The sequence below is a fragment of the Asterias rubens genome, chromosome 19 (assembly GCF_902459465.1).
Source record: "Asterias rubens chromosome 19, eAstRub1.3, whole genome shotgun sequence".
Classification (NCBI taxonomy): domain Eukaryota; kingdom Metazoa; phylum Echinodermata; class Asteroidea; order Forcipulatida; family Asteriidae; genus Asterias; species Asterias rubens.
In genome coordinates, this window is record NC_047080.1 from 2,280,212 (window position 1) to 2,352,300 (window position 72,089).

Genomic DNA, 72,089 nt, shown 5'->3' on the forward strand with positions numbered 1-72,089 from the left:
ACCTTCTTTTAAAAAGTAACCTTCTAAGTATACCGTAGAAATCGTCTTCGACCTCGTGCTTAAAAAGACATTTGAATGCTGGACAATATTGTTAAAATATGAGGAACACATTTGATACATTAAAAAGTAACGCAGTCGTTTCCTACAATGTTTTTACCAACAGCTCTCCAATGCTCGTTTTCAAGTCAGTTTATAAGTTAATATTTTGTTTGAGTAATTTACCAAACGTGTACCTTCCCTTTAAGTAAACTAAAACAAAATTTAAGTCAGTGCTATAAACCGTTCAAGACAAACAATCCAAAATAAACCCCATTGTCATTCCTGTCCCGTTGCTATTTATTTTTTGTACAACCCCTTTTCCCTCAAGAAATTGCAAATATTCGGCTCAATAACTTCTTTTCTCACATCTCACAACTCACAACTACGTTCTCTTGGACTTAGTGTTTCTTCAGCGGTAACCAAAAACAAGTTGTCAGTCAGTGCTTTAAATTATTCTATACCAAACAATCCAAAACAAACCCCGTTGTTATAATTGTCCCGTTTGCTTTTCATTTTTGTACAACTCTTAAAACTCCTTTTCCCTCAAAAACGTGCACAATTTTTGCTCACTAACTTATTTTCTCAGATCTCACAACTCACAACTACGTTCTCGTGGACTTAGTGTTGTCTTTCACAGTAAACTAAAACACGTTTCTAGTTTGTCAGTCCCTCCAAATCATTCAAGATCCACAATCCAAAATAAACCCCATTATTATTCTAGTCTAGTTTGCTGTTTATTTCGACATCTAAAACTCAAAGGTATTTCCCCCTCAACTAGAACACGGATTTGTTTTCATCAGATTTCTTATTGTTTTTTGGCAGCCTTTCACGAAACTAAACCACATAATCACCAAAACAAATAATAAATTATGATGGAAAACCAGATCGTCCCCAATCATTCTTTGTCTAATTGTAACTGATTATTATTGTCCTGACAGAGTAAACATCCCAGACGTAGTTTAATTAATTAGTTTTTAAACATCAAATATACAAGCAACAAAACCCAAATGAATAATATTAATTCATTATGATTCGCACGACAAAAACAATATTACCAGCGGCGTCATATTTCTACCAATCATTTTTTTTATATAAATAGTTTGTGCGTCCACAAAATCGATTGAAATCTATCGAATAGAAACATTTTTGTGACCATCAAAAAGGGTTGAGTATACAATAAAAGCGGTCTACTAATTATTGTATTTCCTCAAACCAAACTGCAGTCTAAAATCATAGACGAAAACTAATTTTCATGTGGACTGCACACACAAGAAGAAGAAGATGTATATTTATTTGCAATCTGGCATTGTTGGGGCGCTATCTGTCCAGTTCCCTGCATAATCCTACGAATGCCGATTTGCGGTTTGACTCACCCAGCCAGCAGCCAGCGCCAGACCACTGCCAAGGCCGAAACTCTCGCCCGCGTCTCTGGGCTATATTTAAACGGGATGATGAGGGAAAGGAATATATAAAAAGAGAGTAGGGGTTTTAATTTTATCCCGAGTCCGCAGGCTTGGTTGGTGCGGACTCGGTGAGAGGTGTTGCCGAGAGCGTATGCGAGGGGGGGGGGGATATCTAGGTCGGTATGAAGCGATGGATTATATCACGGTGCGACGGAGCGATGCGACCGCCTGAAATCTCCGCGTTGGGATGGCATGAAAATAGCGCGGTGAGCTGGCTGAATGTCAGACAGCACAATGCAGTAGTCACATTCCCCGTGTTTATCTTAAGAAATATACTGTGAATAAGCTGAAAATATCTGACTATTTTCACACCTCGATTTGATGGAGATGGCCATCTTTACAGTCTAGTCCCTGGTATTCGTGACATGTGTTGTTACTGTGAATAAGCTCAAAGTACCTGACTATGTTTTCACGCCCAAGCCTCGATTCGATGGAATAACCATCTTGCCAGCCTAGTCCCTAGTATCCATGGCATGATGTTAATACAAAATAAGCTCAAGGTACCAGATGATTTCCACACCCAGCATCAATCCCATGGAGATGACCATCTTTACCGTCGTAGTCCCTAGTATTACTGACATGTTAAAATACTGAGAGTAGGTGCAAAGCGCCTGACTCTTCTGCCCCATTACAGCCTCATTTGGGTTTTTGGCTAGTCGTTCTAGTCGGGCGCCTTTATGACAAAAGACTTGTTCGGCTTCAGCGCACACAAAGAACAAGACAACTCAACAAAATCGTAGTGAATTAGAATTCAGCCAGTTATTATTATCAGGTTAAAATAATACTCAAAAAATCACAATAAAGAAAAACCACAATTTTCCAGACCACAGTATTTCCCATTGAAGTTCAAGTCAGTTTGTTTTTGTTTTGTTTTGTGGTATTTTCTTTTGTGGTGCTTCCAGCTGATCTTCCCAACCTAAATAGGGAATGACAAGAACGGGCAAATCTCAACATGATTTCAACCTCGGTCGACTAGTGGGAGATAGGGAAAGTGGGTGTTTCCATCTGTCTTTTCTTGTAGCATATCTGTAATTATTTGTCTTCCCTTTTCAATGTTTTTGTTATGTGGGGTGTGAGTTTTGGTCCATCAATTTGTTAGCAACATAGCAACTTTTTGTTGCCATTTGCAAATCGGCCATTCTCATTTGTTAACACCTTAACCGTACAAAGATTTGTAATGTCCTGACTTGACTATACACACCACCTAGTAAAATTAAAAGGAATTCCACCGGCACCTTTTTTTTTCATTTTCGAGCGCAGTCCATAACCCTGGCTCCATTGTATAAGGCCAAGGTTTCGGTTTACTCCAAATTTCGTGTGCAACGAGGCACCTACGGCAACCTTGCTAGCGGCCGAGAGGCGACTGCCGAGGGATACAGGCGGTCGATCGGCCTCACATTCCCCCTCGTGGAAGCCCTGGTAAAAGCCGGTCGGTGGTGGAAGCTGGCGAAGACTCACTGCAAAAAAAAAGACCACACCAACTTCAGTATTTCGATCTTTCGCAATGTAACAGGACCACATTACGATGTGTGAAGTTTGGGCTCCCTGTGTGTGATCTAAGGACATTGCGGTCTTCGTTCCCTTTATTCCGAACCACTAATATATTTAGTATGGCAAAAGGGAGACATAATGTCTACCAAGAGTAACTTCTCAAACAACTCCTTATGATCCTCATAGAATAGCAAAAACATTAAAAAACGTATTTTCTTCTTGGATATCGCTGAAACTGGTGTCCGATAAATTGCCACGTGTGGCATGACCCTAAAGCCGTATCTGAAATAGCAGCTACGGCTACGGCTGTTGTTAAGTGTGTTGCTAAGGACGCGTCATATACCTCATTACATGATGACGCAGCGATCCAGCCGTTGTCGTTACTGTAGCCAAAGCCGCCAATTCGGATCCACGGCCTTCAAACACTGAATTAAGAAGTCACAGTGTTAATAAACTTTGCAAGTCCGTCGCGTGTATTTTGAACTTCCGGATACAAGTTGGTCCAAATCATTTTGCTCCTTTTAACAAATTGTTTGTATTCCTATTAATATTCAAGTTTCTTCTTTTCATTCATGTATAAAATACCTCCATCACCATAGCAACATATAGAACAAAAATCCCCAAATAAATCCCCTCAGAAAGAAAAAAATATATATATAATCTTAATTATTTTTACACGCATACATATTCTGATCAAATAACTAATTTTCTTAAAGTTTCCTTTTACATGGATTTGTTACTTGGGATGCGACACTATAGATGTTCGTGTTTGGGTGGCTCGTTCGCTCTCTACTGACCCCATAATCGATGAAAGTCCCCACTGCGTTTCCTTCTTAAAGACACTGGACACCTTTGGTAATTGTCAATGGCCAGTCTTCTCACTAGGTGTGTCTTAACATATGCATGAAATAACAAATCTGTGAACATTTTAGCCCAATTTGTAATCGAAGTTGCCAGAGAATAACGACAGATAAAACACAATTGTTGAAGAAATTTGTATGCTTTCAGATGCCAGAGTTGTGTAATAATTTATTTGAATGAGAAGTAACCTCTTTCTCAAAAACTACGTTACTTTAGAGGGAACCGTTTCTAATCAACAGCTCTCTACTGCTCATTACCAAGTAAGAGTTTTATGCAAGCAATTGTTTTGAGTAATTACCAATAGTGTCCAGCGTCTGTAATCTAATAATTTTGGCTGGCAACCTGTTTCTGCTAAGCATAATTGTATGTGCTTAGAAAGTGTAATGTGCTACCAGGCTTTATGAAATTGGGCCCAGATAGATGTATGTTTTAATTTTGACCCCCACCCCCATGAAAGAAACTGATTAAGGGAGCAACTAATTGCTTCATCAGTCAGTGGGTCACATGTATATTATGTGATGCCATTATTTTTGTCAAATTATTCAAATTGGTTTCAAATCACTGGCTTTTCTCTTCAAGAACAATGTTATTGTTTTCTCCACAGATGTACATTTAAGGTTCTTGCCCCCCCCCACCCCCGATAGAAAATAATTAAGAGAACAAACTCACTGCCTCATTAATGTGCCCTATATGCGTTCCCATTATTTGGTCCAATGATTCAAACCGGTGTCCCAAATAACCGATTCCTCTCTTCAAACAACAATGTTATTGTTTTCGTACACAGCTCTTTAATTCTCCAAATGCAAGCAAGCAGAAGAAGAAGCGAATAATATACAAACCCCGTAGTGAGTATTATCGTTGTCAAATGAATCCTCGCATAGCAGGATTATCCCCAGTACAAACTCTATAAGCACTAAGCAGAGAGACGGCAGGAACGTGACCTGTTTACCCGTTATTAGCGAACCGTGTTCCGTCAAGTTCAAGGTCACAGCTACGGCGCGGCAGCTGATGGTGACGACACTGCGCATAGACTAAGAAAGAAAGAGGGGGGGGGGAAATCAATCCGTGTGCGGAGTTTACTTCCAGTGCCGATTAAGCGTGTTTCTTGCACGCCGGACTAGTTGGCGCTTGTGGGTATTACAGCATGCATGAATTAAAACACACCCAATGGTTATGGGTTCTGCTGCTGCTGCTGCTGCATCATGGGGTGTACAAAAATGCCGACGATCAGAGATGATTTGGGTGGAAAGGCGGGAAAATAAATTGCGATCAGATTGTACTATGTGACGTCATTAGAAGGCATGCAACGCCAATCGTTTTCAATGCAAGCCGTCGATTTCACAAAACTTTTCATAACTTAGGATTAATCTTATGATTTAGGCGAGTCCCAACCCCACAACTGGACATGGTTTGACGGTTGATACATTGCTGGACCTTCATCTCACTTATTTGATCGATGTTGGTTTCGACCTTTTTATTGAGGTAGATTAATTAGAAGAAGGAAAAGCAAAGACCCCTGTGTCCACATTGGATACAACCACAAACTTACACATCATCGAGGCATAGCGTTACACTGTTATTCTCCTGTGTAAAATAACGCTGTGTAACTTTTTGTTTAAACAACCTGTGTAATTTTTAAACAAGGTTGTGTGATCATATCCAAGCTGTGTAAATCCTATGTTGTGTAAATGTAGTTTTATGTTATAAACCGATATTTGCCACCTAAAATGAACTTGAACAACTGTTGTGTAAACTTTTAAGCACGTGATATGAAAGTAGCCAATCACGACGTCACAAAAAAGCTGGAAAAATGGCAGACGTGCCGGAGTTGTTAGAGCAGTGGGGATTTGGGGATTTGGTTGAAGTTTTTGACGGTAAGTACAATGTTTCAATTGTTTTATTAATAAAAAGCACGAACATGAAGTATTGTAGCGTAAACTGTGTGTGATTTTATCACATGGCTTTTGGTAAATTAGCCCAAAATTTATTTCAAGAAGTTTGCTTACACGGCATCGACGGCACTGCATACAGTAGTGCACATGAAGTTCAACAGGAATATACGTTGATTCTGAACTGAAGGCTCGAAGTTGTTCGAATCTTCGATCATATTTTTTCCGTGCAAGTTTATTATGTTTGAGCCAGAATTTACACCCAAAACAATTTTTTATTTGAAGGGTATTCCGTAATAAATGTGTTTGTGAAATGACTTAATATTAGTACAACCATTTGTGACCAATGATTTTCCGTTTCGGAAAAGTGCAAATTCCGTTTCCGTTTCCGACATAAAAATTCAGTTTCAACTTTACACGTTAAAAAACTCTCTATTAACCAACGGCCGATTCAGTTCCGGAGTTGGCAATTTTCAAATTTTACGGATCCAATGTTATAGAGATAAGCAGTAAAAACAAGTTAGAAACATGCAACAGCCGTTGCGTTATCATTGCACCAAGACAGAAACAGAACGTCAGCCATTTTGTTTTCACTTTGGCGACAAAATGTTGAAAGTTTATGGTTGATTTGTGACCTTTATGAGTGAACAATCAATGTGTGAGTTCATATAGAGCAGGGGTAAGCTGGTTTATGTATGGTTGTTGATTAAAGGGAGGGATATAATGCAATTTGAGTGAAAAAAAACAGTAAAGAACGTGCCGTGAATGTGATGATTTTGACCTCCAACTCCGTAGTCATGGTATGGTAGTGTTACTATAAATACCATAGAGCAAGGCCTATGCTAATACATATACTAGCATTGTAAACAACGTGTATTCATTTGTACATCGTTCGTAGGCTGACATGACCCTGGTTGAACTGACCGAGTCACAAGGTATGTGTTTGTTTGACCATTACTATTTTTTGACATTTTACACTTGTAAACAGATTTGCAGTTGGTTTTCACTGTTTTAACAGATGCATTGTAAACCATATATTTAAACAAATATTGATGGCTTTATCTTGCAGTTCTGAAAAACATAGTTTCCCATGTGACATAGAAACAATTGTTTATTTCTCACGGACTATTTCAAGTGAAAGTTTATGATTTATTTTCCAAATGGTCAGTTGTTTTTATGAAGAGTTGTTCTGCCTGCAGCTTTAAACAAAATTCCAGTATAGTCAGTACACAATGCACTCCTATTGTAAACCTAGGCCATGAAATAAGTTGTAAGCAAAATGGTTGTTGAGCATAAAAGACAAGTTGTCATGTTAAGTTACACTCGATGAAATAAGCACTGAAATTCGACGGTTCACAATTTATTTTTATGGTCATTTTTTTAGTTAAAGAAGCAATAACATGGATGAAACATAATGAAGAACCAAAGGCAATGTTATTTGAGTACATGGCCAACACCTGTAAACAACGTTACAACTGGATCAAGACAGATAGCCCAACTACAGCAGAGATCCTGGAGGTGTATCCTCGGCTGTTAGATCCAGGAATTGTAAGTTGCATGTTTTAATAACTAGCTTTTCTCTTTGTTGCAGTGGTATATGCGTGTTGAGTACAACATTTAGTAGAATTTAAGTTGCATTAATATGTTGGAATTAGACAGACAAAGATCTCTTTTTTACATATCAGCATCAACAGTGACCTATGGAGCAATTATTCTGAATGTTTGTCCATAGCAACAACCTATTGAATCCGATGAAAGTGAAACTTTATTTAAAAGATAACAAATATATTTACTGCCAGAAGGTTAGCCAAGAGCATTCAATAGGGTGCAAAACTGTATGGATGTTTGCACAGCACAATTACTTTTATTGGTTGAACTTAGTTCAATTTTGTAAAAATCTAAATAATAATTACTGACTATGGCTTTAACATAACAAATAGCCAAATTCAAATTGTGGAAGAAACCTCTAATCCAGTGAAAACTGCACAGGACATTGACACTTATTGCCTTGTATTATTATTAAGCATAATGTATTGCCTTTACTAACAAATTGCTAATAACTTCAATAAAGGGTAATTATGACAAAAACTTTGAGAGATGCGGTGCGTAAATAATTAAAAAAGCTGGGAGACTGCATCCTTCTGCAACTGAGTTTTCCAGTTGAGGTTTTTGTGGTGGCTGTAGCGTTTGACACAGTTGTAAAAGCTCACCTGATAATTATGTTAAACCATTTATTTATAACTCATTTACTTACTTATTTTCCTTATTATGACAACTTTAGGTTGAGCAAGATTTCCGACTGGCGATCTCTGAAGAGACTAACCAGCTTTATGCTAAGTGGCCTTCTTTTTCCAAACAAGTGTACAAGTACAACTCGAAGGTACTCGGGATCAATTGGGAAAAGCAGTTGGATGTAGGAGAGATCGATTTTGGCAACTTGACAGAAGGTGAGGTATATTAAATACCCAACATAATAATTATTCTTAACTTTACCTTATTATATTCAGTGCAATGTGGAAAAAGAATACTCAACAATTGTAAATTCTGAAAAAGAGTTTTGAAACTGAGCTTTGTAGTAGCCGTTAATTGGATTGATTCCATTTCCATTATCGGGTGTATATCTTATATTAATTTATATTGCTACTACTTTCTGACATTTCTTATGACAACTTGGCAACAATTTCTTTTTTTGCTGCTTTAATTAGTTGCTTTAGAAATTACACACATGAGTGCCCTGAATATGGCCATTTTACAAGTGAACTCAAGGGACTCTTGCATTATTATTTCCATCAACATGTCTGCTCTGCAAGTGTGTATTTTTAACTGTCCCATTTTTCTCTCTATCCTGCAGTCGATTGACATCATACTTAATTTGTTCATTTGAATTATTTTCATAATTTCAGAGGAGTGTCAAGAACTGGCTTTCTCAGTTTTGCCATTACTTTTTGTGGGGAGGAGCAAAGGCATGAAAGGGAGATGTACCCCTGCAGAATCCCTGCGATCGTTCATCGATATGAAACCAGTAAGCTATTTTTTTAATTTTTGAGAATTTGTTCAATATGTCATTTTGATAAGTGGTTTTTTATTGTCAGACATTGTAAGACGAGGCTAATTCCTCATTTAGCTGGGGATTAACAAAAGTAAATTTTGTCCAAATCAAGACACTTTTCGTTTGTAGTGTTTGCGACCCTTTTTTAGAAAAGTAGAAACCATGTTTTCAGGTCTTCCATTTTACTATTTATTGGGAAAGCACTTCAAGGGTTTCAGTTTCCACTACTCCTGAAAATGCTAACTGATCCCTTTATACTTACAAATCTTGGTGCTTTTGGGGTTAACAAGGATCCTTTAATTTGATGGATGACAAGATACAATGAAAAAGGAGTCCTCTGGGCAATAGGCCTAGGTGCCAAAATAAACCAAATACACTTATCTTTAGAGCACACTGGATCCTGCATAATTGTTGAAAACAGACATGGTTTGGGATCCACTAGACCCCTTACATGTTTTAAGTGCAATCTCAGCTATTCAATTTTGTGCCAAGTGGGCTGTTCTTCTATGTTTAAATTATACCATATATTTTTTAATAGGAAGGTACTGACATCCAAAACTACATGGCGAGCATTCCGGCAAAGGAACGCCCACAGCCCTTCATTCTTCTTCTTGGTGGAAGCAGGTTCAGCCCTCAACAAGTCTTCATGGTAGTGGAGAGAAGGGCTGTTTTATGTTCATCAATTCTTCAAGCAGTAGACATATGCATGAAAATTATCTATGTACTCGATTTGGATTACCAGCCACACTGCAGTGCAGTGTGGCACATGCTACAACACATGGTGTATATGTTGCCACCAGGTTCCCTGGCAGGTGTCTCATTGATAACTTTCCGAACTTGGCTGAGACATTTGCCAGAGGCCTAGGTAGGAATCTATTTTCAGATAGGTTATACACACAGCATAAATAAAGAAAATTCCGAAACAAAAATATATGTAATGGCAAAGAAATTATAATAATAATGAAGTACATGCATAGTTACAAACAAAAACTGTTTTCAAAGTTTAAAGGCACTGGACATGTTTGGTAATTATCACAGACCAGTATTGTCACTTGGTGTATCCCAACAAATGCATAAAATAACAAACATGTGAAAGTTTGGGCTGAATTGGTCATCGATGTTGCAAGAAAATAATGAAAGAAAAAACACCCTTGTTCCCCAAATTTGGGTGCTTTCAGATGCCTGAAAAAGGCTTCAGGCCTGAAGTCTTTTTATATTTTAGTGAGAAATTACCTCTTTCTCAAAAACTAATTGGTAATTACTCAAAATATATATTAGCATAAAAACCTTCTTTGGTAACGAGCAACAGAGAGCTGTTGATAGTATAAAACATTGTGAGAAACGACTCCCTCTGAAGTAACGTAGTTTTTGAGAAAGAGGTAAATTCTCACTAAAATAATAAAAGACTTCTGGCCAGAAGCCTTTTATTCCTATCTGAAAGCACACTAATTTGTACAACAAGAGTGTTTTTTCTTTCATCATTTTCTTGCAACTTCAATGACCAATTGAGCCCAAATTTTCACAGGCTTGTTATTTTATGCATATGTTGGGATACACCAAGTGAGAATACTGGTCTTTAACAATTACCAAACGCGTATTGTAAAAGCATGTGAGATAATTGAGTTCTAAATCAACAAATTTGTTTACTTTTTGATGGCAGATGTGGACATGGGAAACCAGTGGTCAATTCATGACATGACCTGTACAATTTGTAGTCTTATATATTGTATAGTATGTTAATTCATTGACATTACCTGTACAATTTGAGTTGCTTTTAGATGATACATGTATATAGAACACAGAAAACATGAAAACTAATGGTCAATTCATGACTTGACCTGTACAATTTAGTATGTTAACACGCAAAACGTGGAAAATAGTAAATTCATTGACACTATACCTGTACAATTTGGGTAAGTTTAAGATTTCAGATAGAACAAGGAAAACATGGAAAATGGTCAATTCATGACATGACCTGTACATAGCTACATGTATTTTTTGATGAGTGGGATAAGGACAAACGCGATGAGGTTGTGCATGGTCACTGTACATGTAGGTGTTTGGTGAAGCCAGTGGCATGCAACCACCATAGCCACTACAAATTAAACAGGGAAATGTCTGATTAAAACTGACCCATTGGTGTATGTATAAATTAATTCTTTGTTTCCTGAATGAAAAGACCAAAGGTTGTTCGTGCATACAGATAAAGGTGTGCTATTTATCTGATTGCAGTTGAAGACAAATTTAACAAAGTTATAGTTTAAACTTCCTGTCAGAAACTTGTGCATAGCTATGAACAAACGCCACACTATGAGCTGTGGTGGTTCTGGGATGAACTGGTGGTTTAACAAACTTGATGTTTCGATCAGTGTGCTCTGATTGTCTTCAAGAAAACGAAGAATTCCTCTGAAGAAAATCAAATCACACTGGTTTGAGGCATCAAGATTTAAACCACCTGGTCTTTTCGAAACTCATGTACATGGTGTTTACTGCAAACCTTACTAGATTGTTTTTCCACTGTGCAATTATTGATTGGGATTTAATGTTTGTTTTTGTTGTGTTTTTTTTTTTGGGGGGCGGGGGGTAGTGTTTCAGCTTTTGTTTTGTAATTTGAAATGTTTGCCCAATGGCCGCACATACCAGTGCGCATTACTTTTGAAATTCTTATTTTTTTCACATTATAGAAACAAAAAGGTAAAAACAAAATGTTTCAAATTGCACAAAACGCCCATCACTAACTCCCCCCCCCCCAAGAAGAAAAAATGGAAAACAAATTTAGACTGTCAATTATTGTTGTTATAGTTGTTAATTGTATGCCTTCATAAAAATGAATTGTGATGTGAAATGTTATTTGGTGTAGGCCTAGTTGTGGCTAATAAAACTCACCCCAAAATTTAATTTAAAACCAAGGTTTCTGAATTGTATATTTTTTATGTGTCTTAAAATGGCCATTCCACAACTTAAAAGTAATACACAACTATTGTGTAAAACATTAAGCAATAGCTGTGTAAACGATTTACACAACTAATTGTGTAAATTAATCTTACACATTATTGTGTAGAAATACTACACAACTGTTGTTTACAAATTACACAACTTCGGTTGTGTAAACTGTTTACACAACAGTTGCTAGGTTCATATAGTAAACAGGGGTTGTGTAAAATTTTACACAACTTGTTGAAGATTTTACACAACCGAAATAACAGTGTAGAGTCAGAATCAGAGAGCAGTAGCATGGATATCTCAAGAAAACTTCATCTTCCCCATTTACATTGACCACGCCCCCATTCCCCTTCTCTGACGTCAATCTCTTGACCTCTCGGACCCTGCACATCTCAACCCCCAAAACTACCGAAGCGTAAGATGTCTCCATGTCATCTTTATTATTTAGATTTCATCTTGTTGGCGAGAAGCCCTTCCCCCTTTTAGCTCGGCCCCAGCGGCCAGTCTATAGGATCCAGGGGCCAATCTCATAGAGCTGCGAAGCACAACAAATTGCTTAGCATGAAATTTCTTCCTTGATAAAAACAGCACACCAACCAAACTTCCATTTTGTTGAATATTGCTTGTTACTGGTATTCAGCTGTTGTTTGCTTATCCTGAAAATCACGTGGAACATTGGTTGGTAATCCTGTTGTTATCAAGAAAGACATTCCATGCTAAGCAAATTTGTGTGGTTAGCAGCTCTTTGAAATTGGGCGCTGTGCCGCTGGGCCGGTGTCAGATGCTTTTGCATAATGCAATCGTGTCCGGGTCTATGCAAAAACCGTCCGGTGGACATGTACATAACTGGACATGAACAAGACTGTACATGTTTGTGCGCGCGTAAGCGAGTCGAGCGCGCATGCACTGAACCTACGCATAAGCAGCATGAATATTCACGTATTTTATGATTGCAGCGACTACCCAACGGCCGAACATTTCCCATGTCATTCATGACATGCACTTAGCTTGTAGAAAATGGCGAGCGTGTTCCGTCGACCAAGGGCGTTTCATTTACTGCAAGGACGGTTTTTGCACGGGGCGGACACCATTGCATACGCAAATGTGTCCGGGCAAACACAAATGCAAAACACAAATGCATTATGCAGCAGCGTCCGGGCGGACATGATTGCATATGCAAAACCGTCCGGCGGACATTATTGCATATGCAATAATGTCCTCCGGATAGTATTGCATAGAGGACGTTATTGCATGCGACACCGGGCTGGGCAAACCAGCTGGGGCAGATTCTTGACCAGGAAGTACGTCATGCGTGCATCTATCTCTGGCCGCAGCATTCACGAACGAACACCAACCCTCAGAAATCGTTTCCTCATTTTGAAATGTTTGGCGTGAAAAATTATCCAGACCACTTCTAGGCGAAAAAACTCGCAAAATAGTTTATACTTTCAACAGTTACACACATTGTTGTTCATTAAGTTTTATGGTCATACATTTTTTGGAGCATTTACCAATTTATGACCCTACTTTTAACCAGTCCATGACCCAACAAATGTATAACTGGTATTTTTAGGCAAACTTTTATTAACCCCATTTGTTATTCCAATGTAATTCCACACAACCTTAGAAACTCACAAGTTCTTTCTCTTTTTAAATCTGGCCTCTTGCCACTACTCACCAGCCAGTGATGATTAATTTGGATAGTACGGTTCTCCTGTATATTTTGATCATACTTGTGTAGTTTGTCATTTTTAAATTGAAGTTTTTCCTTCTTCCTTGTGATTTTGTTTACTTTTTATAGCATTTCTTTATTTCTTTGGTTGTTTGCCTGTAGTTGTCCCTTGTCTTTCAGTTTTGATGTGTGAATAAGGGTCCCATTTAGTGGACCTCTGGGCCTATTCGGGGTTTCCCCTTTTGCACAGATGTAATTTTTATGTGTTTGTGCAATAAAGGTAATATAATTAAAATAAAATAAATGAAATGAAAAATAATTAAATGATGCTTATTTTGCTAAGGTTTTGTCTAAATATACCCATACACTGATGTGTGTAATAGCACTAAAGTGATTGTTGAAAAATAATGTTTTTCCTTTTTTTCTTCGTTAATACACTAAGGAGGTTTTGGAATCAAGTTTTGTGATTTATTCTCGCCAAAAGAATGTTTAATTTTCATGAAAAGTTCGTTTGAATCTCACCAGGTTTTAGGAAGTTCTAAAACACAACCGTTATATGCAATGTTGACTAGGCCTACACACTAAAATAAACACTTCGCAGGAATTTTGTTTATGAGAGATATACATGAACTTCTTCTTAACATAGGACACACATTTCATGTTCTCTCGAATTTGGTTTTGGATAACTTGATTATCTTTGAACGCTCAAGAAAAGCACCTCAGTTTTTCTCAAACAGTTTTCCAACAAACAGGTTTTCTACAACATAACAAAAGCCTAGTCCTTTTTTTCTTAACTTGAAGGAGTGTGGGGCCCACTTCTATTGTGAACATAGTGATCATCGCCTGCTATATTCACCACACATGCAATAATCATCGTATTGTATCAGCAGTTGTATGCGTGGCGTAACAGACTGAATGCAGTCGTGCATACAAAATAAACCTGCATTCTAAACAGGGGTTACGTAACAGTGTCTGGGATTTTTAAGCCGTAGCGTTTTATGTTTCTGCCCGCAGCTAGCACAACAGGGCTTTTCAGCATGCACGGTATCTATACGGCTGACCAAAGTGGGTGCCCGGATGCTGTACCCGGATTAAACAAGACTGTATGCCGTTGAGTGTGTGTTCTTTTATGGTGCACATCATTTATGCAAAACAGGTTACTGTGTCTGGACTGCACTGGTCTGGCCCTTCTACACTGGTCTGGCAGACATATTGAAAGAGAAGAGACTGATAAAAAACCTAGACTGTAGTATATCAATAGTGTGAGTTTGAGTCAGCTTCCCTGTTGAGAGCCATCAGCCGATGACCATTCGTAGCTGACCAGGTGACTCGGCCAAAATTCAACCTTGTAACGGTTGTTTTTAGCAGCTACAGTTAACTTCAAGGTTGAAGGGTCGTGAGCAACAGCTTAGGAGAAGCGAACTTTACTGTCCTGTGCCCTGGCAGAGTAGAGCAGGGAGGGATAAACCTGTAACGAACGAGGACAGCTCGATTGGTCAAGAGAGTGTAGAAGAAGTACAGAGTTCACGATCAACGAGCTGTTTTTGGAAAGTCCGTCGAGATCCAACTGAACTCTCTCGGAAGAACTTGGTGTTGTGTGCCCGGATCTTGGTTGAAAATCAAGAAAGGGAGAATCTTTACCCTTCATCTAAGAAGGTCAGCCCATTAGCTTCAAGTTCAGACGTCTTTCTTTGCAGATCCAAGAGCTTTTTGGTGGAGGTAAGACTTACTGTAGATTTCAAACGATGATAATAATTGTGCAGTTACGTTTCGCAGCCGCCATGTTGTTTGAATGTACGGGCTATCAATGCATAATATTCACCTCGGAGGCGGAACTGTCTCACACCCAAGGTCTGGTGTCTGCCGCGCCTCTTCTTGAATGATACAAATCGGGGTCTAATTTTGGCGCCATTCTTGTCCTAGCTCTTTATGTCAGTACTCGGCTTATAATGGGTTTTTAAAGGATTTTCACTTTTGCTTTCAGTAACAGGAAAGCATATTCTGCTAAATTTAGCACATAATTATTTTCCGGTTGTCTGTTTCGTTGTTTGTTTGTTGAAGGGCGTATCCTTTGGTCGAGGGTGGCATGCCGACACCCAGCCTGTCCTAAATTGATCACAATTTCATAGTTGTCCGTTTCTTAGATGTCCAAGAATTTTGAAGGGCGCCGTCCTTTTGTCATTATGGTGACTTAGTGTCGGCACCCACTAACTTGTCCTCAAACATTATTCGTATTTTATAAACGCACAACGTACAATAATCTTTATAACATGGGAAAAGGCACCCACTTTGTGTCATTCGTAATGAAATCAATTAGTATCAAATAAACTGAAATGAGATATTTTATTTTTCTTGATAACGTTTATACGTTCGATTTCTTTTCAAAATATTAAATGAATTGTGAAAGTCACTAAATACTTATGAATGGAAAACCAAACAGCTGAATTGCTCAGGCGAAAAACTGTTGGGCATCCATGTTGATTTTAGGTCACATAAATCGATGCTGATTGAATTAATTGAAGCGAGATAAATTATTATTTGTTTTGATTATTCTGAATCGTAAACATGATAAAAGCATTCATGCTCCTATTAATTAATGTTCCATTAACAACAGCGCGAAGTCACACCTGTTTTTTTTTATTTGATTTGACCATCTGTAAATATTTCTTAAATAGCTTTTTGGATTTTTTTTAATTGCTCGTTGCGATAATGTCTGTGTGACATGAACCTTTTAAGAATCTGTTTATTTATAAAATAAAATAAATGAAACATTACGAAACTATAACAGCGTTTTCCCGTAACAGTGCCAGCTAAAAATGCCAGCTAAAAAAGCAGAGGACCCGTCATCAAAATTTAACAATTAAAATAATCTGAAAGTAATTAATTTTACTCGTCGATGTTGCAATACGACGATTAATTTTTAAACGTTGTGTTACCCATACGCCGCCATGTGAACGTACACCATGGTCGTGTCACATAAGTGACGTCATTGTATCCCTCCGTTTTTCTTGAAATCTGGCGTTCATGAAAAAGTTGTGTTTGGCTTGTTTCATTCATTTGTTTTATGATTTAGTAGTTCTTTGTTCGCTTGTGTTTCTAAGTGTTTGTTGTACGTCAATGGCTCTATACACGTACATAGGTGGTGTCTGAAACCACGACCAAGTCACGTACGTTATGCACACATTATCAGTGATCAGAAGAGCTCCAGACTACTCTTTACCCTCCCAGCCTCACTTTCAGATGCATTTATTTGAATTTGAGAAGAACAAAATTCGAAACTTACGTTCTCTGAACATTTCCTACTTTGCGTGTCATTCTTGCAACAAAACACAAATAACAAGTAAGAAATCCCTTTGCGGTTTCTGTTTTTGTGTACTTTTATTGTTTCTCTGAGCTCTGAGAGCAAACGATGTGTAATGCGGTTCACCAATTAGCAATCCCGACATGCAGCTTCTCCGTTTGACGTCATCAAACGGTACATGTATACTTTCTTAGCATAAAGTGTAGAAGTATAGTATAGAAGTGCCCTTTTCAAGAAATGGCCTTGCCCTCTCTCAGATCTAAAAAAAAAAAAAAAAAAAAAGTGGGGGGGGGGGGTGGCTGTCGTTAGGTTCAACAGCCACGCTTCGAGTCAGCTAAACCCGTTGTCGGTTGTTGACACACCGACCAGAGTGTATTAATGATCTGTACGTGATGTCTAATTATGATCACCAATTGATCTTAATTAGTCTCAGGAACTGCCACGGCCACAAGACTTGACTTTTGATTCTTGATTATATTAGTATGTCCTTTAAATAAGACTACGATGATGTCGATATTAATTAGTATCGATTCTTCTTTTTTTTTGAAGTGGGGAGATAAACTAACTACCTTATGACAATGGGATGAAGGTTTTATAGTCTCAACAAAAACCAGAGAGTCATTAGTCAGTGATTATTACTTGGAGATATTTCCATTGATTTTTGTGTGCCCCCCCCCCCCCCCCGAATAAATCGTGACGGGTCTTTGGTGGATGGTCCTTGATTTCGCTGCGTGTTTTGACTGTACACTGTTTACCGCACCACATTGGAGACGCACAAAAGACAATAAGCTGCCAGAAAACACAAAGGATCGTGGGGTTGTTCGGCTAATTAGCAGTGTATTTGACAATCTGTATATTACAAGAAACCGCACCAAAGAATCAGTGACTGTAATTTGACGGAAATGCAAGCCTTTTCTGGCTGTTGGCTGGCTCAATGGAACCATGGAACGAACCTGTCTTTCCGATGTTGAGCTAATAAACTAAACATGAACGCACCGGTGGCCGGAACTTGTTGCACAGTGCTTTCCGTCGAAAGGGTTTCGACGGGTGGGGGTGGTGAAGGCCTTCCACGAATTAAAGGCAGTGGACACTATTGGTAATTACTCAAAATAATTATTATCATAAAACCGTTCTTGATTATGAATAATGGGGAGAGGTTGATAGTAAAAAACTTTGTGAGAAACGGCTCCCTCTGAAGTGATGTGGTTTTCGAGAAAGAAGTAATTTTCCACGAATTTGATTTCGAGACCTCAGATTTGGAATTATTGAGGTCTCGAAATCAAGCATCTGAAAGCGCACACAACTTCGCGTGACTGGTGTGCTTTTTCTTTCATGTTTATCTTGCAACTTCGACGGCCGACTGAGCTCAAATGTTCACAGGTTTGTTATTTTATGCATATGTTGAGATGGTTAGGGTTATGAGTGAGAAGTCTTGTCTTTAACAATTACCAAAAGTGTGCAGTGTCTTTAAATTAATGGTGTAGCTTGCAGGGCTGTATGCTTCGTTTTTGAAAGGGCAAGGGCACCAAGGCATTTTCTCTTTGGCAAAGGGCACCCTATGAGGAAATTGAAAATTTCTGCTGGAGCATTTCAAGGGCACCAAGGCAATGGCAAGGGGCAACGGAGGCAATCGCCTCCGCTGCCTCCGTGAAGTATCAGGCCTGAGCTTGTAACGACGCGCAAATGAGAGATAAATTGCCTAAGGATTAAATACAAAGAAAATAAAAATATACCTAAAAAACAATCAACAATGAAGGTAAATAGATATTCATACTTAATAAACAAAAGAATATAAAAAAGTAAAAATTAAGTATTAGATTTCTTCTTCAATTTGAGGTGCAGCCTAATGACAATTTGTTTGCAACTTGTGTAATCGTAATCTTGCTTTACCACAAAGATCAATTTTGAAGTTAACTTTACGAAACAAACAAAATCGTTAGAATAATTAAAGATATCCGTTATTTTTTTTTAAAGCATCTCTGATGTCATTCGCGTGAGCTTTACACTATTATTTACCGCAATTGTTTCTACCTCTCACCCACAAACAAATAACATTTCAAATCGCAGTTCCACTCCTGCAAATTTTCTTCAAACTTGCTTTGATAACTGTTAAGGAAACAACACCCTATTGTCCTTGGCTATGCCAGGCGAGCTGTATCTCCCAACAAAGCGGTAACCCTTTGTCATCTTTTAATCTGTCCCGAGAATACAATAACAAAAAGTGGGGAAGGTCGTTGTTTTTAGTTATGTCACAAAATGACCAACAATAACAAAGACCCAAAGCAACCTTGGCATTAAAAATCTACGCCCCATTTTTGCGACGCTGTGATATATCGAAGACCACACCATCAAGCAAGACGCGCATCTCATTTTCCAATATTTTTTCTTTAAATTAATGTGAACACAAGATAAGATTGCTGCTGATCAAATTAGTAAACCACCATAATCTCCTTTTTGGTTTTGTTTATATCAAAATGGTATTGACTGTGGAACAGTATTTTTGTTTAATTTTATTTTTGTATCGGTGTTCTCTCTAAATTATTGTCTTATAATTTATGTCCAGTACAAATTTATGCCAAATTGTGTCATGGTTTATGAAAATCTATTCCCTTCCAACTATATAAAGACATTCAGACGGTATGTTTTTTTGTGTGATGTTGTTTAAAGAGAATTTCAACAGAATTCTTATAATAAAAGAAGTGGACACAATCAAGCAAGAATCTTAAAAATTGTTGGGGAGAAAAAAAAAAAAAAAAAAAAAGAAGATAGAAAAGCCTTTGTCCTTTTGTGGTCCTCTATAAAAAATACATTCTTGCACCCGAGAAGACAAAATACAGAAATTACACGGTCGTATTTCAGAAATTTCTTTTCTGGATTGGTTTCGATGTTTGGTTGTTTTCCTACCCTGCTTGGGGGTAGTCTACGTACTTCGCCTTTCCACATATTTCCCAGACTTTCCAAGACTTTGACCACATTATAATCTTAGTGCAAGACGTTTCGCGTTTTCTTTAGTGTACACGGGGGTCGTGGCGGGCGCTGTATTGGTGAGTTAGCCGCGCTGTGTATGAAAGGAAAACGTGGAACGTCTTGCACCGAGACTAACCACATAATATTGTGACCTTACTCAGGACCACGGGTGACCCAAGGCTACATACCAATACGCCTAATATGTAGCGGTCACTCACAAACCAATGTCCTTCACCAACTTTTTGAGTAACTACATCGGAACAATAACCTCGAATCTGTGGTCTTTTTTGTCAATCATTTTTTTTAATTTTTTTTTTCATGAAATGATTGACGTTCATGCTTTCTTTCTAGAAGAAATTTAATTCTTGCTTTTTAATAGGACGAGATTTGAGTTTCTGATTATGAGACAGTCTGTCAGTTAAATGATGCAAACAAGGAGCAAAAATGCTCCATGGTTTACTTATGTGATTGTGATATGATTTTGTATTTTGTATTTTTTTTTTGTATTTTTTTTTTTTTTTTTTTGGGGGGGGGGTCCTAAATGCGCCGTAGCACCATGTAAACCCTTATAAGGTGATACAGGTATCAGAATCCATCACTGCAGTGCAATAAACCTATCTTTCTGAGAGTTTGTATATACTCAGCGCTTTGAGTACCTTGTTTGGTTGATACGTGTGCTATATAAGACGTCGATATTATTATTATTATTACAAAGGAGTGATGTGGGTTCGACTCCAATATTGTGCGGTCATATAACAAGTGAGACCATTGAGCTTTAGCTCCTTGGTGAGACCATGCCCTCTGCCGACTACATTATCTGTCTACCCATTATGAATTGTATAATAAACGGTTTCAAATTCTTTTCATGGACCAACTCGACCGATCCAAGGCAACGTGTTCCTTTTGTGAATACTGGTCGTCCCCATCACACACATGCTTTGAAGCCACTGGACACTATTGGTAATTACTCAAAATAATTATTTATCATTAAAACCCTTCTTGACTACGAATAATGGGAGCTGTTGATAGTATAAAACATTGTGAGAAACGGCTTCGTCTGAAGTAACGTAGTTTTCGAGAAAGAAGTCATTTTCCACGAACTTGATTTCGAGACCTCAGATTTAGAATTTGAGGTCTCGAAATCAACCATCCAAACGCACCCAACTTTGTGTGACAAGGGTGTTTTTTCTTTCATTATTATCTCCCAACATCGATGACCAATTGAGCTGAAATTTTCACAGGTTTGGAATTGTATTCATATGTTGAGATACAGCAAGTGAGAAGACCGGTCTTTGACAATTACCAATAGTGTCCACTGTCTTTAAAACAGAGATATCAACAGCTAGCGGCTACATCTTGAGGTGGTTATTTGACCACGGTTGAATAGTTAAAATAGTATGTGCCAGGGTGCTATACCTCCGGTGGAAGCTCTCCAACAGGTACAAACAAAACTGTAATTTCACGACGGAAAAATAAACATATGGAAAGATCATTCCAAGCAACGTTGGCGGCATTTTTGTGTTGCTATCATTGGCACCAGCAGTGGTGTGATTTGTTGTGATTAGCACTTAATCTTATAGGGAAATACACAAACTGCAATATTGGCGTGGAAGTCCAGCTTGGTCATCGGGTGGCCCAACGGATGGCCGGATGCCCACGTGAGCTCTTGTTTAAAGGCACTGGACACCTGCGTTAATATTGTCAAAGACCAGTCTTCTCACTTTGGTGTATCTCAACATACATGTATGCATCAAATAACAAACATGTAAAAATTTGAGCTCAATGGTCGTCGAAGTTGCGAGAGAATTATGGAAGAAAACAAAGCTTTTCTCACAAGTTATTTGATTTCGGATGCTTGATTTCGAGACCCCAGCTGAGGTCTCGAATTCAATTCAATCAAATATTTTTGTGAGAAATGACTTCTTTGTCAAAAACTACGTTACTTCAGAGGTAGCCGTTTCTCATAATGTTTTATACAACCAACATCTCTCCATTGCTCGCTACCGAGTAAGTTTTTATGCAAATAATTAGTTCGAGTAATTACTAAGAGTGCCCAGTACCTTTAAGCCGGAAACCAAGTGAAAAGAAAACTGATAAAGCTAGCATCCTGAAATTAAACACGACAACTACTTGAACATGCTGTTGTAGTTTACTTTCAGTGAATCACCTGGACCCAATTTCATAAAGCTGTTCAGCAGAAAATAATGCTTGGTAAGTTTTCTTTGCTAAGATGAAATTTTGTGGGGCATCATTTACAACAATGTAACCTGAATTTGATTTTGGCTTGTAACCTTTTTCTGTTGAGCAATACTGTCCCGTGCTTAGCAGGTTTTTGTGCTTGCATTACTGCCACTGATTTCATGAAGCATGTACAAACTTGCTGAGCAAAAAACAAATATTCAATTAATTGAAATGAATATAAATACTAGTATGGCGTGCTGGTGGGCTTTGTCCACTCAAAGGAATACTTTTGGTATTGTCAAAGTTCAGTAAATAGGCCAAATTTTCACTTGCTGTGTCTCAACATTATGCATATAGCAAACCTGTGAAATTTGGGGCTCAATTATGCAAGAAAGTTATTTACAAAGGGGAAAGCACCTGTGTTGTTTTGTGTGCTTTCAGATGCCTTAGAAATTAGAAAAAGCCTTTTTCAGATTCAATTTCTTGGGAAAAAAAATATAAAACTGCTGAAAACACTTTGGAAAATGTGGATAGTTACAAATACTTGGGTGTTATTATCTCCAGGGACTAATGCTGGAAAACACATGTTAATAAAGTAAGTTCCAAAGCCACTAGACTCAACGGATTTATTGTTAGAGTAGTTAAAACTAGAAACCCTTACATTCTGACTTTACTTTATCGCTCAATTAGCAGACCCATACTTGAATACGCAGCTCCAGTCTGGTGCCCTGTTCTTTCGACTCAGCAAAAAACGCTAGAGAAGGTACAGAGGCGATTCACCCGTTTTTGTTTGGGTCTGCCGATAAGGGTTTTAATTGATTCTGTAAATGAAATTGAATATTCTAACAGGGTTCATTTCCTTTCAATTACGTTTGTTATTAAATGGTTATATAACATATTTGACATTGACACGGACACTCTAATTCCCATTAATTGTAGACATATCGAATCTGTTAAATTTGTCCATCATCGGGCTCGTTCCAATGCTGCCCATCATTCTCTTTTTCACAGATTCCCTAGATTATGGGACGAACAACCGGTCTGCATTAAAGATACAGTTATCCATAGTTTATCCTCCTTCACAAATTCCCTCAGGAATCATTTATTAGTCCCTGGCGAGGAGGTCCCCTTGACCAAAACAGTTTATGACTTTCTAGTTGCCTTGCCCATTCAAATACCTTGCTGCTGTTTTTTATTTCTCAAATTTATAGTGCCATTTGCATAATTAACTAGAATCTCTCTTTTAACGATTTTGTATTTTTAATGCCCATTAGTGCTTTTATAGTTTTAACTGCTTGTATAGTTCTATATTGTTATACTGTATGCCATGTTTTAATAATGTCCATCTGTAATGTCCCTTTTTGTCTCTTCGTAAATTGTGGCATCAGGAGATTTAGTTTACTTTTTTAAAATCCTTCAGGGGTGCTGCTTTTTTTGTTATTGTATTGTATGTTCTTGTTTTTGTTTTCTTCTGTTCTTATTGTCTGTGCTTGAATTTTTGCCTGTGAAATTAATAAATGAAATGAAATGAATGAAATGATTACAAATTACTATTTCTCTTGTTAATTACCCCTTTGCCGTTTAAAGCCATTGTACACTATTGGCAATTACTCAAAATGATTATCAGCATGAAACCTTACTTGCTAACAAGTAATGGGGAGAGGTTAGTATACAACATTGTGAGAAACGACTCCCTCTGAAGTGACGTGGTTTTCAAGAAAGAAGTAATTTTCCATGAATTTGATTTCGAGACCTTCAAGTTTTGAGGTCTCGAAATCAAGCATCTAAAAGTACACAACTTCGTGTGACAAGGGTGTTTTTTCTTTCATAGTTATCTCGCAACTCCGACGACCAATCGAGCTCAAATTTTTACAGGTTTGTTATTTTATGCATATGTTGAGATACACCAAGTGAGAAGACTGGATTTTGACAATTACCAATAGAGTCCACTGCCTTTAACAAAGTTAGTAGGCCTAGAATGGGATGGTGGGTGCATCATGTATTAACGTCAGTGGTAATTAATTGTGCCAGTGCTGATAAACTTATTAGTAAAAGTTTAAAAAAACATAAACAATTTATACATGAGTTTGGAGCCAGTACTTAAAGGCACTGGACACTATTGGTAATTACTCAATTGTTAGCATAAAAACTTACTTGGTAACAAAAATACACCCAGAGCCTGAAGGGCTAGCTTCAGAAAAAGGGGTCTTTTGACTTCCCCGGTCAGGTTTGCCTGACCCCATGTCAAAGATTATCCCCGTTCTTTTTTTTCCAAGAAATTTCAAAAGTCAGTCCTTCCCACACCCCATGGGTTTGCCCTTTTTGTGGTTACAAAATTTCCTCCGCGTATTATAGTGGTACCGCTTAAGTAAGGTCAGTTCACTACCGATGGTTCAAAGTCGAACGTCATCAATCGGGGCCAGGGCTTTCGCATTTCCAAAAACTTTTAGGAAGTCACAACTGCGCATGATCGGCAAGCTCGCGTCTGACGTCATTCTTGGTAGGAGTGCGTACCTCGGGGGTCAGAGGTCGCCGCTTTGTTGCACCGGGGGACGCAGTTTACCCGGAAACTGTTGTAGAAAACTGAGAAAGACAAATATTGTAGTGTCAGCGTTCTTTGTTGTTACGTCAGAGGTACGTGTTCAAGAAGAATCATTGCAGGGTAGTTAATACGTTTGGTAATCACTGTTAAATTTAGTACCAAATACTATTTTATAAGAAATTGCTTATATCGAAGCATTGTGGTTATGTGAAAAGATAACAGTTTTAAGTCCTAACATTCGAATATGAGAAGCGCTGCTTTTACTAAGGGTTCTCAGATTGTGTATTTCTTTTAAGGGACCATTTTTCCTACGTGGACGTTATTCACTCCGGACTTTCGGCGATATCAAAAAAGCGCAACCACCTTTTGAAATGAAATGTTCACATCTTAGTTATTATTGTACCCATTACCTACATATGGTGTTAAGACAATCGAACGGTTTCAACAACCAAAGTTACACTTTGCCTGTAAGCTCGAAGTCAGTAATGGAAACAATCAACTATTTTGATAAGAAAACCAAAATGCAGTTTCACTTTTAGTCGGTTGATGAAATGGTAGCTGCACTTTTATGTAGAAAGCTTTTTAGGAAACAAAGGAAGTGAAATTGTGGAGATTCCTTAAACAGATAACTTTTACTTGTTGTTCATAAACAAAATCCCATCCTCTTGCCAAAAACAGTTCGGAAATTCGCGTAGACAGTAAGTCAGGACCCGACTGGTTTGAAATAACAAACCGCGGTGTAGTACCATGAGAAAATCAATGTTTCAATCATAGAATGTGTGTGTCATTGAGCGGGAAATGCATGGGAACCAGCTATACTCCGTATCCAACAACTTGGCTCCATTGTCTGTGTATTTCCACTTAGCAGGAAATAATTTGCTCACCACAGAATGATGAAACGAAACTTGATATGAGCAATGTATGTTTTTTTTTTTTTTTTTTTTTTTTTTTTTTTTTGGGGGGGGGGTAAAGAACCTTGCTTTTCTGTCGTTAACGAATTTACAGGGAATTTGTAGTGAAAACTCACCCATAAGCTCTAGTCATTAATGGTTTGAATACAATTCAAATCTGAAAACAAATGTAGCTTTCCGACACAGTCATGTTTAATTTCTGCTCAATATTAACCGGGAAGTAAAACACTTTCATAACAAGAAAACTTAACTGTTTCATACGCCTGGAAGTGAAACCTAATTTAGTTTTAGAGTGGCCGTCGTGAGGAACAAGTCATAAACAGTAAACTGTGAAAAAAAGTACATTGACTTCATTTTTTTTCATTTTCTTTTTATGTCTGCACATGCGCTTAACTTTTTAATAGAGGGGAAGAGGTTGTTTCGAAATAAGTGAACAGAGAGATTCTGGAGTTGTATTTTTGCATTTTCGTTGTGGACACTATTGGTAATTACTCCATTAGCATAAAACATTACTTGGTTAACGCCATTGGACACTTTAGGTAAACAGTATTGTCCAAAGGCCCGAACTTTGTGTATCACAACTTCTATATCAAATAACAAACCTGTGAAAATTTAGGCTCAATCGGTCATCGGAGTCGGGAGAAAATAACGGGATAACCCACCCTTGTTTCCCCACGTTTCGCCGTGTCATGACATGTATTAAAAACAAATACGTAATTCTCGCTAATGTTTTCTCAAAAAGTAAAGCATTTCATGGAATAATATTTCACGATAAGTCTTTCACAATTACCTTCTGTAAACCCTGTAAGTTATTTGTAAATCTGTGAACTTTTAATTGTTTTTCTGTACCGAAAGTGTATAATGGCTTTAAAACGAGCAATGGAGAGCTGTTGGCAGTATAAACCATTGTGAGAACACTCCCTCTGAAGGAACGTAGTTTTCGAGAAAGAAGTCATTTTCCACGGATTTGATTTCGAGACCTCAGATTTAGAATTTGAGGTCTCGAAATTAAGCATCTGAAACCACACAACTTCGTGTTACAAGGGTGCTTTTTCTTCCTTTATTATCTCGCAACTTTGAAGAGTTTCTGTGCATATGAGATACACCAAGTGATAAGACTGGTCTAGGACAATTACCAATAGTGTACAGTGTCTTTAAAGACATGACCTAAAGTCACTTGACACCTTTGTTGGTAATTGTCAAAGACCAGTATTCTCACTTGGTGTATCCCAACATAATTATGCATAAAACAACAAACTGTGACATTATGACTCAACTGGTCATATAGAAAGTTGCATGAAAAGAAAAAAAAAAGTAAAAAAAAGACACTTGTTGTACAAATCTGTGTGCTTTCAGGTCTGAAGTCGTCTAATCAGATTCAAATATTCTAGTGAGAAACAACCTTTTTCTCAAAAAAATATGTTACTTCAGAGGGAGTTTGTTTCCCACAATATGACAGTCAATATAGCTTTCCGTTGCTTTTTGGTCTACCAAGTAAGTTTTATGCAATCATTTTAGTAATAACCAATCATGTCCAGTGTCTTTAAGCATTGTTTTATTGATTAATGGGGAAACAATCATCTTGGAATCGATTTGTAATCAAAAGTCTAGTACCAATCGTGGAGCAAAGTGTGATTACTTTGTCTGCCAATATAATAAGCAATTAAAACAACATTTATAAAAATGTTTGAACAACTATTACACACCGCGTCGCTCGTGAGAACTTAAAATTTATGAGAGCATAGATATTGGGCAGAGTTTGAAATGAGTATATGACACGTTATGATGCTTCGTTAACGAACAACACCCACCATATGTTTGAGATAATTATTGAGTGTGAACAGACGAAGATGCCCATGTGACTTACTTGCATCATCTCGCCCTGTTCACACGCACGAGATCAATGTAGTAGCAGGGGTCCCATGTTTTTATTTTAGCACGGTGGTAATTGCACTTCTTGTGAAAGGGCAACCATGTTTGGACTGTTGTCCAAGGTACTATGTGAATGTTCTTTATAGGCTTTTTCACACGGGATCAATTTAGCAGGGGTCCCTTGTTTTATTTTAGCACGGTTGTGTAATTTTTACTTCGTGTGAAAGGACAACGGTGCTTGGACTGTCCTAGTTCCCTATAGTGAAATATTCTCAAACCTTTTGTTGTCTTTTGACACGTATATATTATTTTGTAAAATGTTACAACCTTGCTATAATTTAGCAAGGGACCCTTGCTGAAATTGCTCTCATGTGAAAAGGGGCTTTATACTGACACCCGCCGTTTCATTCTTAAGATATTGTTTACCCCCTGCCCCATCCACATCACTCCCTCCGTTTGTCAATACTCCAACCTCCACCCCTTCCACCCATCTCCCGCATCCTTGTCTCCTCCTCCGTTTCCTCCTCCTCCTCCTCAATGTCTTAAGACCCCAAACTGCCTCCTCGATCTGCCAACATGATTTTTCTCCGTGATACTGGGTCGTTCCTAGATGTACACGAGCGATAACTTTATCTCTTCTGTATACCCTATAGGACCCCATCACGATAATTCCACAGGACCGCTAGCTATAAGCGGTGTCAAGATTAAAGTGTGTGTTGTCACGCAAAAAGTGCAAGACTCGATCGTATAAAGTATAACTTGCCTCTCTCTCTCTGGAGACGAAGCCTGCAGCCTCCACAAACATAAATTACATGGAATTTCCTATCCATGCTTGTGTGGAACAAATTGCCATATCAGGAGTTAAAGTTCTTAGTGGGTTTTTTTTGTCGGTGAACGATTTCCCCTTTGTATAGCAGAGCAAAATGCCTCTTGTATCCGGTACTATACAATCTTCATTTTGCTATCAGTGTGTATATACAAAACACCAGCTCTCTTATTGTTTTGTCATTTTGAAGATTTTCGAGAACTGTGAACCAACAATCGCAATTTCCCCTCTTCCCCCCAAACAAAAAATAAATAATAAAATAAAATAAAAATAGATTATGGGTTAGTAAACAATGTATTGTCTGGCCTTCAATTATGGTCTGAAAATTACTACCTTTAAATACCCTTTGGGGTTCGATATATTTAAAAGATTATCTCGTTTTGATCAAATTTGCGATCAAGTAACGATTGCTACTATAAGTGGCCTGATAAGGAACAAGGAGTGTGAACAAGTGTTGCAAATTTCATCAAAATTAGTTGGTTTTGTTGTGATCAATTTGCTTCAGGAGGGAATCGTCTTAATCAAATATGCTGCCATCTTCCATGTAGAAGAAAGTTTGATTTTCGCGCCCAAAGATATCAAAATGACAATTTAATTTTTCCATGAGGCTGCTTAAGTGGAAACATTTTACGGAACCCACTTTCTCTTTAGAGTTTTGATGGGATTGGGTATTATTAGGTCAGAACCCAGTGAATGATTTACTTTATATTCGGAGCACAGCAAAATGCTACACAACATGGATCAATTGCTACCAACAAATCACCATTTGCTTCTCTTTATTTGCATTCAGCGTGCACAAAACAAATTACTGTCTATAGTTGGTTTGCCACTCCTGAGAAACTGCTGGCCAAAACCGATCACTGTATTGACCTCTTTAAATTGTCAACTATATACGATGTATTTTACTTTTAATTTATTGGTCTTGTTAGGGCTGTATGATATTGTGTGAAGGAAGATAGGTCCAGCATGGCCGGTTGTAAAACCTAGGTTGATCAATAATTGGTGTGGATTTGAAGACGATTTTGTGTATTTATTTTGTTGTACTGTTAAAAAAAAAAAGACTCGCCGAGTTGTGAGCTCACAATACAGCGCCCTCATTGTTGAGCCTGTCCATTTTTTTACCAGGACAATTATTTCAAACCGAACCACTGAGTCGTGAAAAAATGAATTTCAATCTAATGATTGACCTACAATATAAAACAATATTGATTATTGTTTTGACAGAGCTGCTCATTAAATACAATTACTTCAGTAATACATCAGGGATTGCGCTTGAATTCATTTTAAATATTATTTTATTTAAAATTTGTAAAAACTTGTTTACTGTCTGTAATTTTAAGGATATTCGTTTAAAACTCAAAACTGCCTCTTTCGTGATCGTGGAAGTCATTAAAGTAGGGTTTAATTTGACTCATTGCGGGTTTTGGCCATGTCCGGACGCCGATCAATCACACAAACACACCGTAGCATTCTGATATTTTTTTTTTGCGCTCACTATGTTTTTCCTCGTGTAGCCATGGTGAATGAGCCAGATTTGTTTTTTGCACGAACAAAACAACACATCTAACTGACAAATCTCGCCCTTTTTATAATTAACTAGACGTCCCCCATCCCGCAATAACAACGAGCCGAATGAAAACTGGCACATCCCTCACAAAATACACGATCTGGGAATCGCATTTTTATGTCAGCTCGCTATCCCTCTCTTCATAGCTCTGTTATGTTCGATGACGCGTTTGACGTATAGCCCCACAACTCCGGGGGCAGCAAGTTTGATAAACGCGCCTGCGCATTGGGGACGTCCTTTCACGTATCCTTGGCGGTTGGCTTGCACACATACACTGTACACGCTGTATGCATCAAGCACCCGTCGTACACTGTGTACAAGGAAGAAGACTATAAAGCCTTTACGCTAGTAGTGAGCGCTACATTTACTTACTATAAGGTAGCTGCTAAACATGCGTACGGACGTTTGAGAATCACGCACCCGCACAACGCACATGGGTTTGTCAACACCCTAGCCTTAGCCACTACACCACACCACAACACACGGCGAGCCCCCGACCAGGGACCCGGCCAGCAGCACCCCAAAGTTATATAAAACAGGGAGCTTACAGTAACTTCCGAAGCAATTTGGCTACCAAGGATAGTGGAAACTTCCGATAGTGCACCCCTAGATCTCCAATCGTCTGGGCATCTTTCCCCTCTCGAGTTTCGACTGAGGGAAACCTCAAATTTGATATTTACGATGCCTATGCTACCAGAGCAGGTTGACTACCTGTTTCCAACGCACCCAGCTCTGGACGAATACGGGGAGGCTACACTAGACAACGTCAGTAAAGGTAAGTTGCGCTCCTTGACAAACCTCAGCTCAAACAAAACACAAACACCACCAAATCCCCCTCAATACTTTATTCCACCTTTTGCAAACCTCAAAGCGCAGCTTAGCAGTTTTGTTTCGTGCGAGTCAGAACTTGCCGCCAAATGAAATTTAAAAGTGTCTTGCAAAATATGGTAAATATCTGTTGTGGTTTTGCGCTCCCCTGTGGGAGTCCACACGGCCGGGGTAAAAGTGTACATCGCCCAATTACGGTAACAAATTGTATTTTAGTGGATTTTTTTTTGATGTGTTTTGTAAATATTAAGGCTTGTGTGTAGGTGCAACTTGACCACATGCTGGTTTAAGAGTTTGTAGTAAAGAATTTGATGTGTTTTGTAAGTGGAAGTGTTTTGTTTCTGGTCTTTTTTTAAAGTCAAATGTTGGCCTGGAATTGTTGTTTTTTGAGGACGCATTTTGCCTTGAAAGGTGTTTTGGTAACCGGGTCGTGTCGCTAGCACCACCATACTATCCTCGACTCTATTTTATGTTTGTTATGTAAGTATTCTAATTTTCATAATGGTTTTATAATCTCAATTTTATTTTGAAAGTTTTCATAACTAGAACTCTCCTTTTTATTTAATACATTGTTGACCCTTGCTGTTTTTTATTCGATGAAATGTATAGAAAGAAACTCGGTAGATATAAAGCTAACTTAGGAAAAAAGAGCTGTATGCTGGACTTCACAGCATCTGAGAGTTTGATGCTACTTTTTTTATTGAAAAGTAATGAATTAAGGTGTGGTTTGAAGGTTCGAGGCATATCATTGGAATTCGTTGTCTCGCCAAAAGGCGTTTTGGGGGGTTTGAGGTATTTGTCATATGGAAAACAAAAATTGCAATCATTTTAGTTTTAACATCAGTATTCGAAGGCACCTACAGCAACCGTACGCAACTTTTGAGGGGAAATTATTTCTGTTTTAAGCTCAGGATTTTACAATATTTTTTTTTCTGTTTTTGTTTTGCCTTATTTGTTTGCACTCGGAGAAAAATGAGCTGCGGCTCAAACTAAGTTGAAATAATATTTTCATTGTTAGCCATTTAATTTTAGGCATGATTGGTTTTGCATTAAAATTATTAACATATTGATGACTTAATACTTTTGGTAAAGTTAATTTTTTTTCTCGTGAAAATTTTCCGCCCGGAGATCACAGTTTTCTTCGACCAAAATTGAAAAACATTGCTTGCTTGATGGAACACTTGTTAATTTATAGCGGTCACATCATATAAAGTAAGACCTCCATTGAACGGTTCTATTAGATTTAAGTTAAATAAGATATACAAATTGGAACACCTGGATGAGCTTGGTATTTCTGTTTTTATTTTTTAGGGGGGGGGGGAGGTTAAAGTTATCGCAATATTTTCCATATAGGATGTTTTCGAAACCTTTGTATCTATTTGGCGTAATAAATCGTTTTCCCAACCGCCTGCAGAATAAAAAATCAAACGAAAAAAAAACCAGATCATAATCTTGAAAAATTTATTGCTGCTGTGAAACTGTTGTTGTTTTATGGATTACCGTTATTTTTCCACAAAGCAATATTTATGGATATATAGTGGGCGATATGAAGCAGTAATAGGTCAGTTCTGTTTTATCTACAATCCACAATCTATTTTACAATTTATGAGTCTATTTCGAATTATTTTTGTGTGCTTATCAGCTTCTTGAAAAGCTGTGTATCCAATTAGAAATATGACATCCAAGTAAATACAAGTTAGCAAGTTCTTGTTTTTGTTACAAATAATAATTTTTTTTATTTATCCATGATCGATTATGGCTGTTTAATTTATAAACACTGAAAAGAACGCTCCTGTTGTGATAATTGGCCAATATAACATGTGGCTCCCAAACGTATGATTACTAATTATTATTTGTTGAATAAACAACAAACGGACACAGCCTGTTGTGAGTTGTAGTATTTGAATGCTTCGGGAAATGGAAAGGTCACCCAGCCAAAATATGTATCTGTCGTTATTTGGAGGTTGTTGAAATGCTACAAATTACTTTTACGTAATTATTACAAATATTATTATTTTGGAACTGTTATTATTAGTAATTCTTGTTATTTTTTTCTGGTTTCAAGAAAACAATGCATTTGTAGAACAGCTGCTCAATTTCTGCAAAGTTAACAAACTAAAAACAATAAATTATACAAACAAATATTTACAAAAACTCGAGCTCCTGAGGCAGGATGGAAAATTTGTGTGGGGGTGGTCAAACACAACTTATTTCCCCTGGATGAGTTGATATTCTAGTTCCCAAAATAGTTGTTTCTCTAGAAGAACATATGACGAACAATTGGTTTGAGTGAAAAACAAACTGCACGCTGTAAACTAATATTTTTTTAATTATTTGTGATTTTAGTTTACAATCATTTGATGGCGTACTTGGTTCCAGTTTGGATGTGTTGTGGTAAATATTTTGAGTTAGACGAGGTCAACTAATTAATTTGAGGCGTGTAATACCTGCGGAGTAGGACCCCAATAAAAGGTTGGATTGCTTATTTTCAGGTGACAATGTTGGTGAATTGTATGTTTTGGTGATGAAATTCCGCATGTTTAAAGCATGTTTTAGGTAAGCTGATGTAAATTTCAAATTAATTTTAAGGTGAAATATTGTTCTAGGTGATGTTTTCTGTGGTCACCTGTTTGCACGTAATAGAATAATTACTATGCAAAGGAAATTTGTGGTTAGGATCAAATCTTTCGATTACAAAGTGTTTTGAGTTGGAATTGTTTGAAGAAGAAATGTTGTTTGGATATTTTAAGAGGATCAGAAGCAAGTGCACATGGTGGGTTTATTGTGGGTTCACGTGTGTGCGTCTATTTCCCGGAAAGCATAAACCCCCTTCCTTCCTCATTTGGTACCACATCGAGGCATTGATAAAAAAAACTAGCCCAACTCGTCATTTCTAAAGCACCATACAAATATTGCCCACACAAGTTTCTCACGCGATCTAAATCAGACCCGCCACACTGGCAGCCAATCAGCGTCGCCATGCCGTGAACTATGCTCATCAAATATGCGAACGTGACTGGATCTAATATGCATCAATGAATATTAAGCACCCAGGGCGCACATGCGCACAAGGGTAGGTCTCATCACGTTCATACTATAAGGCATATTCCATGCTCCGTAAACTCGCGGTGTAAATTGTATAGTGTCTATACACCTACATAGAGAATTTTCGAAACGGGTAACCCCTTCACAGACATTTCACGAGGCGATTTTTTTTCCTTGGAGAGGAGGGGTAAACCAGGTTATTTGAGACAGTGTGGCCCCCCTTGTTTGTCTGGAAACCACTTTGGTGTACGGAGTGAGGGGTGTGGTGTGAGCTATGAATTGTGTGGAGCTAGTAGGAGTAGAGGCGGGCTGTATGTCCACGGAGGCGGCAGGAGCACTTGAGGACTCCGGTGCCACTACGAATGGTGCGTCCCCGTCAGGTCAAGGTTAGTGCGGCAAGCAGTATTGTTGTGTAAAGAATTCCTGTGATTAATATACTCCCGCACACCGTGTGTGCTGCATATCCACCTAGTACAGTAGCACTTACCATCGCATAGATCGCCGGGGCCGTTTCTTCATAATAATGCATCCACAAACCTAGCCAGGCTTCACTATTTGCACCTGAAATACAGTCTCATAAAAAATGTTGACTTGTGAACAAATGTACTTTTATGGGTATTTTAAGCCGTTTATTTTTTTTTCCAGCGTGTTGTTTATTAAACCTGTATGTTTGTAATGGGTGCACGGATTTAATGTCTCCTATTGCATTGCATGGTTATCGATTTGAATTTAACATTGATTGAGTGACACAAATACATATCTGTGAAGTGTATTGTATAAGTTTATCAGCTGGTCATTGTTCTATGGCTGGAACAAATGTCATAGTTTAATTCCATGTATACTAGATATGGTCTGTTCTGCGTGTTACGCAATGGTTGTCAGTGTCATACACATATTTTGATAGGCAGTTGTATACCATTGTTTCTCTTCTAAACAATGGAAAACAAAACTTCAATAAAACACTCAGTCATCCCCAATGCCTTCAGAATCACACCAAATCTTCCCTGACCAAAGATTGAAACCGGAAGCACTGAACCCTTGCCGGAAGTGACGTAATAGTTTCCTGTTAGTATTGTTTTTATCCTTAGTTTATATCTCTCTCTCTCACGAGAGAGTTTGTAAACCGAAGAATTAATGTGAAGTTCCACCACGACTTGACAGAAGACTAAACTTAATGGACTAACTCTGTGTGTGACATGAACCTGTTACGTCGGTTGATTTATAGGGTTGGTCTTGGTACGTGTCGTTCCTCTAGCTTTAACCAAAAAGGCACTGCATGCATTCCACCTTAACTTGAAACTACAATTCACAGCTTGAGATGAGTCTATAAAAAGGAAAGGTTGAGCCCCTTGAGCCCCCCTGTTAACTTACAGTTTGTTTTGCTCTTAAAGATTCATGACGAAAATACGTGTACTGCAACGAATCCGTCGGATCATTTTGAAAGTCTGCAAATGATCAGAAACTGGTTACCAATCCTGACCACGGTTCCATTTTGAGCCTTTAGGTAACCGTAAGAGAACATTTTGAAAGTCTGCAATCCTGACCACAGTTCCTTTTTGAGCCATTAGGTTCTGTGGTTGGAACTGCCAGCAATATAGGACAGTTTAGTTTGATATTGGATGCTGGACATTCACATCGGTTTGTACAGCGAATGTCTCCTTAGCTATTTAAATATTGGACATTCACGTACGGTTGGTACAGTGGATGTCAACTTTACATTTTGGAGACTGGACGTTGCTGCACAAACCTCTATGTGATATCCAATGTCATCGATAAAAAAGTAAACATTCGCTATACAAACCTACGTGAATGTCCAATTACAACTGGTAAGTGAATCTCTACTTTTCATTTGGAGACTGGACATTGCCGTACAAACCTATGTCATTGCTCAATGTCCAATATCGATGTACAAGGTAGAGACATTCACTGTACAAACCTATGTGGTTGTGAATGTCTCCAATGTCCAATAATCGAAATTAAAAAGTAGACATTCGCTGTATAGACCTGTGTGAATGTCCAAAGTCCTATAACTGTCATCCCAAAACCAATTTTTTTTCCCTTCCCAATCGTGCTTTGCCTTGTTATGAAACATGCACATCTTCATTGTAGGTTTACCCATGGAGCTATAAAATGGGTAGCTCTATGGTTCACCCCAATAGGGAACCACCAATAACAAGCTTCCATACTAAGTTGCATATTGCCAAACTGCACGAATCACACGGGAGCACAGCAGTTTTAGGTTCCGGTGTTAGGACTCGCGCACTACTATGGAGATATCCCTTAAAGGAGAAGTTTCACACCTAAACATATCATGCTGCATTGAAAGTTGTATGTATCCTTCTTAATTGTCAAGTCGTGGACTATATCATCGGGAGTGCTTTTAGGGTTTGCTTTCAGGTTGACTGGTACGTAACAATTAACGTTTACATTAAGAAATGCACGCCTAAATTAGTGAGACCACGATGTTCAAACCGTTTGAGCAGATAATGTGGCCGTTATGTTCATTACGTTTTGATGCGTTTTACTTGTTTTATTGTGAAGGGATCGAGCTTTAAAGTTTCATTACATTAATTAAAAATTGATGAACACTGTTAATAGTACATGTACTTTGGGGTGTGTGCTCGGGAGGAGTGCTGTACACTGCTGGTCACTCAGCCATGACCGATGTTTTGTTTTAAATATGCTTACTTTTACGTGGAGTAGCTCGTGAGTGTCACAGTCTGTGTGTTTCGTTTGTAATGGAAGCAAATATCTGTGTGATGTTGTCACTGAAATGTCGGTGAAATATTATTGGAATTGGCGGGTAAAAAGTATTCATATTCTCCAGTGATATTTTGTTGGTTTGTGATCACTTCGGAAACCTTTTAAAGGCACTGGACACCTTTGGCAATTGTTAAAGACCAGTATCACATAAAATAACAGATCTGTGAAAATTTGGGCTAAGTTGGTCATCAAAGTTGCACGAAAATAATGAAAGGAAAAAACACCTTTGCTACACAAATTGGTGTGCCTTCATCAGATTCCTGTGAAAGGCTTCTTCAGTCCTCTCTGAAGTGTCTTTCAAATGCATATATTTTAGTGAGGGGAGAAAATTACGTTACTTCAGAGGGAGTCGTTTTCCCCAATGTTTTGTAGTATCAACAGCTCCCCGTTGCTCGTTTCCCCCCAAAGTGTGTACGCTTATGTATAACATTTGAGTCATTACCAAACGTGTCCATCGTGCCTTTAACCGACCGAGGCGTCGGAGCTCTGCTTGCGAGTTGACGGCTTTGACTGCCCGGGGCTTCGAGGCATCTGGGCACCAGTGTTCTCGCTACACGCTAGCTGGTTTTCCACCATTGTAATGTGTACATAATAGTCTGGGGATTATAATATTCAGCATGCCGGTACACACCGTGAGCTAGAGAGAGAGAGAGCGAAGGCCTAGCACATCATCAACACAGGTCCCTATGGCATCCAAGGGCATGTAGTAGATACACATTGTAACTGGAGGCTGGGGGAATTCTTTTGCATCAGTCGCTAGCATGTCGCTAACTTAAAACACGGACTGTACTTAGAGCTATACACGCCAGGCATCTAGGGATTAAACTCCAGTGCAAGACAATTGTCATAATCCATTTTAGAATTAAATTATATTCCATTTTGGAAATTAAAGCAGGACTCCCTCTCTGAATCTTTTTGTTTTATTTGGGGGTAAACAAAAATTGTAAACACTCCAAAAAATTATATTATGTCTGTAGTTTCAATGTGGCCACAAATATCACACATACACAAAATATTTATCTACCCTGACTTGTTAATCCCTCATTAAAGATATTTTCCGACTCTGATGACATCGAAGGCTATGGACACTAATGGTAATTACCCAAAATAATTGCATACAAACTTACTTGGTAACGAGCAATGGAGAGCTGTTCATAGTATAAAACATTGTGAGAAAGGGCTCCCTCTGAAGTCACGTAGTTTTTGAGAAAGTGGTAATTTCTCACTCCAAATATTAAAAGACTTAAGGCCTGAAGTCTGTTATTAGGCAATTGAAAGCACACAAGTTTGTGCAGCAAGGGTGTTGTTTATTTCATTATTCTCTTGCAACTTCGATGATCAAGAGCTCAAATGTTCACAGATACACCATGGAGGTAGAAATACCTCCATGGATACACCAAGTGGGAATATAGGTCTTTGATAGTTACCAAAGGTGTCCAGTGCCATTAAGCCTGGTTAGTGTCCCCCAGCCTCGATTTGAAAACATTAATGTGACTGGATGAAGACTAATGGTGGATGAAAACAACAGCTCATGTAGTCAATTTATAAAGTGAACATTTCTTGCCCCACATAGCGCTAACACCACAGTTATCTATATGCCTTATTTACCAACAAATTCACATTTTTACTATGTGCAAATATTATAGTTTTTTTTTTATAATTTGAAACGGTCATTATTATTATTTTTTATGATTTCCAATCGTCAAAGGGAATTTATTTCCAATCAACTTGTCTTCGAAAGTCGACACACTTTGCGAAAAAGTACCATGACTTTTATTTCAATTGGCAATCATTCCTGTAATGCAGAGTCGCTTTAAAAAAAAAAGTAATTCAACCATTCTTTTTAGACGTAAAAGCTAAAGCCCTACCAGTGTTTCTGACACTAGTTTGTGAGATGCATATTATATTTTTTTGTTTTTGTGGTGGGGGGGGGGATTGTTTTCCTCTTTGTTTTGATCGTTATCAAATGCAGGTACACTTAAACAATGCTTTGCTGCAATTCTCATGAAATGGTTTAATTTGTTTCAGAGTGTTACGGGTTTAACAGTAGTAAAACAAGCATAAAAAGTAGTTGGGAGTATTTATACTGCTGGTATTGTCGGCGTAGTGGTTAATTGCAAACTGCCCCTGGAAAGAAAGGGTTGGTGGAATTCGTAGCTTGATGAGTATTTTTATGTGCAGTCAAATAATCGAACTGTACTTTTTAGTGAATGTATTTGCGATGATTGTCAAGGGTTCAAGAAATCATTTACAATTCTGTGTTGGGTTCGAATTCGATTTAAGTATGATATAATTTTAAATAATGGATTTCAAACACACGATAAATTAGCACAAGAAGCAGTTAAGATGTGCTTTGCGCCAAAAGGGAACTTGCTATTGAACTGGATTTTCTATAGGATTTTCTGGCTTCAAAAGATCGGATGGGAAGTTCACTTTTCAAGTGTTTTATGTTTATTTAGAGACAATGTTACCTATGTTTACAAGTATGATCTATGGGCTTTTCTAACAGGAAAGATGTTTAATACTGTGGTCAAATGACGGGGTATTTTACAGTTCGTGCAACTCCACACGAATACAAGGGTGTATACAAAATAACGTAGTTCTTCTGTACAAGTTTTGAGATGTGCCTTTCCCCTCCCCCTTCCCTTCATATCAAATTAAACTTGACCAAAGGTCATTCAATGCCATCTCCATAAAATGCAAGATATCACATTTTGCTTTCATGTATACAAACTGTGCCTGCAGGAAGTCCAGGCTTTGTGACTCTGGTAAAACATGTGACGTCACAGGTTACGCACTGACTCTTTATTCCGTCAGGTAGATTTTAGTGGGTGTGTAGAATTAGGTGTAACACGCCCATTTTTGGACCACTTGTTTTCCAATTCTATTGTTGACGCCAAACACGTTTTATATATTGTGCCCTTAGCTGTAAACTCCATTGTTAAGCTGTTCACAGTCGTTTTTGACTGTTAGTGGTTCATTTACAAAAGTTGTAGAAATAAATCTTCAACACCCACAATTGGTCTCCCAAATCATTTATAATATTTAGTGAACCATTTTCTTTTAATAGAATGACATCACCTTCATCTTGAACCCATTTAGATCATCATTTCGTGATGACTTTAGTTTTTAGATGAGTGTTTAATTATAAAAACATTTGAATATTCTTGATCTTGAAACATGTTCATTCATTCAATGTGTGTAATTAATTGCAAACACCTGCGGTACCTTGACTTCTTTTTGTTTTACATTGAATGTCTCACGGACACCAGAGTACCTTCCTGTCTCATGTTAGATTACATTGTTTTAATTTGTAACGGAGGGAGGGGCCAGACTACTCGTTTCATGATGGTTGGAAGAAAAATGTGGGGGAAGCCCAAAACGATTGTCTTGTTTATGTAACGAGAAATACGGTCATGAGGCATGAGTTGCCATTTTAAATTAACAAGAAAGAACATAAATATTTAAATTAGACGAAAAAGTGAGACACTTTTGGTGAAGATTTGAGTACGTGTGTGCATCTCAGATTATCCTATACAAACACCTCGAGAGAAAGAAATTTGTGAAAGGGTGTTCAAATATGCTGGAATTAACAAAAAACTGGTGTCGAAAAATTTTCACTGGCAAGACATTAACATGTAAATTACCTAAAACATGGTGTCCAAATTTAAAACATGGTGTCCAAAAGTCACCCAGACACCCCCTACGGCTAACGCTATAGAGGCCAGTACACCCTTCCCGTCATGCATTGGTGCTGTTGGGGGGGGGGGGGTCGTTGCCGGTCTGTGATTCAAACCGACCTTGGTGCCTGGTAAGTAAACTCGCAAACATCACCAGCTCAGACGCTGATCAAACATTGACATTATATATGTGTCTTTGGCGAGCTCATCGGTTACATAACCCTTAATTGCTTCATGTAAATACTCGATCGATCTTAACGGGTCAAAGATCAGACTTTAAAGGCCATTGACCCTTATCAACCAACTTGCATGTCTGGTTTCTCGTACACTTCATTAGTTTTTGTATATATTAATGAAGATGACAGACTGTTTGTCATACCGGCCTCATCATTCTCAGAACCACCACCCTACTAAAATGCACATGGTGCTACCACAAACCTCGTTTAGTTTATATCACCCTGCAAAGTTACAAATCCTACTTTGCAATCTCAAAATTTTCCTGAAGTTAGTCTCTAAAGTAATGGAAGGTGACATGTAAAAAAGCCATTTCTTTTTACACAAATCGAGGAGTACCCCTGGGTGCGTTTTGGCGGTCGTAACCAGTTACTGTTTCGGTTGAATTGGTCAATGGTTAATCACTGGCCATTGACCGAAACCGTGATTTGCCAAGAAGAACCTCATGTGTAAATTTAAAACGAGAAAAACGAAACAGGTTTCCTTCCTTCTTAAGGTAAAATATTTGGTGGTACAGTGGTTTTCAGCGTTAATCAGACAGTGAGTTTATTGTCGAGTATTTGTATTCCAGGGTTGATGCTGTTCATATTGACACAACCGTCTGTGAATAGAGTTTGTGTGATAAACGGCTCTTTATACATACACACACCGTATTGAAGAGTCGGTTACCGTTATGTAACAGAGGCCCTTTTCGAAACCACGGCGTCGGCTCCAGATTCGACGCGGGCTAGCCTGGTCCCGCGGTTGTTATGACAATTGCGCGTGCTTTGCGTATACGTGGTCAGGGCTTCAGACGAGAGGACGAAGCCTGAAGCCGAATTCAAAGCCGTGGATTCGACAAGGGACCTAATATAAATACTCGCACAGCACAGACATTTTAAATGGGTGTTTTCTACCTTATTTGCTTTGTTCTTCAAAATGGTGTTTGACCGCAAACTGATTTATTGAGAGGTATAATCAGCGTAATATGACCTTTGAATCATTGGAAACGACTGCCCCGACTTAAAATGACTAACTTGTTTTCCCGTGTGACCTCAGTGCGGTTACAAATTCATTCGACACAAATTATCAATGTGTCCATCCTTTTATCAGTTTTTACTTAAAGTTGAAAAACTCCATATTTTTGTAGATATTTATTTGTTCCCCCATAAACGTAATCGACTCTTCCTTGATAATTTTGTTTACACGCAATCGTTACGTAATGTAAGTTTCTATTACGTAATCAAATATGAATATGAAGCAATTATTTGTTAAGTGTCTTTCCAACTGTACGGATTGTTTCGATGAAAACGACCGATTCACATTTTAAGATAATTGTTCATTTCCAAATTTATGTGTGCCCTTTTTCTCATTTTTTCCCCCTTTCAATAATTAATTTTGGATTACAAAAAGTACCCAATGGGTTTCGAGTAGCATCTGTTCTTGCTCTGTATTACTGAGAAATTGCTTTATAAAAAAGCATCCAATGTAGTAATTGGAGCACGTTATTAGGTTAGATTTGCTTTAAGTCGAAATTTGAACTCAATTTTACGCGGCTCATTTATCAATATTTAGCGTCCTATTGAAACAGTTTATGAGGTTTGGAGGTCACTGAAGATTCTAGCAAATAATACTTTGTTGGGTCTGGATGAAAAAAATATCAGGTTGGAAATGGGTGTCGATATAGGGGAAACAAATCAAATTAAATGCTTGGCCTGGTTTTACCTTTTGTTTCCTAATACGTTGGATTTAACTAAAAGAGCAAGCCTGCGTCGATTTCAAGAAATTTGTAATTCAGAGACACTCCCCCACCATTTTAATGAATATAAAATGTGACTTAAAGGCACTGGACACCTTTGGTTTATGACCAGTATTCACACTTAGTGTATCCCAACATATGCATAAAATAACAACTCTGTGAAATTTGGTCAAATTATTAGTCATCGAAGTTGCAAGAGAATAATGGAAGAGAAAATCACCTTTTTTGCACAAACATTTGTGGGCTTTTCGGAAAAAAGGCTACGGGCCTAAAAGTATTTTAATCAATATTTGAGTGAGAAATTGTCTCTTTCTGAAAAACTACGTTACTTCAGAGGGTGCTGTTGCTCACAATGTTTTATAAAACTAACAGCAGCTCTCCATTGCTCGTTACCAAGTAAGATTATGTGCTGACAATTATTTTGAGTAATTACCAATTATAGTATACAGGGCTTTCATTTCTTCCTCCGAGTTTCAACTATGTCATAGCATGGATGAAGGACATAAACACATTGCATGGATTATTAAGACCACGGCCATGTTGTATTTTTTCTTTCGCACAGTGGCAACCCCCTCCTACAATAGGCGCTTAATTTCTCCAGCCGTAGAAACAACGCGTGTTCATGAGTCAGCACCCGCGTGCTATCTTGTGAAGACAGCAACGAATTTTGAGTATTGACTGTTTGCTGAATGGAGTGATCCAGTGGTGAAGTCAAAGGGAGGCGAGTGTGCAAACTAAATTCCCGCGCGTTTTGACGAGATCTTCCACGTTATTACTCATATTTGCAAATTTCCTTCCCAACCTCGTTTTGGTCGCAATATTACTATAATAAGAAAAAAATGTGGTTTTGCCAGTATTGGCACTTTGACAACCTAAATTGTATTCAAAGTACTGAGTATAAATTGCTTACACACATCGGTGTAAGGGTAGCACCAAAAAACACCATTTTACAATTTTATGTGGTCTAGTGTAAACAACTTCACCCCCACTGCCCATCCTACAGAAAGAGTCCAGTTTGTCAATGATATATTTATAAATAGACACAGGCAATGACGTCACCATTGTAGAATATTCATTTTTAATTTTGTGATTATGTTTTCCCCGTTTCTATACACGTAAAAAGAGACACAGTTCAGACTGATTCTATTGTGTCGCTAAAAGCAATGCATCTGTACATCCAATCCGTTAAGATAATATAGTATAGGCAAACCACAATATTGAGACCAACTCGAGTCTCCTTTGTCCGAAACGAATTCCGTCCATTCTCGTTAGTGGTCATCCTTCGCTGGCCCTTCATTCCAACGTTCATTAAAATTTATAATTACTTGCATTCCATTAAAAACAGGTCGCAGGCCTCGTGAGCGTGCGCTGGGTATGCTGTATTATTAAAGTGTAAACAATGAAAACAGGCTCTTTTTTTCTTCTTCCTTTTTTTTTGGGGGGGGGGATCGTAGCTCATGAACCTCTGCCGTAATAGCGAGCGGGCCACAGCCGGCCGTACCGACGCGCCTCGCAGCCCACGAACGGACTAGCCGTCGCGTTGCACTTTGCCCACTGGTGGCGTATGTCTACTGCCTACACTAATTAATATGGCGACAGTTTAATTTTTAAGGCACTGTAACATTCTCATCAAAGTTAACAGTAATAAAAATGGAAGTTAGACGTGACACCTTTTCGTTGGTCCAATCAATAGGAAATGTTCAGTTTTTCTTCCGTGTAGGATGATCAACTGCTATAATGACATATCTGTAGTGATGGATTGAGCTTCACTGTTTACTGTAATAGGCAGTTACAATATGCATGTCATTGGATACCATTGACGGGGTCTTTATCAGCTAGTACAGTCGCGGCGCCGCCTCGGTGAACATGTCTGGTGGCAAATGATGCTCTTTAGCTTGTCCACCGTTGGAAGAGTTTTCACAATATTTGCAGTTTGCATCAATAAATTACAGCTAAAATTTTCAAATTAAGTATTTTCCCCCTAGTGGCTTATAATTGCACCAAATCCGAGTGTTTGCACACGGCATGAATTTTCGATTGTCGAGTAACGTCTAACACAGCTACCTTAATCAGGATCTTATGCAGCATCCCATTTTTTTAAATTACATATCCACATTAGTTTTAGCATTGTTATATTGATGAAATATTGTGAAAACTCTTCAAGTGTACGATGTGAAAAATTCAGGGCACCACAGCAATTCCTTTGGGTGCTGTGTGTATTTCAAAGCCTGATATAGTCGAAATGTGTACAGTCATAAATCGGCTTTGGACATTGACTTTTAGCTGTGTTTTAGATCTGCACTGTTGTGACAAACTCTTCGGTGTACAATTTGGGAAAAGGACACATGAGAATTCGGCCGTCGACCCCTTCGCACCGAACATCCCCACCATCACTGAAATCTCAGGTTGTTCTCCTTATTTCCCAGGTCCTCCTCTCAGAATGGACTTCAACTTTGAGCAGAGCGAAGTCAAGCCGGAGTTCGACGAGTGTTGCCCGGTGTGCGGGGACAAGGTCTCCGGCTACCACTACGGGCTGCTCACGTGCGAGAGTTGCAAGGGGTTCTTCAAGAGGACGGTACAGAATAAGAAGGTCTATACGTGTATAGAGAACAGGAACTGTCTTATAGATAAGACGCAACGCAAGAGGTGCCCCTACTGCCGGTTCCAGAAATGTCTCAAAGTCGGCATGAAACTGGAAGGTAAGAACCAAATCAAGATTTCATACTGAACCCACCCCTTCCCATCCCGAAAGTCCCCCCCCCCCCCGCCCTGATAAAACAAATTATAATCACGGCACTTTATACCTGATAAAGTATTGCTTACATAGCTACAACATCTGTTCCCAGATTCGTAGAGCATGCAAGCTTAAACAATTGCTAAACACAGAAAAATCTTGCTTAGTAAAAATAAGTTACCAGCCGTAGATTTTCTCTTGCTGTGACTGGTTATATATAGCCCACGGCTATGTGATTAGGACCAGCTTGCAACACAGCACAGGGGACCGGTTATTGATACAAATTGACAACACTTACAGTTTTGGCTGGTAACCGGTTTTTATAAAGCGAAAGGACTCAGACTCACACTGGCCCTCTATACCGTTTAGTATTAGGTTGAACCGTAAGAGAACACAGGGTATCAGACATGGGTCAAACCTCGAACCACGGTGGCTTAAAAATGTTGTTGTTTTTCTCTTATTAACTTTCTCTCGATCGACTAAATACGGACGAAGAAGAAACGCGAAGTCTCTGCCGAGGATGATGTCTCAGTCATAGTCTGGTTTCGTCAACGTCTCTTTCCAACACACCCTAACCATTCACAAACTCTACACCACCACAGCATCCTCAAAAGCGTTCGCTACCAGACTTGTCAATTTTTTAATAAATCAAGTCGGGGACCGCTGAAAAAACAAACACGATTGACAAACAAACCATGAAGGGAGGAGGAAGGAATAAATATTCTCGAGCCGTCGAGCTTTGGGTTTTTTTCTTTTGGTGATTGAATAAAAATTGATCATGACCGTGTTAAACCGGAATTGAGGCGTCAGTTGCCAGTGGGGGAAGGAGGGCCGCGGAAGATTCTCCTTTTCTTGCGGCGGGCAGATTTGTATAAAACTGCGCACTCGTGCCGTCTGAGTGAATAACATGTAAAAGTCTGCCAGCTATACCATTTCGGAATGTGGTGTTACTGTAAACCTCTCTTAGTTGTACTTGCACTATGCACAGTTTTAAAATCTTACTTAGCAGGAATTGTAATGGTCTTGAAACAGTTGTGCTATTTAGCTGTATTCCTGCTCAATTCTGCTAAGCCAGAAGAGTAAACAAATCTGTAGGCCTACAGTTGTCTTAAAAATCTCACTTTTAACACCAAAGTTTTAGCCAGGATTTGATAAACATGACGTGTCTTAGCTTGCTGCAAAATTGTCCACATGAACAAAAAAACACGGGAGCAAGACTTTTGCACTGCTTAAAATACTGTGCAATGTGTTGAAGTTGTTTTATTTGTCACTTTTTGAAGAACTTAAATTAAGAATCAAGTTCTCAAAACCAGTTTGAAAGAAAATGGGCGTTTTCCTCGAACCTCTTTTTTCTTTTAGTGGTGGCATTATCAATAAAAATAATAAAAAAATCCTCGATAATGGTTTGCAACTTCGAATTTAAGCTCTCTTTCTTTAAATACTTTTTAAAGTCCATCCTCGAAAGATATTGATTCATCCTCGAAACAGATTCTCAAGAAACGATCAGAAGAATTTTTTTACTACACAGCCTCGATTTTGGTCACGTAGATACAGAAGAACAAAAACAAGAGAAGAAGAAGGGAAAAAAATCCATTTTGTAACTCGCCCAATAATACAACGCATTACCCATCATTTAACCAACGTTGGTTGGCCTTTTTATTTTCCATTTTCCCCCTTCCCGAAGTAAGCCTTTTTTGTTTTTGGAAAAGAAGAGATTGGTTCGGAACAACCGGATGAATTGCCATAGTTTGTCTGACATAATTACGGAGTGGTCTACAAAGCTGTCTTGACCATGCCCAAGGACGCGATGGTGCCAGTAGTCCGGGGGACGAGACCTAGTCTAGCCTCGTCCCCAAGGACCGCCTCTTTTCTCGCAAGAGAGATAAGAAGGGAAAAAAAACGTTATACGGAAATGAGGACGAGGTTGAAAGACGTCCCGTTCCCAATCGGTTTTTATTGTGTGTGTTTTTTTTTGCGGTCAGAAATGCTACAAGCAATTTTAAAATAATTTTATATGAAGGCCTCGGATCGAAAACCCCTTTCGACGATTTTTTTTTATATTAACAACAAATATCTATGGCACTTTAAGGATACGTTCCAAATTAAAAGGCAACCCTCATAATAAATAGTATTGCTATTAAGATGTTGTCCTTAAAAAGAGTACATTCTGAAGTCCCAAATATCATTTTCTTCTTTTTGTTTCTTTGTTTTCCTGTAATATGAAAAAGTTGGCCAGTTCCGGCTATCTTGTTATAAACAAGAATCGACCATAATATATCCTTTTTGAGATACGGTGGCCAATGTAGAAAAAACTGCACTGTGCGGTTAGGGTGTATACATAGGTCTACAGTGTTATTGGGTCCACCATACCTCAAAATGGCTTGTTGGGATATATTATGCAGAAACTTCCTTTGGTTGTTTTTGTAAACTGTTCTGGATATTGATTTGGGATTTTTCCTTTCAATTTCTACAGCTGTGAGACCAGACAGAATGCGAGGTGGACGCAACAAATTTGGGCCGATGTATAAGCGAGATCGTGCCCTCAAACAGCAGCAGAGAAATCGCATCATCGCCAGCAGCCGGGCCGTCTCGGCACCGGGCAACCCGGACATATCCATGGCGATCAAGAACATCCAAGCCGCGGCGTCGAAGAGCACACCGCTGTACCCCCCGGCCGCCGTGGTCATCCGCGACCCGATGATGGGCAAGCAAGGCCCCATCATGAACATCCCCCAGCCGACGTCGCTGTCCCATAACGGCTACGCCAACCATCACCAGATGCAACCTCTCAACTACACAACGTCCGCAATGTCCCATCAACTACCAACGTCGAGTCCCCCGCCTCCATCCTCCAGCACCAGCCCCCTCCTACACCCCGTCAAGATGGAGCCGGATCAGACGCCGAAGCTTATCCAGGAATTGTTACGGAGCGAGCCGGACCACTCGCAGCTACAGGCCAAAGTTGCGGCGTATCTTCAGAGCCAGATGAGCCTAACAGCGCCCGGGGATTTCTTCAGTATGATCTGCAAATTGGCTGACCAGACGCTGTTCTCGTTCGTAGACTGGGCGAGGAATAGTTTATACTTCAAAGAACTAAAGGTGAGTCATAACTTTCCTCGAAATATTGTGGAATGGGCACAAACATTTTGATGAGTCCCTCAAAATCAACTCATCATCAAGTTTGAATTTAAATTGTGGGAAAAAAATGTCCTCAATGTAGAATATTTATTATGAATCTTGATTATTGTATTGAATTCTAAAAGCATTGCTGCTGTCCTGGAGAGGTTGGGTTGTAAAATTCATTTGTGCTCTCTGCTTATGCTGTCAATATTTTGCTTAGCAGTTGTGGTCCTTTCAGTTTGTCCTGGATAGATTTGGAGGTCCATCCCTCTATTGGTTGACTTCAGTTCTAAAAGACCAACACTTACCCTGGATTTGCCCCCCAAAAAAATTATCAGAAAAATTGTGAAAATCTTTCCTCGGGGTTTTATAATTGTGTGAATTTGATATTAGTGCAAACAGACCAATAATCATGGAAAGGCAAAAATAAAAATTTCAGGTCTTTGGTGACTACCAGAGTTAAATTGTAAATCAAGGTGTTTGTTTTACCAGTGTACACTTTTTCCACTTTGAAGAGCCAACCTACAACACCAACGAGACATTTCAAATCTCCTTCAAATTGAATTTCCGCTTTGGGATAAGCCAAACAAATATAGCAAAAATATATAGATGACCTGACGTTTCTACCGTATAGCAGAGTCTTTCTCGAAGGTTAAAGAACGTCAGGCCATCAACTTTTTTATTTATTTTTTAATTTTTATATAAAGAATACGGACATACTTTCTTGTTGACGAAAGGCAGGAGCAGTGGCCATTAAAAGACCTCACAAACTTGCCAAAATAACACTTTATGTAGCCTCACCTAAATATAGTCCCCCAAACAAAAATTGCATAAAAAGCGGGGCCATATTGTGTCATTAAAACATATGCATATTTTCCGCTGTGTTTATTAGTGTGTGGACATAACGAATATCCAATTGTATGCATGAAATCATAATAAATTTAAAAAAAAAAAACGTGGTGAAAAAACTCTTACGTGTTGTAATCAGTGATTCGGACTACCACAACTGTTTCGAGCCAGTGAGTCGCCAGTAAGACTGTCACCCCGGTAGAAGCTCTAAAATCCCCCGATACAATGTGAAGATGTCGCGACGCTGGTAAGGCGTCCGGACGAAAATTATATTCTTCATCTCTCTTTCTCTCTCAAAAAAAAATTGTCCGGATCACTCACGGATGGCTTGACCGTGTTTTCTTCACTCTGCACCGCCGCTGGTCGGTGCGTAGACGCCGGGTGTGCATCCCAGCTTTACTCGGTCTTTTTTTTTTTTCTTTTTTTTGTGGAGAGCTGGCGGCGTTATGTTTGCGGGGAAATCTTTGCCGTAATTCGTGGGTGTAATTGAGGTAGCGAGGGAGGGGACGGCGATGGCCAGAAGCAAACGCGAAAATCGATGATATTATCTACTGTTAAAATGACAGCGCAATCACTGACTTTTTACTCGGAATTTTTTTTACTCCGATATCTCGCTGACTGTGCTAGATATATTTTTTTTTCATGATCATGAAGCTTTTTTTGTTTGTAGTTTTGAAATTTACAAGTGTAAAAAACAACAATCTTTTGCTAGTGAAATACCTTGAAATGAAGCACAATATTTCGAAAGAATTTCTTTTATATTTTATTTTTAAACAACCAAATAAATATAATGTTTCAAAATTCATTATTTCAAAAATTCATTATTTCAAGTCCCCCCCCCCCCAAAAAAAAAAAAAACCATATTTCACACAAGGCCATGGTTTCTCTTCTTATTAAAACAAAGAGTGAAACTTCAGAAGTTCATGCGAGCACTTTCAGCTCGCATTAAGTTGATCATAGCTTAATTATTAATAACATTATTGTATTGCTTTCTGTGTGGGAAAAAAATCCTTTTGACATTTGCAACTTTCGTTGGGTTGGAAAACACATCTTTCAGTTTCATTTATTGAAATCGCTTCATCTTCTGCCGTCACCCACTTAACTCCCCATCTAATGTCCAAATGTTTTCAAACAAAACCAATCCGTACATTAAAACAACAACAACAAAATGGAATGAAAGAAAAATGTCTTTTGTTAAAAAGACTCACTCTATGCAGTCTGCTCTTCTTTTTAATTTTTCACATCATTTTTTCCGCAAAATTGATATTCCCTTAACTCCAGCATCTCTAAACCATTATCAGTGGGCAATCATTAATTTATAAGAAACAGATGTTCCCCTTACCACTGACCATTTAAAAAAAAAAGTAGTTTTTTTTCCCGTCATTATGTGAGGATTTTTCTTACAGAGTAAATAATACATGGAGAGGGACTCGCGTATACTATCTCCTGCCACTGTGTATTTCTGCAGTGGTGCAGACGATAATAAGAATTTCCCCATTGTTTCCCTTCAGCCCGTCTGGACCAATAGCTCCCACTTTTGTCAAATGACTTTTTGGTCCAATGAGCATTGTTTGCGCATGGTCTGATCTCTGAGACGCTCTTTTTTCCTCCCTCTGGTCGTCCCAATATTAGTTCAGACCATTTGTGTGTGTGTTGTGTCTGTAGTGTAAAAAAAAACCCAGTTTTTATTAGTTTCTAACCTTATTTGCGTGTTGACTTCTATCCATAAACCCCTCTTGTATTTGGATACAGTTTCATTATGCTTTATTTGATCTGTGTCTATTTGTATACAATATGAGCACTGTTTAAGTATGGCCTGAACTAATTTGCTTCGCAGCGAGTAAAAATGGTTGATTTGTGTAACCGAGAACATTATTTATCACAGTCGAAAGACTTTTGAGGCATCTTGTCATGTGAGTGGGTGATTCCTACATACAGGTTGTCCCGAAACACAAAAGCAAGAGCCATGCCTACCTAAGAATGAAGACACTAAGACTATTTTCAGCAACTACAACATTTTGCCAAAGGTGTTTTTTGTTTGAGTTGAGTTAAAATAAAATGTAAACCTTTTTTGCTATTTATATCTGGAATGACTGTGGGAACATCCGTCTTTCATGTCATCGTTACTGCAGTTAATTAGTACAACCGCGCTGTAGCTGTTAGAGTTTAAATATAGCAACGCTGCTAAAAGGTGTTGTTTTTAAAATCACATTTTGACAGATGACCGAGCCATTATGCTCAGTTTCACAATGATATTCCAAGTTGTCAATTTGAACAAATCAAAATTAAGGCTTCAACCAAAAGACAGGAGTTTGTTTCGTTAGATAGTTCTGAATCCGAATCTGAATTATAGTCGGCAAAGCATCCCAATGGAAACATCACACCAACTTGTTTTTAGTAGAGAGGGCAATGAAGACATTTCAGTTTTTAGACGTGAGAGGAAAACCCATATAGGGGAAAACCCCTTCAGTTAGGTCGGGAATGAAAAACACAAATTCACATGCAAGGCACTGGTCCGGGTATCGAACCGGGTCCACAGAGGTGAAAGGCATGGACAGAAACCACGGAGCCTTCTTGATTACACAGGAACATTTTTCCTACTTGGAGTAGTGTCTTCCACATGACATCAAAAACCCATTGACTCCTCAATGCACACACTTGCCCAGGGACCCATAACATTACAAGCTTAGTTTCTGTATGTGTACCTCCACAGTTTTATGAACTTAAATGCTTGGTTTTTTTTATTATTTTAATTAGGTATCATCATGCAACTATGTCACTCTAAACTATAGTTAAAAAAATGGTTGTCTTTTTTGTTATTGATACTGTGGAAATAAACTGATTGATTGAACCAACCTGACTGCCTTCCAGTTGATTTGCCAGGTGCGATATTTGAACACTGGAAATCTTGATAGTAATGCTAAACAAGAATCTTTTTTTTTTTTTTTTTTTCCACTTTAGGTTGAAGACCAGATGAAACTTCTCCAGAACGCGTGGAGCCAGCTCCTTGTCTTCGACCATCTCTACCGACAGGCGCACCACCACGGCGAGGGTATCCTTCTAATCACGGGGCAGACGATAGAGTCCGCCATGTTGCCAATCGGCCTCGCCGCCATGGGAATGGCCGACATCTCAGATCAGATGGTCCGGATCATATCGCGCATGCGCGACCTCAAGATCGACCACAAGGAGTACGTGTGTCTCAAGTTCCTCATCCTTCTAAATCCTGGTAAGAATTCTCTTCTTTTAATGAACCTCGATCAAGTGATAGAAAGAGGTGATAATGATTGTTAAAGGCACTGGACATGTTTGGTCATTTAATACTCATATGAGCACAAAAACTTACATGGTAAAACGAGCTGTTGATAGCATAACACTGTGTGTATTGTAACCACTCCCTCTCTGAATTGAAGAAACGTAGTTTATGTGAAAGGTTATTTCGCACTGAACTATTTGAGTCTGAGGAATACTTCAAGCCTGAAGCCTTTTCAGGCATCTGAAAGCACACAAAACGTTGCAACAAGAGTGTTTTCTTTCTTTTTTGCAACTTCGACGACCAATATGAGCTCAATTTTTTTTACATCAGACTTGTTATTTTGTGCATATGCTGGGTTTTGACATCAACCAAACATGACCAGTGCATTCAGTTGAACATTATGTATGAATTTGTATTCAACATGTAAATTGATCATGATTAGCATATTCATGAGATGACCTATGTGTTTTTTATGTCAGACACGATTTGCATTCACACTCGTCATCAATCGGACTGCTTAGTATGGATACTGACCCCATGCTTGTCAATTTTCACATACATCTGATAAATATTCACCCCCACATTGCAATCAAAGTGTTGAGCCGTTCACACTGAACACTTTTGCACCCCATGGGTTTGCACTGACACCATGCACCAAGCAACTCAGTTAATTAACTACACAATGAATATCACATGATAATTTGTATCATTAGAAATTCTCTCACCGGCCGGTACTGCACAAAGATTGCACAAGGAGATTTCTCAATCCAAGAATACAAAAAGTTAATTTATTTTTGTTCTCCTCCTGTGATTAGTAAACTAAAAGATGAATCGCACAAACAAATCAAATTTCAAAATTTCAATCTAGCCATGCCCGAAACTCATTGTCCACGCCTGCCGTTAATCTGGGTGTTGTATTGCCCCTCTTGCAATTTTTATCCCCATCTTATCGTTGATCTCTTTGGAATTGCACTACAGTCTGGCACCAGACTCATTTCATATCTCTTACAGCATGTAGACAATGAGTAATGGCACGACCGAGGCCACATTTAAATTGACCCCTCGATTATAACAGGGCCCCTTGAATTGCCAAAGCAATCGGGTGCCGTACTTGCTAATCTGGTGACGTCACTTTTTTTCTAGTATTTTTTTTCTTTCTTTTCTTGAGGACAATGAATAATTTTGCACCCGGGCGAGGTCACACCAAATTGACCTGAGCCATAGAAACGAGGGAGGAGAAACAGTTGTCCCGAGAAATCGGGGCGCGTCATTTTTTATTCATATTTTTTTTTCTTCTTCTGTTGGGCAATGATGGGATGATGTAAATGGACCCGCAAGGACACCGTAGTTTGTATAGATTGGATGTTATCATTGTGCCAAGCTCCAAACCCCAAATGGGGTCCCGATTTGATTACAGAAACAAAGGCGATCCTTTCCTATTAATTGGGTGCTTCTTATTTATCTAGTCTGAGAAATCAACTCAAAGATGCACAATGTCTTTCACCCGTCCCTAGAAGAAAACAAACTTGTGGTGACAAAGCATGAATTGTAGAAGAAGAACAAATAGAAAACTGAAAATAAAAATGTATGGACGCACTGCAGTTGTTTGTATAAATTATGTGCTTTTCCAAATGATTATTCGCCGTGTCGACATTTGTACGCACTTGATTATGTCGGGGGTAGAAAGAAGAAAGCCACTTGTCCCCATCTCGCGATAAAAGCCGCTGCTGTCATTCAATGTGCAATATAAACCACTGATCCAAGCGCCGGCTACGACTCTCTCACTCTCTCCCTCGCTCCTCGTACGCCGTTGATTCACTCAATTTCACCGCGTGACCTTGGCTGGGCATCACCGCCTACCGTACATGGGGAGAATTGCCCCCAAGGCCCCCGGGGACCTTACTGAATTGATAAAAAAAAAAAAAAAAAAAACCCTTTAAAGGGGGAGTCGAGGAGTACTAGTATCGCTACTCGAACCCGTTAGAATCCCATGGGGAACCGTGTCCCCATCATCATCACCGGCATCAAATTAGTACCTTGTCTACCGATCTCCGCCATGGATAATGTGCAAACGCCAGCCACATCACACGCCGTGGTAATGCGTTGCTTTACAGCCGTAGTATAGCCGGGGCATTTGGAACCCACACGGTGGTGTGTGGAGGAGCAAGATAGACCATGAGATAGGAGGAGGCGCGCCTCTGTGTGCGAGAGTGAAGTCCCCATCAGTTTTCCCTCCACCGATTTCTAGCCCCCTTCTTCTTCTTCTTTTCTGCTGCCTCCCGATCCCCACTGGTTCTTAATCACATTCATGACAGTGATAATACAGAGTGCCAAGGTCACAAGGCATTTTCCCACGTCTTGTGCAGGCCTAATTACTCAGTGATGTGTACGCGCGAAATAGCCTATATAGATGAATCATGCATTACACGGCGTCGAGTCGGTGGTAATTCGCCGACTGGCTCGACGCATACACGGCCCCCTAGAAAACACTGCCTAGAAAGAAAAAAAATTCAAAATATGGAGAGAAAAAAAATCAGATTCGTAGTGAATTTTTTTAAGATGTTACTAGTGCACTAGAAAACACTGGCGGAAAAACCTTAAAAATATATAAAATTAAATAAAAAGTCCTCAGATTTGTGATGCAATTTGTTTTTGTTTTTAGTCTTCTACAATATTACTACACGGCCCTAGAAATCACTGCCTGAGGAAAAGTGTCCAAAATAGTATATTCAATAGTATAGACGATATGTAAATAATCAAACACACAACAAACAAACACTTAGATTTGTAAATTGAGGGGATGTTCGTTTTTCTTAAAGACTTGTCATGGCATGGCATTAAAGATTTAGATGCAAGTTTCCTGACTACTCGCCTTAAAATATACACATTATAGGCAAGCAAGTAACTGAAAGAGGAATTCTTTTGAGAAATTCCGGATGGAAAAATCCTGTATTGATCGAATTCCATCACAAAATCTCCAACCTCAAAACATCTTTTAAAATATCGAGAAGGTGGAAAACCAAATCGCCATGATATACCTAGGATTTGCTCCCACTGCCGTGCTCGCTGATCGGTTAAAGTGACCGTGATGCATCGCCCAACAATTTGCATATATTTTTGACGAATTACGCCCCCCCCCCCACCCTTCCATGACAGTAAGGGAATTATGAGATCACAACCATAATGCACGGCCGTATGCAGTATAGGCAGGTACCTTCCTTTTAATAACGTAATCCCGCGTGAGTTTTAAATCACGCGCGATCCCCAAGCCCTCCCAAAATAAGCCTCGATGTATTACGCCAGTATATTATGCACATCGAATTCGCTGTTCTAAGAAATTCTATTGTGCTACGTAAATGTTTCACAATTGACAAAAAACAAAATCCGTTTTTAACTGTGTGTGCGACGACAAGAAATTATTTTGAAATCGGAAACGTCAATAGTTACATCACCAAGCTCCTCATGGATTTTCGTAGACTGAAATATAACAATCGAAACACCTCTCGTTTAAACATGGTAGGAGTAAATATCAACACTTTCCAAAATGCTTTTCCGTGGGTTACAAGAAGAGTTCGTGGTCACCATCTTGTTTGGGGTTGTCCCCTGTTCTTGCACAATGACCGTGTTGAATTTGTCCTCGGTCAAAATTTAAGATGACTCAAAGACAAATTATCTGGTTACTCCCATGGTATTAATGAACCAACCTTTATTTTGTACTAATTTCATGATACTTTGGTGGCACTGGTATACTAAAAACACATCCTTGTTTTTTGTTTACCCTTCACTATCTTTAGATGTAAATACACTCCAAGATAAACACGTCATCGACAATTGTCAGGACCAAATCACGGCGGCCCTCATGGACTACACGCTGGCCAACTATCAGGGTATCAACGACAAGTTCGGTCTGATGCTACGACTGTTGCCTGAGATCCGGCAGGTGAGCCAGCGAGGGGAGCAGTACCTCTATAGCAGGCACATGGAGGGCGAAGTCCCTTACAACAGCTTATTGATGGAGATGCTTCACAGTAAGCGAAAGTGAACACAAAACAGCCGTTTGTTGACACTAACTGGCGGTCATCGAAAAAATCACTGGGACACAGACAAAATCGCAGACTCTATTGTTCCCTTTTTTTTCTTTTTCATTTTTTAAAACAATGTTTTTGAAGATTGCTCAAAACCTCAGGAGACGCGCAGAATGTTCTGCATGACGGCTGTTATATGAAGCACTTTTAACGTGAGAGTGGACTATGGGCCAAAATGCATTGACAGACATTGAATCGGTATACGAGAAAATGGGGTGCATTTTAGGAAAACCCGGTACCGAGGAAAGTATGGACACGACATCTGCTCCGGTTTGGGATTCCTGTAAACCACCCACAACAGCTGGTTAGATAAAACAATGTTAAACTGTTTGCAAACCGTTGCAAAGCTAACTGTAAACCGTTGCAAAAGCTCCGGTAAACCGTTTTGCTTGACCGTGCTGTCCAGGTGGCTAAGTTGGATCCATCCGCGTCTGCAGTTTAAGATATACGAAGGCACTGCACGAGGAGTGTATAAGCATGGCCTGAGCGGGACCTACCGTCTACTGAGCGGACCAGACGGCTTCACCTTCAGCGGTTTGAACCACCACCTCGGTCTTTTAACTCCGTGGTTGGTCTAAACCACCAGGCTGATCTGAGTGTGATTTGTGATGGATACGTAGCAAGACTATGTAGAATGTGGGGACAGTGGAAGATGACAAAGTAACGACTTGTAAAGGAGTCTATACATCGGTGCTTGCCAAACATCTGCCACGAGAGAAAAAAAGATGGCGACAATGTTAATTTCCGGATATACCTTGTTGAGGATGTAAAAAAAAAACGGAAAATAATTCAGAATGATTGTGGGATTTCTTTAAAGGGGCATAGTTCTCAGTGGTATAGCAAAAAAATGTGTATTAGGTAAAGATTTTAACCTTAAGTATTATATTGATATAAGTCAAGTTGAAACCGCGCTAAGCGCGGTGAAATGAACAGAGTAAAACGGAATACTCTTAAAACCAAAGATAAAACCAAAGGTTTTCCGCACATCTTTCCTTGTAGCTTGAACCCCGAACTATTTTTTGCTTATAAAGCTTACATATTTGAAGAAATAATGAGTGAAGATGAACCTTATAGAAGGATACTAAACCCTTAGTTGATACTGAAAGTTGATTCTATGGAAAGAGAGAAAAGCCCTCGAAAAGTATCATTAAAATAGATACTTCTCGACGCGGAAATGACTTAAAAGTTAGTTTCTGTGCCAGGATTTGAACTGAAAAGGCAAAACAAGTGGGGGTTAAAAACTAATTTGTATAGTACTACCGTTCATAGCGTAAGTATAATGTAAAAAAAATATAATTATTATATTCGTAGATTGGTTTTTATTTTAGGTTTGTCTTTAAAAAACTGTTCTCGGTCAAATTGGGGAAAAAAAAATATTTTTCGAAAAAAAAAAAAATCTTCATTGTATTGAGGTTTCATTTTTCATTTCTGCTTATGCCATGATAACAGGAAAGTAAAAGATGTATGACAGAAATTGTGAATAACAAAACTAATTACAGCCAATTAAAAAAAAAGATTCAAAGACCAAAAACCATAATGAGACGTTAACAAATCTTGTACGTCCTCTGGTTGATCTCCAGTTTTATAAGGTCTCCATTTTTGTTTCTTCTAAAAACCTCTAAAATCGATCAACAATATTGGTATCTTTAAATTAATCGATATCTCAACATGGTGGTCTACAATTCACAAACAGTTGTGGTAAAGTCTGTTCACAGAAATCTGCTTCTGATAAAAATTTCCAGTATTCCATGTTTCCCTGTTCATACAAATTGTTTTCATAACAAACAAACAAAAATAGAAGTCCTTCATTCGTGTCCGATTTAGAAATAGTTAAGCTTCGAAATTTGTATTTAATTTGGTGTCTTCAGTTGTCCTTGTTTTAGCTTCAAAATGCATTTTGCTTTTCCCGTCAAAACTGTTGGTGTGCAATACTCATGCCACGTCCAACGTTGTGCTGGAATTGGCCCCACTACACCGACAACAAACGTACCTGAGAATTTGTTCAATTTTAACAAAGAAGAATAGGCCTACAGTTACCATTATACCGGCTTTCCATATTTCCATAGTGTGATGGGATAATAATATAACATAAATTTCAAGCACCAGTTAACATAAGCAAGGGCAATTTACTGAAGTGCAAGATATTATTTTCTGAATCACTAATGGACTCGGCATTAAACCCATGGCTTCCGATCAAACCAATGATGAATTAAAAAGGTAATCATCTGAAATTCTGAATGTCTGTTTCAATTTTGCCATTTTTCATATTGGTCCGAGCTCCTGACTTGTAGCACGAGAAAGTCCTTGTGACTGGGTCTTATTCTTGTGTCCCCCTGACTATTATTTGATCTGGTCCGAGCTCCTGACTTGAAGCATGATAAAATCATTGCAGAACTGGTTCTTATTCTTGTCTGATCAAACGGTGCAAAAGGAAATGAATTTACCACTAAATAAAAATTTAACAAATCATGGACGATTGTTGTTTTTAGATGAAAATAATATGAATTTTTAAAACCAACAGGGATTAACAAAAGTCGCCATTACTCCTGTAGTTTTAAGATGTTAATGTAATTTAAGGTCCATATTGTTCTGTCGGTGTACTAGCGTATAAGTATTGTCTATATTATATGTGTGTGTGTGTGTGTGTCATCTTTGAATTTTATGTGAAGAGAATTATATTTTTTATTGCACACGTCTTTATTTTATTTTTCTTTGCGTATATATTTCTCCACACTGACTCTTTCCACATAAGTAAACCACAGCAGTTTTAGTTTCCATTCTTGGCAACAAAAAACCCCAGAATGTAACACATTGTAAGGCAAAACACAATTTGAAGACTTCACTTTTTATTTCAAAATGATTGTTAAATTATAAGCTACATCCCCTACAATTTTAAAACCACAGATGAATCCAAAGTAGGCCTACCACACTATTTCCTATTATAGTCATTATTTGGCCGTGTCCGAATTGGTGGTTACGGTTCCGGCTACATAAGGGTGTTGCTAAGGAAAGTGCCATACTTCAACGCATGATGACGCGGCAATCAAGCCGTAGCCAATAGCTACAAATTCAGACACTGCTTTAATGCACAATTCAGCGGTTCTTTTTATTTCGCTTGTGGGCCCTTTTCGAAACCACAGCTTCGGCTTTGAACTAGGTTCCGGCTAGCCTGGCCCCGCGGCCGTGTTTTGACATTACTCAAGCTTTGCGTATACGCGCTCAAGGCTTCAGTCGAGAGAACGGAGCCTGGTGCCGAATCCAAAGCCGAAGCCACGGTTTCGAAAAGGGCCTAGGGTTCATCCAATCATGTTGGTGATGCACTACAGGATACCCGTGTCTTTACTAAATGATGCATTTATATTCAACGTCGTTTCATAGTGGTCGACCCCAGTACTTCATTACTTGTTTGAGCGAGACAGACTGTGTAGACATTCACCCTTATGTGATTTGTTTTCCCTGACTTCAATAAAGTAAATGATGTAGATTTAAGATATAAACAAATCCAAGAGCAATCGACCATAATGATTTGTGATATCACATGTATACCAAATTGACACATAGCCTATAGGGTTTTCTACAGGCACGAGTTGTATAACACACAGCTCAATGGAAAGGAAAATATTCAATCTAACATTTTATTGAAATTACATTGTCTGATTTTGTGTCGTCTTTTGATACGAAGAAGACGCATCCAAACACTTGTTATTTCCATAATGCTTGGATTATTATGCGCTAATTATGCTACAAACTGTACAGTTATTTCCTTTAAGGGCCAGTGTGGTTTCTTGTCTTGCCTGTCAGATGTGCCCGTGAGTGCACAAGGTTATACACATCTGAAAGCAGACTTAGTATTGCAACAAAGATGTTTAGTCTTTCGTTATTCCCTCCGTAATTTCGATGACCAATTGAGGCAAAATTTGCGCAGAATTTTGTGCATATTTTAAGAAACACCAAGTGAGAATACTGGCCTCTGACAATTACCAAAGTTGTCCATGTCTTCAAATCTGTTAGAGATTCCCCACTAAGAAATATTACACCCATGCGAGTTGTTCATAAAATAGACACCTTATAAAAAAAAATAATAACTGTCAGCATTTTTTTATTATTAACGAAAGAAACATACAGAAACTTAAATAACAAAACATAATTTCTGATACTTATTTCGTGAAGTATATTTTTTAAATGTTTCTTCTTAGTTCCAGGCCAGGAAAAATGTGTCTTTTTTTTTTTTAGTTTCAAGCAAAAACAAGACCTAGGTTGAATCATATATCAATTGCGATACAATATGTCATTAGTCGAAACCCTTGCCTTAACTAAAAACGAAGGGGGAAATAAAGTAGTTTGTGTGTAGTCCTCGCCCCAACTTTTTAACAATCGTAGAAAACATCACTTCTCGCTTTGTATGCACATTACGGTAGCCTGGATTCCTTAACTTTGTCAAACTGTTCTGTAAAATTGTAACTAAGAATGGCTTCCAGGCTACTTATTTTAAACAGGGTTTTAATTTTAATGGAGGCTGAAGATTTCTTAATTTATATATAAAATATATATATATACGTTCTCGTTATGTATATGCAAAAAAAAATATCAAAATTTCAAACTTAAAAAAAAAATTGAAAGGAACGGAAAAGGTGCGTTGAACAGCGCCTGGAAACATAATTATTTTTTTGCCACCCATTGCACGCCGTGACAATTTCTCGAAAAAAATTACTAATACATGGTTTTGATTGTCTTTAAATTAATCAGAAACAACTCTTTATCAATGTGAGGAAGAAAACAATTGTAAGTATTATTGAAAGAAAAAAACTTTTACCATTGTAAGATAAGAATAAAACAACCTTGTAAGATGTTTGTCTAATTCCTGTCTCTTCACCGAGTGGTTTTGTTGTTTTTATTTATTTCGATTGTATAAATGTTAATTATTAATTCATAATAAAAGCCCCTTGCTGAAACAAGTTAAAATACCACAGGGCAGCCATAATCAACGCGCCTTGTAAATAATATGATTGATGGAAATATTATGTTAACATTGTGTTCAGCACCCCATTTACAAACGTATTCTCTAATCCGTAATTTCCTTCTAAATATCACCCCCTTCCCTAAAGAAAACAAAACAGTTATGCACCACGCTTTTAACTTGCACACTTTTGGTTTTATTTTTGGGTTATAACGATAGAAACATCACTGTGAAAACCAAATTGAGCATTTAATTCATTGTTCGTCGCTGAGTCGATCTAAGAAAAGAGGGGATGGTATGCGTGGGTTTGGGGAGGGGAGAGACCCAGCATGCAGCCCTGAATTCTATGGGGAAATCGCTAAAATTCGATAAATGACAGAGATGAGCTATTTTTAGCCAGACTACACAAAATGTAAAAGGAATCTGAGAATGATGAGACATTCACATCCATACATAGAAGGCCTTTGGAACTTTGGAATTGAAAAACGCCCTCAATTTACCCTGAAATGGTCGTGTTTATTAAAAGATAAAAGGCATAGCAATTGTAGAGTTAAATTTGGCTGTTATGCCGTGCAAGGGCCTTTGTCTAGGGGACGGGTTGAAGGCTGGTCAGTGTGGTACCAAAGGGGTAGAAACTATGGGGGCGGGGCTCGAGCCTTTCCTTCCTCCATGCTCCAACCATGCAACGGCATGCCGACTAGTTTCGTAATTTGTTCGGCAGTATCTACACAAATACGCTCTTACCTTTTGAAATAGAATTTTCACAGGTTAGTTTAATGTTATATAATATATATACAACTATATAGAGAATCGAAACAGACACACGAGCAAACGAACAAACAAACAAACAAACAAACAATGGTTTTCAATTTCCAAACCTATTTCGTCCTTAATTTCACGGAACAAAATATGTTATATTATTCCTTCGTGGTGAGTCCACAACATGCAGCTTCTAGTAGGCGTCCCTGTGGAATTGCTCTTTTCTCTGTCCGTGTTCTTTTAAAACATCTCCCAGTAGACTTTTGAATAATAAAACAATATATGTGGAACACCCAAGTCTTTAGAATTACCATTATTTCCCCCTTTTTGTTTTGTCCTTGGTCTATATAAGGTACGGAACAAGCACACCCTCATATCACAGTTCACTGCAAGTTAAAGGCACCGGACACCTTTGGTAATTGTCAAAGACCATTATTCTCACTTGATGTAACCCAACATAATGCATAAAAAAAAATGAACGAATCGGTGAAAATTTGGACTCAATTGGTCATCGGAGTTGCCAGAGAATAGAGAAAGAAAAACATCATTTTATTGCACAATCGGTTTGTTACCAGAAGCCTAAAAAAGGATTCGGGTCTGAAGTATTTTATTATTTGAGTGAGAAACTACTTCTTTCTCAAAAACTGTGTTACTTTAGAGAGAGCCGTTTCTCACAATGTGTTTTACTTTCAATAACCCTCCAATCCTCGAATTAAGTTGGGTTTTTTTACAATTACTTTCAGTAATTACCAATATTATACGTAGTGCCTCGACGAAGTCATGGTAGTTCTGCATCACTATAAACTCGCCCACCTCCAACCCTTCACAAACCTGCCCAACTTTCCTAAATGGAAGATTGCAGAAATTATCCTCTGCAATAATATGTGGAAGGATGTTTAAAAAATAATGAGTTTGTCAAAAGACCCTGGTGGAGTTGGCACCCGACGAATGAACAATAATCTCATCACAGCTTGATGGGTTTTTGCTTTGCCTTGCGTACCATTTTCCCTCCGACAGATTTCATGCTTTGAGGCACACACAAATTGACTAAATCTATTCTCCATTTTTGGACAATTACAGGGTATTTTTATGAGGTGATTTTCATGCTTCTATACCTACGCTGATGCATACGAATCAAATCATAAGAAACGGTTTATAGACCTTGCAGTTGAAATGTAGGTCAGGTCAGGTCAGGTCACGGGGATTTGCGATTTATGTTATATTTTGTTTTGGGCTGTTGTTGTTGTTGTTTGTTTGTTTGTTTTTTGTTTTTGTTTTTTTAAGTTGTTTATCAGCTTTTTACATGAATTTTAATATTACTTGGTTCTTTCTTCTGAAAACGATCAGAGCACACTGGTCGAAACAATGAGTCGTTAATCACCAGTTCTTTTCAGACCCAACACTACTCACTACTTCCACACGATGCGACCACAAACCTCTCTTTATATAAGCTATATTTACATGTCGTTGTCATTTTTTTTTTCCCCAGAAAATTTACCTAAATTGTGGGTTTTATGGATTACTAGGAATGTTGGTCAAGAGATGTAGAGAATTGTAATGCCCTATAATAACTCGGTTTGCGATTTTAGCATTACAAAACAGAACATTGGCTTTCATTGTGTGTTCTACCCCCGAAAATATATACCTAAAACGAATGTTGGTCATTGGTGAAATCTGAAATGTCCTAACAACTCCGTCTGCTATTAATCGTTAATACACACTCCCTCTACCAACCGGAACCCACCATTGGCTGGTGAAATTATTATCATTTTGTGCCCCCCCCCCCCCATAAAAGACAAATAAATAAATAAATAACAATAATAATACTGAATAAATAAATTTATATATACCTAAATTATTGGCTTTTACAAATTGTTGGTTGTAAGCACTTGTCAGAATTGCAATGTCCTAATAACTCTGTTTGCGGTTAGTTGTTAATTTAAAACCACATAAAATACCCCCCCCCCCCCCCCACCCCCGGCCAACCAGAACCCACATTACACAATGTTAGCTTACTAATCCAACTCTTGTACACGGTTGGCTCATCACACCATCGAGGGAGAAAGAAAAAAGTATCGTCAGAACAACGAAGAGCTCTGTATGGTGTGAGCAGCGAGCTCGCCAAGGTCGCTTGCCTAGAGAAAGCCGCGTGTGGACGGCAGCGACTACCCGCATTTGCCCGGTGCAGTCTCAAGGATTGTCATATTTTTTCATTTTTATGAATAATTTTTGTTGTGACCGCCCTGACCACCTCAATACTAATACACACAAGTCAGCGCCTTCAATCACCCAATTCAAACATTCAAAATTTCGTGAGGTTTTAATGTGGGTGTTTTTTTAGATGAGAGAAGGCGTTGTATTCATGAAAGTTCTAGGCAATAATTTAATAACAACGAATTTGCTGGTATGCTACGTTTTTGTTAGCTACGTCTTTAAAGGCATTAGACCCTATTGGTAATTACAAAACAATAACTGTTGGCATACAAACTTACTTGGTAACGAGCTATTGAGAGCTGTTGACTGTATAAAACATTGTAGGGGGAAAGCGGCTCCTTCTGAAGTAACGCATGTTTTTTAGAAAGGGGTTGTTTCTCACTCAAACATTAAAATACTTCAGCAGACCCTGACCTTTTTATTATGCATCTGAAACACACACATTTGTGCAATAGTTGTTTCTTCTTTCAATATTGTCTAGCAACATCGATGACCGATTGAGTCAAAATTTTCACAGGTTTGTTGTGTGATGCATATGTTGGGATACACTAAGTGAGAAGAAGGTCTGGTCTTTGACAATTATTACCAAAGATGTCCAGCAGCCGATTTCACGAAACTCTAATACAGTGCAAGGATGGAACTCGACCTAAATCCTGAGATTAAGCTCAAGTTAGAAGAAGTTGGTGAAATTGACGACAAAAATGATGGGCTCCGCCGTATTGGTCAAATAAATCAGTATCTCACAAAATGAAGAGAGCTGCAGCACCGCCTGTAGTGTTGTTACATGGTGGCAGTCATGCATCGACAACGGTAGACATTGTTACTGGCGGACATCTTGTTTTTATTGCGCTCAAATCAACCCGTAACTGCCAAGAGGCTTGAAGTCAAAACAGCGATGTCCGTAGTTTGTTTATAGTACGGAGCTGCGTCGAATAATTTTGTGTGAAGGGGGATGTGACTTCAGGAAGATGGGCACTGAGAAAGACCCCCCCCCCAGTCGCGATGTACGTGTTGTATTTTTCTATAGTAAAGATTGACGTTGGAAAAAGTTACATGTATGATAATCTTCCTATAGTCTAAATTTTGATTTATTAATTTATTAGGCCTACAAAAAAATTGCTCTTGGAAAAATCAGGAAAGTTTTGATTAAATAGCCTGAACAAATCTTAACCACACATCATAACATGAGCAAGCAGGGAGAGAGAAGCCCTCCATGGAACAAGTAAGGCCAGTCCGAAAAATTATTTTCCTACTTTTTTCAAAGGACCAACTATCGTGTATTTGTATGTACAATGAAAGCAAATGCACCCAACAACTCAAAATCTGCGTCCATGCTGCCCTATGCCGACTAGATTGTGAAACAAATACACCCACCTCAAATATTTAATTATTCAATGGCTTCGTGATATGATCCATACACTCAAGTATTGACTTTAATGAACCAGATATTTTAGAACAAATGTCTCTAACATCAAGCTAGCATATTTTAAAGACACTGGACACTATTGGTAAGTGTCAAAGACCAGTCTTCTCCCTTGGTGTATCTCAACATATGCATAAAATAACAATCCTGTGAAAATTTGAGCTCAATATTGGTCGTCGAAAGTTGCGAGATAATAATGAAAGAAAAAACACACGAAGTTGTGTGCATTTAGATGGTTGATTTCGAGACTTCAAATTCTAAATCTGAGGTCTTGAAATCAAATTCGTGGAAAATTACTTCTTTCTCGAAAACTATGTCACTTCAGAGGCAGCCGTTTCTCACAATGTTTGATACTATCAACCTCTCCCCATTACTCGTCACCAAGTGAGGTTTTATGCTAATAATTATTTTGAGGAATTACCAATAGTGTCCACTGCCTTTCAGTAACATAAGTAGTACACCGATATTCCATTATAAGCATTATACATTCGAAAAAATAAATAATTTGCATCCATTGGTCAGTTTCACATTATACATTTTGAAAAGTACATGCATCCAACATTGGTCAATTTCACATGGTCAGATTGGACAACATGTAGTAAATTGGTAACATTGAAACTGTAAAGCTTTCTACATGGGAAAACATAAAGCTATGCAACCAGCCTTTTCGTCAATTTCATATGGCCTGGCTGGACAACGTAAGCGGTGCGTTTTTACCATGTTTATTTTCATTCCACCACAGCCAGCTTTTACAATGCCCCCAGACCCAGACAAGTTTCTACTTTTATTTTTTTCAATAAAAGATACTCGTCACCTCATTGTGCGATTTCGACCTGGTCAACCAAGGCTTGGGTATTATTGTCGTCTCAATACTGACCCAGACAATATGGAGTTACGTAATGCCTGTGTAGCTTCGCGGGGGGTGTCTAGACGGCAGCGTATCGTATGTCAAGCCCAGTGGAGTGTTTTTTAGCTGAAAAGTCTGGGGCTGATCATCAAGCCAATGGTTGCCGCAATTACTTCTCGAACCCCATTCAAGGCTAAACCGCCACTGGCTAGCGTTTAAGCATGCGGATTTTTTTTTTTTTTTGGGGGGGGGGTGAGTGGATAAATGTATGTACATTAAAAAATGTCTGGAGGTTATAGTGAAGTTAAAATACATTTGCAGAAAATACAAAAGATACATGAGACATAAGCTGATAACAAGAGAGCGATTCCCTTGATGTTGGTGGGTTTTTAATCGCATGTTGGTAACAATTAATTGATCTATTGTTTGCACCCCTATCTCCATTGTTTAAGCATGGAGGTAGAATTTAGTGAAAAGAGTTATTACAGAGATGAGATTGTTCAGACTTGTGGCTGAATTCAGACTTTTTAAGTCGGCCTGGTGAAGAAAATCAGGCAATATTTTTTCCACATTATAAAGAAATCCTGCTCATTGGTCTACTTATCTAGTGCTTTGGATACTGTTCCCAAAAGCTCCTTGGAATCTATAACCCCAGGGGTTACCAAACAGTAGAAATGACATCATTTCAACATACCTTTGAATTTGTATCCAAGTTTCAGACTTTTTCGTTAGTAATAACTCTCACCCCTGGTTATAGTATTGGTTAGAAGTTTGCCAGGGTCTATATAACTTTTGTAGGACAAAAAACACAATGTCCACAGATTTACCTAAACTTACACAGTTTGAAGATAATGATAGTAGAAAGCTTCCCTGAAAATATTACGTGCTGAGGTGCTGTAGTTTTTTGGGAAATGAGTAAAACAATGTCATGAAAATACTTTTCGTCTCATGAGACGAAAATTATGTTAATCTTTTACAAACGTATTATCATGACATTGTTTTACTAATTTCTCAAAAACTACAGCACGTCAGTAAGTAATATTTGATGGGAAGCTTTCCACTATCATTATCTTTAAACCCTGTAAGTTTAATGTAAATCTATGGACATTTTTAAAAAGTACCCAAATCCTAAATCCATCACATGGTTTAGTTCAATCAATCTGTGGAGATCTAGCGGTTCTAATGGTTTTGGATTTATGTTGTGGTCATTGCACAGAATGTTGTTTCAAAAACAGGTAGTGAGCAACCAGCATTTTGTTTTTGGAGGGAATTATTTCGTTAAAAGCAGCTGGTTGCGTAATAAAATTACGAATAAACTACAAAGAAGCTTCTATCTGTGGTGAATTATCCGTAGGCGTGTAGACGATCCAGGGGTGGACGATGGCCAGAGTAGAGAGGTTTATGGGCCCATGTAGCAAGGGGAACTGCCCCCCCCCCCACCACCACCACCCTACCGTCGCAACGAACAGAACAAACAAAAACTACAATTTAAATAGCAACAATAACATCAACCAATAAACCAACCAACCAACCAGTCAACCAACCAACAAACAACCAATCAATCAAACAACCAACCAACCAACCAACCAACCAAACAACCAACGAATCAAACAACCAACCAACCAACCAGCCAATCAAACAACAAACCAACCAACAAACCAACCAACCAACCAACCAACCAACCAAACAACCAACCAAACAACCAACCAAACAACCAACCAAACAACCAACGAATCAAACTACCAACCAACAAACCAACCAATGGAGGATAGGATTATAGTGAGTTTGTCGCATAGGTCAGTGATATGGAACCTAGCTCTGGAATCCCATTCCACACAGAGATACAAAAAAATACCACAAAGTTATTCCGGCCGGCCCGATGCCACAACTTCTTGCAAATTTTGGTAAAGCCTCCCCTATATGGTTATACAAAGTCTCAAGTTTTGTTATGGTTCGGAGAGGAGTACGCCTACATGAATGTGTATTAGTCAATTCTGCCGATGGCTAAACTTATAAAATAATAGAAGTTCTGCCAAAATGGACAAGAAACTAGTTTATTGCCCCGTGGTTAAAGTATTTATTTTACAGGCATTCTTATACCCCACATGCTACTACCACGGGTTCTGATTGCCTTGGGTGTGAACGAAAAATTGTCTCTAAATCTACGGATCTTGAAAATTCATTTCTTCAAGGAATGTAGACTTGTTCGTATTCGGTGGCAGGCTTCCATTTTGTGATTTGAAAGATGCTGGCGAAAACAAGGTGCCACTCAAAGTTTGTCCTCACGCTTCTAAAATAGCGCCCTCTGCGGATGTACTAATTTGCTCGTGGGGACAATATTGCTTGCAAATGTGTTTGAATTTTTTTTAAGATATGAGAATGATGACAAAGATGAAAATGACAGAGTTAGACCAGTCATTCTGGCTATGTATTTTTCAAAAGGTAATGATCAGGGACGTGGTAAAACAAGGTTTAATCATGCGCCCTCTTGTGTCAAAGATTTCTAGTCTTTAAAACTGTCGTCTGCTAACATTACTAGGTCACATGGCACCCAACCCTCTGCTTTGTATTTTGGGATTTACTCGCAGACAATGTTTTTGGTTGTTTTTTTCAAAACATTGTGGTTTTGAAATTAACGGAATACTTATTTTAAAACTACGGTAACATAATTTTTCACACTCAAGACAAAAACGCCCCAAAAAGCACGTTGCCTTTCTTGATTGCGAGAGGGCGCTATTTAAAGATAATGGACAGTTACCCAGACGTACAGCCGATATACACTTGCACTATTCTAGTATTACCAGACTACTGCATGATTTCACAAACAGCAAGGTACGCATGTGACAATTGAAATTAAAAAGCACCAACAATTTTACCGAAAAGTCGTGTTTGCGACAAGAAACAAAGTTCAGCTTGAAAGGAGATACAGTTGAGAAACAGTGGAACATTTTTGCTTTGGTATTCTGTTATCAACAGTTGGATTTGGGGGCATTTTTGTACTGACTGGAACTTGTCTGCAGTGTCAGTCGGTCATTTCCATTTTATTTTGAGTCAATAGATTTTAGTGCAAAGTGTCACTCTGGTCACTGTCTGTTTCAGATCGAGAAAGATTCGTCAGTCCACATTGTCACTAAAGCTACTTCACAATGGCCGGAGTAGACCAGGTAAGGCAATTCTCATTACATCAATCATTCAAAGATGAAACATCGGGCATTTACTTGTTCTTTTTTAAAATAATTTTTGAGAATGATTTCCGTATCAATCAATGAACCTGCCACCACATTTTTCACTCATTTCATTTGTTTTTATCAAACCCAAACAAACAAAAGGAATATCTCATTTGAAGAAAAGAAAAATCTTTCCTGCCATCCGCCACCATTTTTTATTCGTTTTGAAATAATTTAGTGTATATAATGACATATTCCTTTTGTTTAGGTTCCATTCCTTTTGTTTAAAATGCCAAAACGATAGAAAAATTGGTGGCAGGATTCAGAATTTTTCCCATTTGAGTCTTGAATTGAATTGAACATGTTGGTGCAGCCAGAAGGGTAGATTAGGTGTTTAGATTATAATAGATACTTCATAACGAATGAAAGTGATGGCAAGCTACGGACATTTTGTTCTAACCAGCCACCACTTTTTCAACCATTTTTAGAGAAGAAAGGAATATTGTACCTGAGTTAATTAAATAATCATTTATTTCTAACGAATGTTAAAGTGTGCAAGAAATGATGATTCCAAATCAACAAACAAACCCAGAAACAATAATAATAATAATAATAATAATGCATTTATAATGCACCATCTATCTAGTGTACAAGACCCTATTCCGAGGCGCAGAACAAAAAAACCAATACATACAACAAAAAAGAAATGTAGAACATAATACAAAATTATACAATGAATAATCTACTGTCAAGACATGTAACGAGCTAAGTGTAAGAGGATTTAAATAAATGAGTTTTAAGCAAGTTTTTAAACAATGGAAGAGAACTACAGCGCCTGATGTTATTAGGTAAAGCGTTCCAAAGTTTAGGAGCACAAGCGGAAAAGGTAGATCGCCATATGATGAGGAAGTTCTAGGAATAGTTAAAAGGGACTTGGCAGAAGAACATAGAGTGCGAGAGGGGGCATAAGGTACAAGGAGATTTGCAATATAAGACGGAGTCAAGCCGAACTGAGATTTAAATGCAATAAGTAGAATTTTGAATTGAATTCGTTGTCGAATGGGTAGCCAGTGAAGTTCCTGCAATATAGGTGTAATAAGATCATGTTTTTTAGATTTTGTTAAAACACGAGCGGCAGCATTTTGTAAAAGTTGTAGTTTGTGGTGCTGGTGTTCGGTAACTCCGTATAATAGGGAATTACCATTGAATGATAGTAGCAGCAGTTTTATGTGATAAGGTTTTTCGAATGGTATTAACAGTTCTTAAGTAATAGTATGTCGATTGACAGATTCTGCTGACATGTTTATCCATGGATAGTGTGTTATCAAAAATAACTCCCAAATTACGCGCACAAGGTGAGGCGTGAATAGAGGCACTGTCAACATGGATGTTATGATTAATGATTTTATGGTGTTGATGTTTGGGAGTTATAATGCGAAATTCAGTTTTATCATCATTTAGTTTTAGCTTGTTAATGTGTCACCATTAGTTTAGTTACGTAGTCTGGCTTGTGGTTGATGATTAATTAATAATAATATAAATGTCTTTTAGCATGTTAAAGCCATTGGACCCTTTCGGTAAACAGTGTTGTCCAAAGGCCCACACTTTGTGTACCACAACTTCTATATCAAATAACAAACCTGTGAAAAACAACGGAAAAACCCACCCTTGTTTCCGCGCGTTTCGCCGTGTCATGACATGGGTTTCAAATAAATCCGTAATTCTCGTTAACGATAATTTATATTGTTTTGCTGTTTTCTCAAAAAGTAAAGCATTTCATGGAATAATATTTCAAGAGAAGTCTTTCACCAGCGCTTCTGTAAACCCTGTAAGTTATTTGTAAGTCTGTGAACTTTTTCTTTTTTTTCTGAACCGAAAGGGTCCAATGGCTTTAAGGCAGTGGACACTACTCAAAATAATTGTTGGTATCAAAACTTACTTGGTAACAAGCAATGGAGTGAGGCCTGACCTATTGATAGTATTAAACACTGTGAGAAAAGTAATTATCCGCTAAAATATTTGAATTTTATTTCGAGACCTCAGAATTAGATTTTAAGATCCCGAAATCAAGCATCTGAAAACACACAACTTTGTGTGACAAAGGTGTTTTTTTCTTTCATTATTATCTCATAACTTCCAAGACCAATTGAGTTCAAATTTTCAAAGGTTTGTTATTTTGTGCAGATGTTGAGATACATCAGGTGAGAAGAATAGTCTTTGACAATTACCAAAGGTGTCCAGTGTCTTTAACTTTTTTCCATTTTTTTGTTTTACAGTTGAAGTTGGATCTTGAGGAGATCAAGCGGCTGACCCCCTTAGCAGCTCGTCAACGCGTTAAGGGCGTCCTGTCTGTTGAGATGAGTCGTATTGAAGCAGAGATTGCACAACTGCAACTCTCATCCGTCATAAGCAGCGGTGAAGCCACAAAACCAACAAAGGAGCAGAAACCGGCAATGAAGGACCAACTTAGCACAACGACGATCAAGACTTATGGTGTGTAAAAAAGTTTTTTAAAATTTGTTCCAAACCTCAGCAGACTTCCACCCATTCACTGAAGCCAATGTTTATTTCATACCAGTGTTTTAGCCAGGACTTGGGGTGACCAATTTTGCTGAAAACTTACAAACTGGGTGTCCAAATTAAACACTTACAAAATATATCAGGGATGAGATTTTTCAGTCTTTTATCTGAATTCAGACTTTTTATGTCTGCCCAGTGAAGAAAATCAGGCAGTATTTTTTCCACATAGTAGAGAAATCCTGATGTGTGGTCTACTTCTCTAGTGCTGCAGACACTGTTCCCAAAAGCTCCTCTGA

General features: G+C 38.4%; 3 protein-coding genes across 11 annotated transcripts in view; all 3 read left to right on the forward strand.

The window, feature by feature from the left end:
- The first annotated feature begins 5,582 nt into the window (after positions 1-5,582).
- On the forward strand, positions 5,583-9,768 carry LOC117303454. Of its 5 annotated transcripts, XM_033787655.1 has the most exons (6): positions 6,282-6,422; positions 6,642-6,678; positions 7,128-7,291; positions 8,025-8,190; positions 8,647-8,765; positions 9,331-9,768. In XM_033787655.1, exons 2-6 carry the CDS (start codon positions 6,648-6,650, stop codon positions 9,655-9,657), a joined length of 807 nt encoding a protein of 268 aa, XP_033643546.1. In that variant the 5' UTR covers positions 6,282-6,422; positions 6,642-6,647; the 3' UTR covers positions 9,658-9,768. The 5 variants fall into 5 exon arrangements, with proteins under 5 accessions (XP_033643544.1, XP_033643547.1, XP_033643546.1 ...); XM_033787653.1 differs by lacking the exons at positions 6,282-6,422; positions 6,642-6,678 and adding an exon at positions 5,583-5,728; XM_033787656.1 differs by lacking the exon at positions 6,642-6,678 and having other exon boundaries at positions 6,280-6,401.
- Positions 9,769-29,910: 20,142 nt separating this feature from the next.
- On the forward strand, positions 29,911-56,249 carry LOC117303004 (nuclear receptor subfamily 5 group A member 2-like). Of its 4 annotated transcripts, none has more exons than XM_033787031.1 (5): positions 29,911-30,349; positions 44,268-44,561; positions 47,070-47,695; positions 51,527-51,794; positions 55,616-56,249. In XM_033787031.1, exons 1-5 carry the CDS (start codon positions 30,256-30,258, stop codon positions 55,861-55,863), a joined length of 1,530 nt encoding a protein of 509 aa, XP_033642922.1. In that variant the 5' UTR covers positions 29,911-30,255; the 3' UTR covers positions 55,864-56,249. The 4 variants fall into 4 exon arrangements, with proteins under 4 accessions (XP_033642922.1, XP_033642924.1, XP_033642921.1 ...); XM_033787033.1 differs by having other exon boundaries at positions 44,289-44,561; XM_033787030.1 differs by lacking the exon at positions 29,911-30,349 and adding an exon at positions 33,555-33,833.
- A 12,668-nt stretch (positions 56,250-68,917) lies between these two features.
- The window catches only part of LOC117303483 (calcyclin-binding protein-like), a 36,400-nt gene continuing 33,228 nt past the window's right edge, over positions 68,918-72,089 (forward strand). Inside the window, exons 1-3 of one of the 2 annotated variants that reach the window (XM_033787701.1) lie at positions 68,918-68,938; positions 69,206-69,270; positions 71,550-71,766. In XM_033787701.1, coding sequence (XP_033643592.1) covers positions 69,253-69,270; positions 71,550-71,766 — 235 coding nt within the window. In that variant the 5' untranslated portion in view covers positions 68,918-68,938; positions 69,206-69,252. Of the gene's footprint in view, positions 69,271-71,549; positions 71,767-72,089 lie in introns of both variants that reach the window. The other variant, XM_033787700.1, reaches the window with a different exon arrangement.

What these genes read in the sequence shown, in the direction of transcription:
- LOC117303454 (XM_033787653.1), top strand. Translation starts at nt 5,665, where the DNA reads ATGGCAGACGTGCCGGAGTTGTTAGAGCAGTGGGGATTTGGGGATTTG. An exon ending in TTTTGGCAACTTGACAGAAG is followed by an intron (nt 8,191 to 8,646) that starts GTGAGGTATATT and finishes TCATAATTTCAG; the next exon opens with AGGAGTGTCAAGAACTGGCT. An exon ending in CGTTCATCGATATGAAACCA is followed by an intron (nt 8,766 to 9,330) that starts GTAAGCTATTTT and finishes ATTTTTTAATAG; the next exon opens with GAAGGTACTGACATCCAAAA.
- LOC117303004 (XM_033787030.1), top strand. Translation starts at nt 33,722, where the DNA reads ATGAATTGTGTGGAGCTAGTAGGAGTAGAGGCGGGCTGTATGTCCACG. An exon ending in AGTCGGCATGAAACTGGAAG is followed by an intron (nt 44,562 to 47,069) that starts GTAAGAACCAAA and finishes CAATTTCTACAG; the next exon opens with CTGTGAGACCAGACAGAATG. An exon ending in TATACTTCAAAGAACTAAAG is followed by an intron (nt 47,696 to 51,526) that starts GTGAGTCATAAC and finishes TTTCCACTTTAG; the next exon opens with GTTGAAGACCAGATGAAACT.